The sequence below is a fragment of the Mytilus galloprovincialis genome, chromosome 4 (assembly GCF_965363235.1).
Source record: "Mytilus galloprovincialis chromosome 4, xbMytGall1.hap1.1, whole genome shotgun sequence".
Lineage (NCBI taxonomy): Eukaryota > Metazoa > Mollusca > Bivalvia > Mytilida > Mytilidae > Mytilus > Mytilus galloprovincialis.
This window is the reverse complement of record NC_134841.1, coordinates 25132967-25205055: the sequence shown is the minus strand read 5'-3', so window position 1 is coordinate 25205055 and position 72089 is coordinate 25132967. Positions and strand designations below refer to the sequence as shown.

At 31.3% G+C, this 72089-nt stretch overlaps 1 protein-coding gene across 4 annotated transcripts; it reads right to left on the bottom strand.

The window, feature by feature from the left end:
• Nucleotides 1–13381: 13381 nt before the first annotated feature.
• LOC143070541 (zwei Ig domain protein zig-8-like) lies at nt 13382–56863 on the bottom strand. Of its 4 annotated transcripts, none has more exons than XM_076244791.1 (10): nt 56458–56863; nt 37496–37619; nt 26159–26283; nt 23849–24059; nt 21668–21712; nt 20179–20199; nt 19333–19623; nt 17400–17426; nt 16704–16730; nt 13382–13827 (listed from the first exon to the last, which is right to left on the bottom strand). In XM_076244791.1, exons 2-10 carry the CDS (start codon nt 37587–37589, stop codon nt 13718–13720), a joined length of 951 nt encoding a protein of 316 aa, XP_076100906.1. In that variant the 5' UTR covers nt 37590–37619; nt 56458–56863; the 3' UTR covers nt 13382–13717. The 4 variants fall into 4 exon arrangements, with proteins under 4 accessions (XP_076100906.1, XP_076100907.1, XP_076100908.1 ...); XM_076244792.1 differs by having other exon boundaries at nt 17400–17423; XM_076244793.1 differs by lacking the exon at nt 16704–16730.
• Nucleotides 56864–72089: the final 15226 nt, after the last annotated feature.

The window sequence follows — 72089 nt, the reverse complement described above, 5'->3', positions numbered from 1 at the left end:
GGAGTGAAGCCATTCGACATGTCTATTCAATATCGATAAGTCATCAACATAAGTAAATTCCTGCTTTGAAATCTATTGACAGCTTAACTGAACATGACAGGTACTATAAGTTATAAGCTGATTACCGTAGTACTATTAATGTATCTGTAGATAACATTTCCGGTTAGAATGAAGAAAAAACAGGTATTCCCAAAATTTTAGTTTTTCATTTTGTTTTAACACATTCGTTTGCCTAAGAATTGTCCAACCCGTGTATTGATATGCAAAAATAGTTTTCTATCTGACTTTTATTAAAGTGTTTGCTGACTGCTACGTGTACCTCTATATTATTCATTAACTCTGCTAACTCCATGACCTGTAATAAATAACCTGCATTTAAATTGAGCTGTTAAAGTTATTATGTACGAACTGACTGGATATAAAGCCGAAATAACATATAACAAAGAAATCATATTATATCTGTTTTTTTTTTATTGGCCTATAGTTGTTAATGTATGTGTCATTTTGGTCTCTTTTGGACAGTTGTCTCATTGGCAATCATACCACATCTTCTTTTTTATATTTGGAAAGTTTCAGAACATGTCCTGCAGTCACTCAAAATATACTTGGTTAATGCTAAGATAAAGAAAGGGAAATATAAATATTTATTCGATATTTGAGGAAAGATTGTTTAAGTGGCCTTCTTATAGACACTTTGAAAGTTAACTTGACTGTGTTTATTCCTTTTCATTTGACCATCACTTTTGAAAAAATAAAAGAAATCAACAACTAATTTTTTGAATGTAAAAACTTGTACATCACCATTTTCGATGGAGGATTGTTGTCTTTATCTACATATTGATTGCATGTTCTTTAAGATACAACAGGCTGTTATTTGAACTTGAAATTATTTTTAATTATGGAATTCGCATAATTTCTTGTGTTTAAATTTTTTTTTATAAATTCCATGTTTATTTTGTATTATGATCTTTTGAGTGGTTAATAACACTTTCCATACAATATATTTTGGTTAGATAGTGTTGTGCGTGGCACAGTACATTCTATTGAAAATATACTATTTTCTTTGTAATAGAAAGTGTTGTGCGCAGCACAGAACATTTCAGTACAGAATAATCATGGAGTTTATTGAAAATTTCAATAACAAGAAATCAAGCAAATTCCATAGTTAAAAATAATTCCAAGTTCAAATAATAGACTGTTATATGTTCTTGGTATTTGATTTAACCTTTTTAAATAATTTTGCAAATGCATGGATAAGGCAAAATTTGAATATAATTACTAATAAAATAGACTGAATACGCAATATCATGTAATCAACTAATTTAAAAATGATAGTTTATATGTTGGAATTATTTGAGAATTTTTTATTCAACATTATGTTAAAGGGTCTAAAATGCCTGTCTGCTAAAAAACAGCACACGACATAAAAACGTCTACTATATATATAGCGCGGTTATCACATACGCATTCTATTGTCCATGTACAGTTAAAATAATTATATATCCTTAAATAATGTTTGAATTTGCAAATGTTTTATAAGCTTTTTAAGCAATTTTAATTCTATGTCTACGTCAGTATGACTACGTCTGTATACATTACACCAGACTTATTAAAGTGGGGAGATTTATGTGCTATTATGTACCGGAGAGATTACAGATAACATTTCAAGAACGCTTCCAAGACCGATCGTTAGATTCTTTTCTTTTTTTTCTTCCTATAAAACCCGACATTACTGTAATCAAATCAGCACAAAATGACTTACAACAAATTGCTTTTCTCTCGTACACGCACACTATTGTATCAACAAACCACTGGCACATCACTGGCACATCAATATAAGGTTGTTAAAAGAGTTCTCAATTTAAAAACAACATAATTTGAGTCGTAACGTGGTTAAAATGACGACTAAAAATCATTATAATCTTATAAAAAATAAATTAGGTTAATACAATGTGCCATGTCTGCAATATTTAAAAAAAAAAGATTTGTACTAACAATAATATTTTAATAAACTCTATGACAAAAGTATAATACTTTGGCTTAAACGTAATGAAGTTTAGGAAATCATAATCATATATATATAAAATGTGGAGATGTGATATGATTGCCCTTGAAAAAACTATGTAACAGTTGAAACGAAACGGATTTCAGCTATTATTGGTCACTGCAAAGCCTTAGACAATGTGAAACAAACATCTTTAATCTAGCTAGACACTGTGTTAAACATGTATGTTAGCGCTAAGACATCGCCAAAAAAATCGGACAGTTGTCTAAGATTAAAACATTGAAAAACAATGTAAAAAAGTGTTGGAAATGGCTTGAATCATCAGATTAGTTTAAACATATTTATTTATAGTGGATTGGAAAACAAGTTTTACAACTTGTATTAATCCCTTTCCACTTTGCGGGTGCGAGTGCTGCCTTGTAGCGGCATTAGCCTACTTCTTTCGAAATCTACAAGGGTGTCTTTAACGTGAAAGAGATATGGCTGTCTATTAACACGGGTTAGCCATTTATCGCCTCCTTCCGACGGACTATCATCGTTTCCTCAAGACCATACTCGCAGACGGTGTCAAGGGACAGCCGAAAATTGAGTTCCTGAAATTTTCATCGAACCAGGAACCTTTGTGTAAGTAGTCCGACATATCCAATCATCAGATTGGCAAGTAACTTGAAGACAAAATACACAAAGTACAAATATTAAAGAAATTAAAAGCTTCTTTTAAGCTAATAACAACAAGTATTTAAAATAAAATCTCCCAAATATGTTTGTTACGGTACAAATCTGAATTAAGTAAGATCAAGAATCATACGTGTACTACTATTGGTAGACATAGGAATATCAGAAATTGTACTTGCAGTCATCGTTCTATTATAAACAATGCGTTTACCAAATCAAATAAATTTTCTACTTCAAGGTATTGGAATACACATTTGTAGTGTCTTGTGATACATGTAATAAATCAGAATCCAAATTCCAATGTTTATATTTTTATAATTCTATAGAAAATGCATTCCGATGTACTTGTTTGAAGATAGAGATGACTTCAATCGATGATAAAAGAGCTGTCCTCTTTCTCATTTTCTCACATACGTGTTTTACTAGCTATTGTTCTTTATCTATATATGTTTTGTATGTTATAATCAATGCAATCAAATATATAAAGTTCGTGTTACATGTTTTGATATATAAGGATAACTAAATTGATATTATTCTCCGCAGATTTGGATACAAAGATCAGTAAATAAATTATGTATGATGTGTTATACAGTATATAGCTTTTGTACGAGGTTGATAAGTTAAATTGACCTATTAGACATAAATCATAAATAACCTATCACTGACTCCGTGCGCAATTAATCAAACCAATTTAGGTCACTTTATCGGTCAGAAATAATGTTCAAATAATAAATAAAATCTAAGATAAAATAACTAAAAATGTTCAAATTGAAATTAAATATCACTGCTCATAAATTTTCAAGTTTTAAGATTATTTTTTTTAACTGAAATGATTACCTATTTTTCTGAAACCAAACTTTCAGTTAAGCGCAACAGTGTTTTACAATATAATTCAAAATATTTGATGCAAGCGTCTCGAACTCTTATAAGTTAATAATAAAATCAAATCAGAAGATTGGAGCATCCACAAAGTTCAATCCATATTCAGACTTATTATCGGCACTAGGTCATGATGCCATGAACAAGGGTCAACGAAGGGTATGATGAAATACGACATGCTATGATCTTTTCAAGATATATTTCAGAAGAATGTCATACATTTTCCTATATCTATATGAATACGTCAAGTACTATGTTTTACTATTGAAATTTGAAAAAATACATTTAGTGCAAAACTTGTTTTGCAGGTTTTATAACATATTTTCCTGTTTTCTAATATTTTTAATCCTAATTTGTTGTGTTTATTATTGCAAACCCACCATCGAGGTGAAATTAAATGAATTTGCCGAGTGACGTCGAAACGCAATGTAATATGGTTACAGAAAGGCCTGCGGTAAATACCAGAAATAGTTGCTCCTCACAAGGAAATAAACTCATCATAGATACCAGGACTAAATTTTGTATATACGCCAGACGCGCGTTTCTTCCACAAAAGACTCATCAGTGACGTTCGAACCCCAAAAAGTTAAAAAGTCCAAATAAAGTACGAAGTTGAAGAGCATTGAGGACCAAAATTCCTAAAAGTTTTGCCAAATTCAGCTAAGGTAATCTATGTATGAGGTAGGAGTTATCAAGCCAAGAGTTCCAAAAACAGAATTAGACTTATAATATCATCAGGTTTGTACTCACACAGATATGCTTACCCTTCCGGAAAACTTGAGATCATCACTCTTTTGTTGGGGTTTGTGTTGCCCACTCTTTAGTTTTCTATTATGTACTTTGTGTACTATTGTTTTTTCCGTTGGTTTTTTTTTAGCAATGGCGTTATAAGTCTATTTACGACTTAAATGTCCTTTTGTTTTAAAATTTCTCTTTTTAAGACAACGAAGTATTATGGAATGTTCATCTGTTTTTGAATACGATTTCACTTGAAAATAAATGGAATTATATAGATGCTTAGTTTATACATGCCTTCTTCCCATAAGAACACGGTGGATATTATTTCAGTAAGCTCGGAGTGATCTCCAATGTAGTCACTAATAAACAATATAATGCAAACATGTGATGAATATTTGAAGGGATAGGGCTACGGAAAATAGACAAAGATTGGGTCATCCTTTAAATGATAACTTCCGTTTCGAAGAGTAGTTAAAACTTCAAATTTATACATGATTGAATAATACGAAGATACTTGTTGAATGTCGCTAACAATGCATGTAATGTTTACAATTGGTAAAATAAGACAATTTTTTCTGTCCTAAAGTATAGTGATACACCAACCTCTGTGCTTTCCGCGGGTTCTATCATTGTCAATCAATATTAACATGACAAAAACCCAGCTAAAACACAGACTTCCGCGCCGTACTTTACCAAAAAATACGTTTTTCTTAGTTCTATGTCAATTTTAATACTAGTACTCGTTACGTCAATTTCAACGAGATGGATAGTTGCCATCAACATTGTCATCAAACTTGAAACTGTTCAGATATATCATCATTTACTAAATAGTGAAGCGTAATCATGTTATGATTTTTTACGTTTGTTTTGACATTCGTGTCAATGTTTTTCTTATATATCGATCAGTGCTTTACTTATTGTGTTTACTGCTTCATGGAATGGAATATTAGTTCTAAACACAAAAACAAGTAGATGCTGCATGATAATAAAAAGAGATAACTATTCATCTATACCAAAAAACAAAGATGTAAACAATAACAGGTCATCGTACTACCTTCAATGGACAGCATATTGTTTCTTACAAAGATATGCTTTACAACAGAGAGTCAAAAATTAACTAGATTATAATCCTGTACTCAATCATAATTCTAGTAACTTTGATAACTATTTACAACAGACAGTCAACCTATCAATGGAAAAAAGTAAAACAACAAAAATAACGTACTCCCAGGGAAATTTAAATAGGAAATTGCCTAATCAAATGTCAAAATCAAAAGCTCAAACATCAAACGAAAGGATAACAACTGTCAAATTCCTGACTTGGAACATACATTCCTTACTCAGAAAACGGCGAATAAAAGCTGGATTTATAGCTATTTAAACTGCTCACTTGTATGACAGTAGTATAATTTGTTCCATTATATTGTTAAAAATGTGTGAACAATACAGGCAAAGTAGGTAAAAATGTCGAAAATGGGGTACAGCAGTCAACATTTAGTCATTATCCTTGTAATTGGAAACCATGGTTTAAAATCCTTTAAAAGGGTAAAGCAACCTCTATACAAGAGCTTTCCTTCAAGAAATATGTTGACTAAGTTGAATGCGCCAGTCCAATTGAAGTTAAGGTAATGAATACTAATATGCATCAAAGTCTGCGCCATAGCTTGGCTTTATCATTATTTGGAATGAAAAAAAAAAAAAAAAAAAACAGTGACGTTTGTTTTTAAAGCCCAGCTTTAAACAATAGATTATAACAATTTTTCCCAAAAAGGGACGAAAGGTACCAGAGGGACATTCAATATAATGTAAGTTGAAAACATTACACGATGATCATGTTATGATCCTTTAAAAATCCAACTGAACATTCATATTTTGTAAGTGTTAATTTCATTTTAAAAATATCAATATTTCCATGCCATTTCTACGAGAAAATCACTCAATACTTTAAGAGAAAAAAACACATCTATTTTGATTACTTGAACATTCCCACAGGAAAAATAAAATTATTATCAAGCTTTTGCATTTTTGATAAAACGAACATGAATGTATATTTCACTTTAAAAATAATTCTGACTCCAGCCATTCGGAAGTAGTATGTCGCTGAATAAAAGTTAATGGGAATGAATTATTTTATGTTAATGGTTTGTAGTTTTTTCTAGGTCAAATGATCAAAACGATAAATCTTATAAACGTGATACTACAAACAAAAATCCTTTTATTCCAGACTTTCCCTTCTTTTTATTTTACTATTAATCTAAACAATATCGATTACCAAAAACCCCCCTTGGTAATTATTAACGAATGATTCAGATAATATCCGTTACCCATCACTGCACATTAACTGTCATATTTTTACCTCCCTCGCCAATCTCTGCTCTTATCAGTGATCCAGACATAGATGCATTCCCATTCATCACTGCTTATTTACTTTGATATAATACAGACGATAGCCGTCACCACACCCATTTCTACTAATTAAGGCATAGTTACATGTATCAAGACAATAGACGTTACATCAACGCTCCTTTCTTATTACTCCACCAGTAATATAGACACAAGTTCAGTACACATAAAGTTCTGTTCACTTATTCACAAGTATAATTCAAAATCAAAGATACCAATCTTATGATTTAGAACAACAATATCTGCTCATTATTTTTTCGAGATATCCAAAAATAGCCATTTACGCTCACTTATCTCTGCTAATTAACTGATATTTATTAAAAATACATAGCATAACCTCTAACAATCACTACTCTGCCTATCGTAAACAAACTTACTGTTTTAATCAGAGTAACCAAACAGAAGGATAACCAAATCTTCCCTTGCAATGAGTCAATCGACTAGTGTAACTATTAACCTGATTATAATTCTAATATACATTAATTTAAACGCTGCTTTACAAAGGCTATCATAAATTTTCTAAGTAGTAATCTTATTGTAGAGGGATGTTTGTCATTCCTGGTTTTCTTTTGGCAGTTGTGAGTTTGCCTTTTTTCGAAGCCAAGAAGTTTTGATTGCATTTATTTTGAAAAAAAAACAGAAAAAAATAAAATGTCAACACTCACAAAATTACCTTGATAGTTTAAAAAAGACAGATTTAAAGAAAACACATTGATTTGATTGAACCAACAAAAATAATTAGTTTAACAGAAGTTTTTAAATATTTTTATGTATTCTGTGGAATTTTCAATAATGTTTAATCGGTTCATCATCTATCAGTTTGACTGACACGTTTCAGTAAATGAATGAAGGATTTTTAATTAAATGCAAAAGCACATATTGACATATATATTTGATGCACCAATTGATAAGAAAATATTTCTGTAAGAAATCATTTTCTGCTTTTGCATATTGAGGTTGTATAATTAGTTTGAAAAGTAAAATAACAAAAATACCGAACTTCAAGGGACATTCAAAATGGAAAGTCCTTTATAAAATGAGGTAGGCTCAAAAAATGTATGTTACATGGTCGTTGTTGTAACAGAAGATTGTATAAATCAATTGCGTATACCCTATACGGGGCGCCGAATGGGACTCTTGTGGTTTTGTACAAAATTCAATTCTGTCATAACAAAATCATTTTTGTCTTACAAAACTATGTGCTACAGACTTGTTTTGTGAGAACTTCCATTTTGTGATGACAAAATTCATTTGTGTAGACAAAATTCATTTTTGTCATGACAAAATTCATTTTTGTAGACAAAATTCATTTTTGTAGACAAAATTCATTTTTGTAGACAAAATTCATATTTGTCATGACAAAAGTCAATTTTGTCTAAAAGGTATGCAAATATAAACATATTTGCATACAAAATTGACTTTTGTTACCTGATATGGAAATTAAATCACAAAAGTCAATTGTGTGAGGTAAGATTCAATTTTGTGAGACAAAATTGACTTTTGTGAGACAAAATTAACTTTTGTGAGACAAAATTGACTTTTGTGAGACAAAATTCAATTTTGTGAGACAAAATTCAATTTTGTCAATTTTGTTGAGACAAAAGTCAATTTTGTTAATTTTGTTGAGACAAAAGTCAATTCTGTCAATTTTGTTGAGACAAAAATCAATTTTGTTGAGACAAAAGTCAATTTTGTTAATTTTGTTGAGACAAAAGTCAATTTTGTTAATTTTGTTGAGACAAAAGTCAATTTTGTTAATTTTGTTGAGACAAAAGTCAATTTTGTCAATTTTGTTGAGACAAAAGTCAATTTTGTGACGACAAAATTCATTTTTGTGACGACAAAATTCATTTTTGTGACGACAAAATTCAATTTTGTAACAACAAAATTGACTTTTATGTGACAAAATTGACTTTCGTGAGACAAAAATCAATTTTGTTGAGACAAAATTCAATTTTGTCAATTTTGTTGAGACAAAAGTCAATTTTGTCAATTTTGTTGAGACAAAAGTCAATTTTGTCAATTTTGTTGAGACAAAAGTCAATTTTGTCAATTTTGTTGAGACAAAAGTCAATTTTGTCAATTTTGTTGAGACAAAAGTCAATTTTGTCAATTTTGTTGAGACAAAAGTCAATTTTGTCAATTTTGTTGAGACAAAAGTCAATTTTGTCTCACAAAAGTCAATTTTGTCAATTTTGTTGAGACAAAAGTCAATTTTGTCAATTTTGTTGAGACAAAAGTCAATTTTGTCAATTTTGTTGAGAGAAAATTCAATTTTGTCAATTTTGTTGAGACAAAAGTCAATTTTGTCAATTTTGTTGAGACAAAATTCATTTTTGTCAATTTTGTGTAACAAAAGTCGATTTTGTATGCAAATTAGTTCACAGAAACCAAACTAAACTAATTTGAATACAAAATTGACTTTTGTCGCCCAATTTTCAAATTAGGTAACAAAATTCAAGTCTGTGTAACAAAAATGAATTTTGTCATGACAAAAGTGACTTTTGTCCGCTGATAGATAATTTTGTATGACAAAATTTTAAATTTGTAGTATGATACAAATTTTGTTAAACTGAACTTATTTTTGTTGAACAAAAGTCACTTTTGTCCGTACAAAATTGAATTTTAGTACAAAACCACAAGAGTCCCATTCGGCGCCCCGTACCCTACACATGCAAATTTCAATCATCAATTTCACGGGATTTTTCTTTTAAAACGAGCTTATACGTGAAACTCACGTGAAATCAGTTCATATGAGCTAAAGGCATAGTATCATAAATTCCGTAAACTAGTTTAAACGGAACAATAGTGTTTACTACACAGGATAACAAACAAATCTATCATGGGTTATGCCGGCGACACACATTGGCATAAAGACGTACGTGCACTAGCCGTACAGAGAAAATTTACTAAGGTGCACGTTAGGTGCATGCAAGAGGATCCATTGGCAATCGTTAGATGCGCGTTGCATAAGTTTGAAGTCCATTCAAATGCAAAGATATACGCTTAGTGAACGCTTCAACTCCAGGAATTTTTTATTCATCATAAAAATTTGCATCATGCTCTATCATTTGTCAAGCGTATATCTGTTCGCGACACGGACGTAATACATACGCTAAAAACGTATTTGAAAATGCTACAGATAAATTTGAGACTCTTTTAAACGCATCAAGGTCCTTCGCCTCAAGCTTTTACTTGGACTTTTACTTGAATGTATGCGGGGCGTGTTTGTTACATACGCCTGGCATATTTTCAGCGCTCCGTGAACGTAAAAGAGCACCCATAGCTAACAAAAACGTATTCTGCCATTTAACGAAACTTGCTCTGTCATCTAAAAAGTAACATATGTTTATGAATTAACACGACCTAGTGTATCCAGAAGTGGTATTAACAAAAAGTGAGAAAAGTGAGAATGGAAATGGGGAATATGTAAAAAAAAAAAAAAAAAAAAAAAAAAAAAAAAACCGACCGATGAACAGAAAACAGCCAAAGGCAACCAATGGGTCTTCAATGCAGCGAGAAAATCCCGCACCCGAAAGTGGGTCTAAACTGGGCACTAAATACAAATATGAGGGTATCACCAGCACAGTAGTCAGCACTTCGGTGTTGATATGAATATCAATTATGTGGTCATTTTTATAAATTTCCTGATGCAAAACATTTTTTCGAAAAACTAAGGATTTTCTTGTCCCAGGAATAGGTTACTATATCCGTATTTGGCACGACTTTTTGGAATTTTGATTCCTCTATGCTCTTCAACTTTATACTGTTTGGCTTTATAACTATTTTGATATGAGCGTCAGTGATGAGTCTTATGTAGACGAAACACGCGTCTGGCGTACTAAATTATAATCCTGGTACTTTTGATAACTATTTACTGGTTCAGTGGAATACCCCATAATTACATGTTTAAGATCTAGACACGCCGATTGCACGGATTGTCGTCGCAGGTACTACCGGGACGTGTCTCATATACGTCTAAGGGAAGTTTTCTTCATAGCGTACATTTCATCTACGTTAGACTAACGACCGTGCAAAGGCTGTATAGCCAGTCAAGGTAGTTAAAAACTTCCATTTGTTGTTGTCTACGTTAGACAAACGCCAGACATAGGCCAACAAAAGTTACTTGAACGCCCGATAAACGCTTATGTACACTTCGCGTACGCACTAAACACACTTAAAGATCATTGTATATATGATACAGATATGACTGACATTTTGAATGCGTCCAAATTACTAGCGTATTGGCAGCGTACCTTGTTTTGACCATGCCCGGTGCTATACGCTGATGTGTGAAGCCGATATAAGTTATCAAAGGTACCAGACTTAAAATTTAATACGCCAGACGGCGTTTCGTAAGACTCATCAGTTAAGCTCAGATAAAAATAGTTATAATCTTCCACAGGACGGACCAGACGTAGTAATAGTTTCAATATTAAAACATACAATTACTATGGTAAAAGTTGTCAAAACAAACTGACAATATAGCACACAGAAGAGAATGTAGAACAAAACAAAAATATATCATGTATGATAGCATGTGTCAAGTATACAGCCTCTGATTATTGGTGGATTTCGGTCAGATGGTCATTTTAATAGCTTCATAAGTAGTCGACGTTTCTTACGTACCATTTATTAAACTTTCGTTAAAATTTGTATGATTTTAATCATTTTCCTTTCATATAAGAACTTAAAAACTCGGACCAGTAACATTCAAATATATTTCTGTAAATTTAATTCATCAAGTAAACCAAATGATCTTTACCAGTATGTAAATATGTAGGACTCGGAGGTGCGATGGGGACGCTGAAGTGCGATGGTCACGCTGAAGTGCGATGGTCCACGCCGAAGTACGATGGTCCTTTCGCTGAGGTGCGATGGTTTGGTCTGACGTTAGCATATTGTGACGTTTCGCCTTAGTAAAATACAACATAGATTCGCAGGCAGGACGATAGGGTTGTGTAGATGAAGGTTTCATGTTAACAAAGGAAACGAAGGGGAAAAGAAAGTACCGAACTATTCAAGTTCCGAAGAGTTTTGAGCATTATAAGTTGAGGTTACAACTAGTCGTGCAACAAATCATTGAGAGCAAAGCAGCTGATGGATGAACTTGGTCTGCATATCGGAAAACCAGTGTTAGGAATTATGCCACAAACCAAAAACAAATAAATAAAGCATATTGATCTAAATATTAATTTGGATTTACCTTTAAGTAAAAGTTTCGTGATTCTATGTCGACAATTTAATAGAAAAAAAATGTACTATTGTACTAGTAATGTTTTTGCTATATCAAGTTGCTATAATGATGAATCCTGATTTGTAAGAACACTGTCATTCTAGTCTTTTTTTATAGTGGTTGCAGTGTTGATGTTTTACAACATGTTAGGCCAAAATTGACCTACAATGTAACTGATCCCTACATGTACTTCCCAATTTGTCATCACCTAATGTTTTCGTGGAATAATCGACAAGGATCGCTATTTGTCATACATAAATGCACAAAGTGTTTTTTTACTCCGTGGGCAATCGGGTATATATAAATGGATGAATAATTGTTGTGAGCAATTTTTAAGTTTTGTCGTAATATATAATAAAATGAGATGGACCCTTCTTGGTACTATTATATAGACCTACACGCTGTATCCTTTTTTTCGTCTTGAACTGTATATTATTTTACTCTCAACTACTGCGTGCTAATCGGATAATTCGCATATTTTAAAATTAGATTAAAAAAATCAAAATTAAAAGTTTTGTTTGACATAAACAGAAAATTAAAATCTTCATAATTCGATGCTAAGGGTTATACTTTTTCTCAAATCGTTATGATAATATTTCATTTAACCAGCTCATGTATACATTTTGCTTTTTTCCAATGTCACAGGAAGACCATCGTACTTCAGCGTAACCATCATCCATTTCGGCGTATAGTTATCAACAAGTTAACGTCACAATGTCACCATCGCACTTAAGCGTATTAACCAACGCACTTCAGCGTGGACCATCGCACTTCAGCGTGGACCATCGCACTTCAGCGTGACCATCGCGGTTCGGAGTACCATCGCGGTTCCGAGTCCTACAAATATTTGTAGGTAAATATAACGTCAATAAAACAACAGAATTAAAGAGACTTGAATTTATATTTTATACACAGACGAGTGTTATGTCTTCATAAAAAGTAAGATCACAAAAATACTGAACTCCGAGGAAAATTCAAAACAGAAAGTCCCTAATCCAATGACAAAATCAAAAGATAAAACACATCAAACGAATAGACAACGACTGTCATATTCCTGACTTGAAATGACACATCAGTGGCGCTCGAATCAAAACATCAAGAATGCAAATTCAAATACGAAGTTGAGGAAGAGAGAGATGACAAATACCAAAAGGGATATTCAAACTGATCGTCGAAAACAAACTGGCAACTCCATAGCAAAACAGATAACTACGAAATAATAAGCATTGTAAACAAAACAAGCATCAAGTACTTAATACACAGCTACTCAAACCCCAATAAACTGGTGGAAATCTCAGGGGTAAAGAGAATTACTGTTCTGTAAGTTGTACCAGATACGGCTACGGGAATTAATACTGTCTTTTTACAGAATATTCTATTTTATATGTACATGTTTCGTTTCCTTGAGAATAAAATAAGCTTTTCATCAATAAACAGTACAAATAAATTTTGAAAAATTGTTATTTATGAACACAGATGTCAAAACAAATGAATAATGAATAATAATTCTACAATAATGATGATCAAACAATATAACGCCAGTATTTACAAAACCGTCAATGATTTCAATGTTCGACAATTTATGTAACTATGCATACGTGCTGTCCATGTGTGTGTCTGAGATTTCATTGAGCAGCAGTTTAGAAATAGAATTCGACGGACCCATTCCGTCATTAATGATATGTGTCTTTCATCTTCGATCACTCCATTGCATCAGTTTAATTGCAGGTGGTTTATTCTTTTGAACACTTCAGTGGTAGAAGTTAGTTTTCCACATCTGTTCACGTAATGAACCAAATATGTGTAAACCATGTTGCAGAGACACAAATAACTAAGCATTTTGCAGTCCATTGAAAGAAATAAGAAGCTGCTGATAAATCGTTCCCAAAACCTAAAAGAGAAATTTGACTATTATATTATGTTCTTAATGTCAACTTATTAGAAACTAAGTTACTGTCTACTTTATAGGACATCTGTTTCTGATTTACTCAAAAAAATAAAATAAAACAACATGGACTTTAGCTACAAGCTGTTAAAATTAAAATGAAGAGCAAACAATTTCAAGAGCTATGATAAACGCTTCCTATACGGCAGGGGTTCTAAGGATGTTAAAGTCGTTTGGTAATCTATTGTTGCTAACCTCTACGTCTATTCTTTAACCGGGGACAGTTTTCCCATCGGCGATCATACATCAGGTCGTTATGTTTACTTTACGAGTTCGTCTATCGTGAGTTTTGTTTATGTATAGGAAGTCTGGTTAGTGAGAAAATTTCATTAGTTTACTAAAGTTTCAGACAGGAAAAACTTAATAGTGCCAAACAAATTATAAGGACGCAAGTCTGTGGTTGAAAATTGTACGTGATTGATGTATCTGGTTTCTTTTTTTTTTTGGGGGGGGGGGGGAGTGAAAACCTTATACCTCCTTTTAAGTTTGGAATTTAGTGAAAAGTAACAAGTTGCAATAAATAGTAATAATAAAAATATCTTATGTGAAATCTAATAATGATATTTCGAGATAGTAACTTTATGATCCTTCCCGTAGTGAGTGTCAGTCGGTTTAATTTTTAATGTTTTAATTTTGTTTGATAAATATCTGACTTTTAACAATGTTCAAGTTGATTCAGATAAGTTACAATGTGCTTTTATATCAAATATACCATCTTTTGTGATTGTATCTGAGACGTTATTCGCGGTCTTTTCAAACAATATATTGTTACAAGACGAAGATTACAACATCTTGCCCTCGACGCGTTTTTCGTATACACAAGACTCATGGGTGGTATATTAATCAAATATATCAAATGCACAATTGATAGAGCATTTAAAAACGTTTTGTAAATTTTCCTATTTTGCCGAATTAAACGAAATACAATGTAATATAACGACTAACGTTGTTATTATATGTTGGAATTGTTCAATTCAAGATATCCCTCTAGTATAAAGGTGATACAATGTATGTCTTTTCATGTTTGAAAGAATGACTGCATATAAATAAGTGGTAAATTGTTTTAATTTTGCCTCTTGATTTTGAATATATAATTTCTTATTATCGTCAATAACTTGCAAATTGCGTTAGCATCAAGCATTAATATATAAGTTTAGCCTTTTGTTTGAAGTGGTGGTCTTGATTGGCTTCTGAATGACAAAAGCAATTAAACATTTGAAAATTCAGCGCCTTACGAAATTCGGTAAAATAATGTAAAATTGTTTTTTTAAACAGTATTTAAAACAAATTTAGAGAATAATCACACAGACAACCATTGAGATTTCGTGTATGTTACTCATAGAAATTGTGTTTCCTACGTTCAAATCTGAGAATCAACACCAAATAGCAGAAGACAAGAATACTAATGCATGATCACAATATAAATCAAACTAAAGTTTTTGTTACTGAACACAAATTCATGGATAAGGTTTAGTGAAGTTATGTAAATACTGAAATCGTTAAGTTCACAAAAGAGCAATAAACAAATTCAAAGGAACTGGAAAAAAACGTTAACAATACAAATTAAAAGCAAACACAACATATAGTATAACAAAAGTAAAGAAAATGCAAATACCAATACAAATGCAACTAAAACTCGTATTGGTTCAATAAATCGTATAAAGAACTTACATTATCATTTAACGTTAGATTTTTTAACGCATTTTAACATTTAATCCGTATCAAGTCGTATGAGTGATAATTGAGACAGGAAAACATAAGACATTTAGCCGTTGAAATTTGGTTATAGCTTTCAGTAAATTTGGAAATTTTAAATTAGTACTTCGTATCTTTTACCATTTAGTGAGATTCTAATGGTTAGTACAGATTTGCATCTTAAACTATTTTAAACAGATTTTTACAGTTTGTTTTAGTTTTGGTCTTTTTCACAATGCTAAGTGAACGTTTGAGAAAACATGTTTAACAGAATCGCATTCTAAATATGCTTTCCCAAAACAATGAGGCGGACAATAATTATTGATGTCAATAATAGCTGTTTTACGTTTGATTCATAACCTTTAGAATTATTACTTCAAACTAGAATCATGGAGTTCCAGTAACTTGCTATCATCCCTTGAATCCGCGACTTAACTTTTAATTAGGCCACTTGGTCTTTCAATTGTTCCACTTTTATATCCTGTTTTTTTTATTGAACAAAGAAGTGTATGACTTTTGTTGATTGTAGTATACCATACGGTGATTTGTATAATTTAAACTTCCTTTTTTATTAGTCTTTGATGGATATTTTTGCGATTGGCAATTAAATCATAACTGCTTATTGTTATATTAATCATGTCAATAAAAAGTCAAACAATAAACATATATGCATGGTATCTAACAAAGACTACAGGACATCTCTCTCTCTCTCTCTCTCTTTTCCTCTCGTTTTTTATTCATGATTATGCGTGTGTGTGTGTGCTAGGGGGTATGTCATATCTACCTTAATTCTGTTTTTGTCATTGATAAGTATAAAACTGTTTTGAATATTAAGCATTTGTATGTGGAGGATTATAATAAGAATGCTTAGAACTACGTTTTGCTACCCTGAACTGATTAATATTCTTGGAGAGTTATAATTTTCACTTTACGTTATTTATCAAATACAATACATGAATTCAGATTTCACGTTATCAATAGCATGCACAGAAGGAGACTAACGTAAGTGTCAACCACAGACCTGCAAGTCATTAATTTGATACACGGAAATGCTTCTATCATAATGTATGATTTCAGCAGGACAACTGCTCTATGACAACTACATTAACAAGCAATAAAATAAATACCGTGTTCTGATGATGGTAAAAAATCGCCTTTGTAAGCATGAAAAATGAAGATATTAATAAGAAAAATGATGAACAATGATACATTTATTGGGAAATTAATGACACAGAACGATTGGTAATTAATTCATATAAAGGGACCAACAATGTTGTGATACAGCAACATGAAAAGTACCTCTGTCCTTAGAATTATTAAAAAAAAAACACAATTGTGTTAGTATTTGGTGTAGTTTAACAATGTTCTTTTCTTTAATGAGTTATCTTATATTCTACATGTCTTGTTTGTAAAATGCAGGCACTTGATTACATTACAGTAATACGAGATACTATTGAATAATTCAAGACAATTCTACAAACATAAAGATAGTGTTTCAAATGTTTTTACAGATAGTAATAACATATGTAAAGACTTCCTAGATATATTTTTGTTCAAAGAAATATTTATCGTTTACGCTTTGTATTGTCATTTTTGATACAAAACAATCTAAACTATATTTTATGTTTTTGTTTTAATTCCGTTTGGAGATAAATAACTTGTGTCGCAATGTTTTCATATAAAACCACTTTTTTCGTATATGAAGTAAAATCCAAATCTATCCACTCAAAAATGAATGTTAAATAATACAGCAGTCAATTTTCCCAAATGTAGTATCAAATATTTACGACAATTAAAACGAACTGAATAAGGTAATAACTCACCACGTTTGTCTATAATTGACTTTTCTTCTGAAACAAAATAAAAGATAACAGCCACTTCTTATACATTACACAAATTCGCTATACCGTTGTTGATATTATATATAAAAAACAACAGCACACACATGGTCATAGGACATTTGAGCGAAAATTAAAAAAATCACCTAGTGACATTTGAGCGCCGATATCATATGACATTTAAGCAAAGGAGAATTGATCTTATCTGGATTTACAAATAGGACATTTGAAAGAAATGTCATGTGATTCTTTTATAAGAATTAAGAGAATGTTTTTAAAAAGAAGAGAGAACGTTTTTAAAATAAGTACATTTCATTTGATTTTTAACCCATATATGTAGACCGGTTCTGGCTGGATAACTGTAGTACTGTAGTATAGTCTTGAGTTGATCTCTACTTATCAATTGTACGACGTTTCATTGGCTATGCTAAATTTCAGATTTATATATATATAACGTGAGAAGTCCCTTCATACTTCCGATCTTGAACACAAGAGGTGTTCCTAATTTTTGTTTCGCTCAAATTTTCTATGCTTATTTGTTTCGCTCAAAAATTCAAAAGTTTTGGTGCTCAAATGTTCTATATTTCAGCAATCAAACTGTATTTGTTCGCTGAAATGTCCATTGCTTACACACATAAAATGGAAAAGAATAACATAAATCGAGAAAAAACAACTAACAGTTAACCATTCATAATGAAACCAGTGGTAAAAAAATAATCACGAAACAAAATAATACTAGTAACTAGTAAAAAATAACACAGATATGATCAAATATGAAGTAAAGACATGGATAAATTTAGTAAAGAAATAAACATTGTAATTGTAAATACAGTCGTCATTCGTTAGGAATAAACCGTATTTGTATAAAAGTAAACAGTGTTAATTTCCATTACCTTTAAAGGATTTCGCCAAATACAGCTTAGGTAAAAATGAATGCCTAGCGTAGATAATTCTTTGTATTTTGAAAATACCATAGTTTTGTAATCTACTATTATAACCGTATCGGCTTTCCGATTGGTGTTAACAAATACAGGTTAAGTAATTTTTCCTGGGGAAGCATATCCTTAGTATTTCGAAGATTTTTTAAACTGTTATGATGATGACATATCAATAATTAGTCAATCTTCATATGTCGTCCATAATGATTGCAAATGTCGGACTCCTATTCCACATGATTACCTGCATCTGTGAACTTATGTCTATTTAATCTATATTAATATATTTTCCATTTCGGTACCAGGTAAAACCAGTGTAAGAACGTAAATTCAACTATTTTTCAATCATTACTATACTGTTAAATTGCCTCAGCATATAACTTATGGTGAACATTATGTAGTGTCGATTTCGTTCGTTCTATCTCGTGTAGAATTTAGTGAGGAGCAAACCCATAATGCATTATTATGCTACCTGAATTAATATGCTGCGTTTAATCATAGAAGACTTAAAGTCGCAACACATTATTGAATAGCTGCTAATTAATGAAAACTAAATCATATATTAGTTTGACTTATTACTAAAGAATAAATCTTGTCTGTGTGTAGGTACTCATTAAAAATTAAACATCATATTAGTGAGCTTATCGTTACATACTAAATGAATGTTAGTCGGGGGTATCATAAAAGACTGTATCGCCTAAAAATGGGGCCTAATAATGGAGCAATTAACATCATGTAGTGTTTTTTTATATTTAGAATCACACTCTGGTGTAGGTATTGTTAATTGTTTAAAAAAAAAAACATTACTACGTAAATACTGTTAATAATTGAGGCTTGAAACTTTTATATTTATTGAAGACTTAACTTAATGACTCTGGTTTTGTTATTTTTGGAGACTTCATGAGTATTAGTTGTCTATTATGTTGGTAACTATTCAATAATCTATTGTAGATCTGATATCCGATAAGTTTACACTAGCTTACCATCTAATATATGAACTGTTAACTTGGATGTCTTTTCATCTGGCCCTCTACAGATATATACCCCTGTATCACTCATTAATGAACGTCTTATTTCTAGTGTACTCAGTAACGTTCTTCTATAAATGTCAACTTTATTATATACCCGTACACGGGGCATATTTTTCTTATCAACTTTAAGTCCATTGATAAACCAGTCAACTGTGTCTGGAGCATGATCTTCACCAGTCGCATTACATGTAAGTAAAATGGTTTGACCTTTGCTCACAAAGTCATCTCCTGTTACGTTAACCCCTAAAAAAGAGAAGATTAAAATAGCTACCTGCTCAAGAAATCTTTTTCCATGTGAAATAGCATGTAATAGTTTAATTGATGTATAAGTAGGAAAACAACAGTAAGTGTTTGTAAGCATATGCTGATTTAGAAAACAAATGTCAAAGAATAAATTCCATTCACAAATCATAATTGAGGGTCCACAATAAACTGTAGAAAAAAAAACCTCAATATTTAGCAACAGGAAACCCAACAAAACCGATGTGAACGCACGTGTCCTGGAAAGGTCAGCAGTTTCTGCCCTACTAGTAACACCTTTCATGCAAGTCCTATTCAATAATTTGGCGAGTCATATCAGATAATAATTTAAACTTTCCCTGCCTTTTGTGGTGGCACATGTGAAGCTGATCATGCCAAGAAATCTACCGTTGATGAGTTGCATTATTTATAATTATATATACGCTGTCTATATTACGTTACATTGGTTATCGAAAATATATCAAGTGCACGAATAACTGTTTTTATTATCAGTGACGAAATCTACAAATTAACAGATAAAAGGTAAACTATACTTACGTGGTTGTGACAATAGTATATCTGCAATTAAAATATTCAGAGTAAAACATGTTATTTAATTGAATGGATAATTTAAAGAGAATACATAATGCTAGAAGCGTGTTGTCAAATTAAAACCTTCGTGATTTTGTTTTATGTCTCTCTGTTTAATTTGTGCATTTCATTTATCAGCAGCTTCGTATGCATATTGTTTGCTAAAACGTAAAAAGGGTAATTATACATTTTTATCATGTTTGTTTTGATGTTAATATGTATCGGTTCTATATATTTAAGAGACAACATATAAAAAAAGTCGATGTTAATAAAAAGAATTATTCGCCCTAAGTGTACAAATGTCTCCGAAATATTTTGTAATGCATTTGGAAATTTAGTTTGATGGCAAAGTAGATGATATCAAAGTATATAACTTTACGGTAGAAAATGTTCATTACGAAAATAAACTAAATTATTTGTTCAGTATTTAACCTCAAACATAACACCGAAATGTGAAAATTTGAGCATAACTTAATACAGTTACAAACAACTGAAAGAATCTCTAAATTAACTGCTTTCAAAAATAAATTTACACACCATGAAAAAATATAAATGGCATCAAAAACAGAAAGGAATGATTCGGTTTTGATCCAGGTTTGGTTTCACATTTGGTACTTTTTAGGTTGCATTATCTCCTGAAAAATTTGTATCAGGTTTTGTGTATGAAAATAGTTTGTCTTCTAGCATTACTAACGAGACATTTATAGTTGAAACGCGTATTTAATGCAATAAAAACAGATCGTTTATGTTTTTCTTTAACTATATATTGATATTTGATTCAATTATAAGAACGTAATAACAAATGGACTAATAAACGTATTTGCCTTTCAAATATTAAATTATTGTCGAGTACTTGTAATCCATACGTTTCTGGATATCTTAGTGGATTTTTTTTATATCGCTATCGCTCAGGGTTAAATATTTGTCATAAATAGCCAACCCGTGGTAAAATCACGATATATTCAAGTCCCCATGAATTATTTCTAAAATAAATTCATGCGACTATTGTTAAATGATGTTCAAATCTAGTAAATCGACAATGATTGTATTTCATTTTTGTGTTGTAATGCCAATTTTAAGCACCGCTTTTAGGCTATTTTGTACCAGCTAATTTTTATTGTGAAAGAAGCCGAAGAAAGCTCCCGACTTTCGTACAGTAGTTACTACTTTGAGCACCCGGCCACCGATACCCCTAAATATACAATGTTGAGTCAATTTTCAAAGGTAGCAAACACAAACTGAATGGAAAGCATCTATATTGTGCGTCAACAGGTAAGCTTGTCCTGTATACTTATATCTGTCAATATCAATCATTTCGTAAAAATAATCATCAAATTAGCCCTCAACTTTCTTACCTCTAGAAATATCAAAGTGATGTGCTTTGAAAAGTATGCCAATACATATTAGTTGTACCTTAACTACCAATATAATTTAATAAATATTGTAAAAACTTTACCGTTTTCTAAAGTATAACTTGTCCTAGATACATTCCTGTACGTTCCTGTCACAAGAAAAATGATAAATACAATGCAAGTTGCGTAAAAATAAGAGAAGAAATTAAAGCAAAACTAAAGTAAGTTTTCAAGTATATTGTATAAAACATTGTATTTATTACATCCTGTCAATTAAAATTGATGATTCAAGCGAATAAGTGTATGACGACTACATTTGGCAATATATTGTTTTTTTTTTTTTTTTAAATCTTTCCAAATTTTTGTCCATATAAAACTCTTCAACTTTGTACTTTATTTTTGGAGACTTTTGTAGACAAAATATTTATCCTGGTAACTGTTATAAATTTACGATTCAGCGATGGAAGTTTTTACCTACCTTGATTGGCTATACAGCCCTTGCACGATAAGTAAGAATAAAAAAAACTCTTTGTATCTCTACGTAAAGGAAATTTGTTTATATCGAATAAAGTGGATGGCCTTACTATTTTAAAAACAATAGGGTGATAAAACATTGAATTTCTTTTTGTACAGGTCGATGGGTCTGTACATCCATTGAACATTCGATGTGTCGTTTGTGTAACTTCAGAAAAGAGGGTAATGAATACCACTCCGTTCTTACATGTTACTTTGGATGCATTATAATTCGTGGAGCAGTAAATCTAGTAGATTTCATTGAAATAAGAAAAATCACAAATTTAAAGTTTCAAAGATTTTCCCTATTCACGAAATCTGATATTCATGAAAATAAATGAATCCATAGTATACATGCTACCCATCAGTATATAAAGTTCCTGAATTATTTTCATAATCTCATATTGATATTAGTATCGGTTTTGATAAGATATCCGTTATTTTAATACCTGTTTATAGAATCAAGCTTTTCTACTTAACATCATTAAGATCACTTAAAATTTAAATTGAATCTTCTTTTATAATTTCGCATGTAATTTACACTGTGCTTACTGCACTGAGTAGATACCTCTACTGGTGGACTATCAGTACTCGAGTTGTCAGTACTGTACTCCTGCTCCGTAATGACCTGATTTTATAACAACGTCCTTAAAAAAGTATAAAGAAACCAAAGCTGCATATCCTTCAGGCAAAATTGACTTTAAAATTAGATTTGACGGTCTATTTTCTGTCTTGAAATTCAGCTCCGCATCTGTTTCGGTTTTACACATCTTTGCCTTTGAAATCTTCAGCTCGAAGATTACAAACCAGTGTTTATTCTCAACAATACTGATTTGACTCGATATTACTCGACTTTACCCCTCCGGTGCAGGAGTTTCTCGCTACATTGAAGACCCATTGGGGGCCTTCGGCTGTTGTTTGCTCTATGGTCGGGTTGTTGTCTCTTTGACACATACACCATTTCAATTCTAATTTTTATTTAGTCAGAACAAAACTAAGCAGTCTGAGATTGCACTTTACCCCTACTCGACGATACTGAAAAGTTTGAAGTCAAACTAGACATGGCTGAGACGGTCTTAAACATTTCTTGGTATGTACATAACCGTTTTTTGTCCAGTTTTCAAAGTTTTAAAAATACTCGACCAAAGACCAGAGAGGTCTGAATAATAATCGAATGAAGTTGGAATTATACTCCACCAAAGTCCGAACCTTACTCGACCAATATGTTGACCTTACTCGACGGTATGCTTCTGACTTGGTCAAGTATAATTCGGACTCTTAAAATGGTCAGGATAAGTTACGAGTACAAGTTTAGACTATCTAGTATAATTCAAACTAGAGTGGAATAATATCTATCAAAATGTAGACCAATCCAAAATGGATGAATACATATTCTGCCCATGGCAATTTCAGACTTCTAATGGTTTGTAGTGTAATAAAAGGTAACCAAGAGAAAACGCTTCGGACGCATGAACTTTCACAAGTGCTATTTTCATTTTTCGAAACACGTTATGTGTCTCAGAGTATTCAATCAACCAATTCTACTATGAATTTGAACTGTTTTGAAACATGTTTTTCTTCAGATTGTGTGTTTTTTTCTTTCACATCAATATATATTTGCCTTTTTTTACGGACATTGTTTCAGTTAAATGTACAGTGATGTGTCTTTTTGTCTACTGAATACTTTAAGTTTGGGTTTTCACAAAATGTAATAAAATCTCCTTGGTATGATATGTTTTTGTTGATTATTAGAATGAGTACCTTATACTTACCAGTAACTCTAAGTAGTACAAGTCTTTTAATTTTCTCTCTGGAACTAACTGCACATTCATATACTCCTGCATCAGCTGGTCGCACATCTTTGATAACTAAATTCCATTCATTTTGCTTCACTACCCTTCGTATTGATATTCTACTATCTTGACTATAAACAAAATCTCCTATAGTGAGAGGGCTAGGTTCTGACATCCGCCTCCAAACAACCTACATTTAAAATAACAGAACCCATAAGGCAGACGTAAAGAAGTTGAGTTTTTATTTTTGACGACATTCTTTCAAATGTTTGTTTTACTAAATATGACATTCGTAAAAGTTGAGTTTTTATATATATAACACCTAAACTAAAGGAGCTATATAACCTAAAATGAGTCTTAAAGAACAAAATACAAACATGGAATGGTGCTATCCAGGATTTACCATCATAAGGACCTATCACACCCGTTATTTGAAAGCCGAAAATAAATAAACACTTAAATTCTTAAACTTGATGTTTCAAAGAACTTACTTAAACACGTTTTAGATGAGAATGCTGTTGGGCAGGGGAAACACAATTTAGACAAAATGAAATAGGATGTTAACTCTTTTTTACGCCAAACCAGTTTTTGGTAATTCTTTGTTTTTTAATCTTATGTTAATATTTGTAAGGCGTTTATCATGTCAAAGCGAATTTGAAAAATCAGAATTATTGTTAAATACCTGCATATATTCGTATGTTTTGTTAAATAACTAGCAGTTTTAGTAGTTTTGTTGAATATCTGCATTAGTTGTTAAGAATGCTGTAAATTATTTGAACATTTGATAATATCGGATGCTTTGTGTGCTTTCAATGAATGTATTTTGTTTAGCGTCAAATATTTGATAGCATCCAGAGTCCGAATCAGTAGTTTTTTTAATTTCCTTTTGAATACAGTGAGTATACAAATCTCGCAAATTTCAACCCTGATCGGTAATTTTACAAATTAAGCCTATACATAATTTTATAATTACTTGTTTGAACATCTTCAAACGATATAATTGATACTACATCTATATTTGTATTTCAAACAATGTACAATAGCTATATAGAGAAGATACAAAAAATATCAGTCACAAAAATCTAATATTAAAGACTGGTTACAATATTTAGCATTTGATATTTTTGTTGCCTGGGAAACTGTTTTGACAATAATTTATATAATTACGTTTTATGGTTGTCTTTGTTTGAATTGTCAAACATGTGTGATAAGAGAAGGGAATTTCTAAGACAGCAATAGGCTAGTGAAATTATTTTATTGGTTCATTCTACGTTACAAATTACAGGAGAAGTGTATCGGTTTTTAAGAATTGACGCAGGTTGAGCTAGCCTTAATACACGAGCTAACCTTTAATCTCTGTTCACTACGATGATAGAATAATGCTTAATGCTATTATATAAAAATCAAGACAATTCATTCAATTACAATATCTGAATGAGACTATCACAACACAACAAGAAAATTCAATACAACCATAGCCAATTCTAAGTTTCAATATTAAACGTTTTATTCATTTCATTATTTACTTAATACTGCTTAATCGCCGGAAACATTTTCAACATTACAATTATTGGATGATCTGTAATGATACAGGATAACTATCATTGAATTGAACAAAGTTGATACAATTAGATACATTGCATGTTGATCTTCATCGTTACTGTAGATTTATATGTTTGATGATATGATTAAAAGTTTGCCTGAATTATTACCATTCAAATAGATCGATTGCTTCACTTTATATGTCATTAATCAAGTATAAGGAAGTCCGAGATTCTGGATAAATTAATTAAATCAAATCCAAATATCAAGATGTTATGTTTCGAGGTTTTCATGTATTATTATAAAGCTATTTTTATTACATGGAAAACATTGAAATTATAACCGTTGTGCAAAAATTCTAGCTATCAGCAATTGATGTTGCTTTTTTAATTGATAAAACTCGCAAATTCTCCCCAAAATGAAATTAAACAAAACAATTGCCCTATAGGCTCTTTACAACCTACTAAAAAATAATTGTGAACAACTGGTCTACTTTGGATTTTTTCACACATGTACTTGGATTTTTTTATTCTTAAAATGCTTTCACAAGCATTTATGTTTGGCTGATTAAATCGAGATTCGAAATAAACTACGGATTAATTCAAACCTCTGTGGGATAGAACAGTGGTATAGTATATGACTTGCAGATAAAAGTTCACACATATGCTAACCACTAATCATAGTTCTAAAATATTATGATGATCATGTAATTATATCGTAAAACAGTAGTGTTGCTGTCAAACTTACAATCCGTGTCTTGAGTCCTATGATGGAACACATCAAGGTAGCTGTTGATCCGGTGTGGAATGATACATTGTTTTCTCTTGGCTCAAAATAAGGAACGTCAGACTTGAGTCCATCGACGTTTAAGGCTGGAAAAATGAGATGATAAATACAGAAGTGATTGCATGTAAATCCAATAAATGCTTGTAGCTAATGCCTTTGTCGTTGATATGATCTGAACAAATTTATTTTGTAATTCAATTTCTACTATGATATAGTCAAGTCTTAGGTTTTTCCCATGAAAAAGTGATTGCAGACGGTTTGACTATTCCTTTCATTGATTTCAAAATTTATCTTGCTTTAAATGTTTTATTTATTCTTTTGTCATCCGAAAGTGTTTGGTCTTTTCGTACTGAAACACTTGTAATTTAAAAAAGGAGTATGATAGTCATTGGGACATCTATTTACTACCAAAATGACGTAAATGTTAGAAGCTATAGATCAAAGCACAAGCCTAAACAATGTACAAAATTCATTCGGTATAGTCTGTAAAATGCTCAGACAAGAGGAAATGTGAAACAATGCAAACGAGAAAATCAACTACCTGAATTCTAACACAGCACTGTTAACGAAAAACTGATCGCAACCATTGACAATCATTGCTATCTTTCGATTTGATTATTATTAATATTTTTATGTATAACCACATAATAAAATACATTTGTTTTCAATCTTTTTCAATGAATATTTTTCAACGAATTTTTACTTGTATTCACACATGCACAAAAGAGGTTTGAGGTACACGTCAAAGAGAATTCCACCAACAATTACCATGGTGTAGCCATATATACAGTGGTGTAGTTATGGACTGAACATTGTGTTGGAGAAGCCAAACAAATTGAAATTCAAAAATATTTTTTTCTGGTCAATATAAGGCCCCGTTTTTCTTTCTTTTTTCAATCAATTATGATTTTGCCAAAATGTGTGTGAAAATATCTGTGTAGGGGTAGGAGGGGAGAGTAAAAAACGAGGTAAAATCAAAATCGATGACCCTAAATGTAATTATATCAATCAAACTTATGTATAGCATCGTTTACAATTAAAGGAAATGTATGTACTAAGTCAGGAATATTATAGTTGTTTCCCATTCGTTTGATGAGTTAGGCTTTTGATTTTGATATTTTGAAAGGACTTTCCATTCGCAATTTTCATGGGAGTTCGGTATATTATTTTAATTTACTTCATATCTGACAATTAAAACTGATGCATTATAAGTATATTCTATACTGTGCACATATACATTATTTTGCGTAATTTTCCTTAGTTGATGGTTAATAATTCAAAGTTTGGCTAAATATCAAAACCATGAATACAGCAAGGTTGTACGTAATTGAGAACTGCTAAATACGATCTGTACACAAAACAAAACACCATGCATATTAAAAATGATAAAACTGTGATCAATAATATGCTGAATCACATAACTGTTAACGAGCTCTTCAAAAAGTACACCCTCAAAAGATTTAGTAGAGATGCTCTACAATGGTAATTCACAGAAAAACATATCATTTAAAATACTAGTTAACAACAAAACGCTTTAAATATCATTTATAACACATATGTTGCATGCCCACATTCAATTAATGACCGAGCATTTAAGGCACTCACTTTCATATAATGCTAGCTTTGCACAATTCATCAGACTATAATCATCATCGAAAACATGCTGTAAAGTATGAATACAGAAACAACAAACACAAACTACAAGATTTTGGCATCGACCTCATCAGGAAAAAAATACAACAAAAAGCGCCGTAAATGAGACATCGTAAGTACAAAATTTTGAACTAAACATAAAGAATTGTTTTTCAGATAGCGTTATAACTTGTCCCTGAAGTCTATAGTCAGTTTCGAATCTACGATCTGGCTAAATCTTGTCTCTATTCTAATTTTTATGTTATACACCACTGGGTCGATGCCACTGCTGGTGGACGTTTCGTCCTCGAGGGTTGCACCATCCCAGTAGTCAGCACCTCGGTGTTGACATGAATATCAATTATGTGGTCATTTGTATACACCACTAGGTCGATACCACTGCTGGTGGACGTTTCGTTCCCGAATGTATCACCAGCCCAGTAGTCAGCACTTCAGTGTTGACATGAATATCAATTATGTGGACATTTTTATAAATTTGCTGTTTACAAAACTTTGAATTTTTCGAAAAACGAAGGATTTTCTTATCCCAGGTATAGATTACCTTAGCCATATTAGGCACAACTTTTTGGATCCTCAATGCTCTTCAACTTTGTACTTGTTTGGCTTTATAAATATTTTGATATGAGCGTCACTGATGAGTCTTATGTAGACGAAACGCCCGCCTGGCGTACTAAATTATAATTCTGGTACCTGAGTAACTATTCAAATTATGATATATTGAAATTGAACGTCCAATGTCACATATGACATGTATATCAGAACAAAAACTTGGTAATGTGTTATGCATATGAACGTTGGTGTGTGTAGTAACGTCACACCGATAACATTTTTTAACGTACAATTTCACTGTATAACTGTTTTCAAGGATGACATTTAAACCTATCCGGACTACGAATAGACCAGCTGTTACTCTTGCTACTAGATGTGGTATTTCTTAAATCTAAAAGAACATACACATTTTCAAGGTTTTGGGTTTGAAACAGTCTTGCGTCGAATCTATGAACTCTTAGACTCATTAAATTGACTAAAATTCTGTCCGCATTGAAAGAGGGTCTTCAGAAATACTGTGAAACTGTTTACTCGCGTAGTGGTATTAACCATATGTAGATTCTTAAAAATTCTAAAGAACTTCTAGACAATTTTAAATCTAGGTCTTTAAAACTATCAAAACTTTCGATTTTTCAACCCTGTATACCACCATTCCCCATGTGAAATTGAAAAATCACCGTAAAGAAATAATCCACAATGCCTTTCAACATACAAATGGTAGCATACGCTATAAATTTATTACTTTGGGATTTAATAAGGCATATTTCGTAAATAGTGACAAACAAAAAAGGTAAAACATACTACACAGAAGAACAAGTGGTCATTACGCTGGAGTTTCTTATCGACAACATATTTGTTGAGTTTGGAGGTAGACTTTTCCAACAAATTGTCGGCATTCCTATGGGAACAAACTGTGCGCCCTCTTCTTGCCGACCTCTTCTTATTGTCTTATGAATCGGAGTTCCTCCAGACACTTGTCAAAAACAAGAGGATCAAAGAAGCCAGATTATTTAATTTCACTTTCAGATATATCGATGATGTTCTTTCTATAAACAATCCAAACTTTTCTGATTGGGTTCCATTAATATATCCCCCAGAACTAGAGATTAAAGAAACAACAGACACGGCTTCCTTCGCCTCATTTTTAGACTTATATCTCGAATTTGACTTACACAGTCATCTCAGTACCAAAATCTATGACAAACGAGACGATTTTAATTTTGAAATTATACATTTCCCCCACCTTAGAAGCAATATACCAACTTCACCTGCATATGGGATATATATTTCCCAACTTATTAGATATTCAAGAGCTTGCAGCTCCTACTCAGACTTTGTAAAATGTCATCAGTGTCTGAGTAGAAAGTTAATGAACCAGGGGTATGTCAAAGAACGTCTCGTCCTTTTTCTAAAAAAAGTTCATCGGAAGGTACCAAGACCTTGTTGATAAATATTCCGTACCAACTTCACAAATAATACACGATGGTCTTGATGTATAGATTACTTTTACTGTTGATTGGTTTTATGTGATATCCGTTTGACGTGGCTCGGTACTTGTACATCTCGTCAATGTGTTTGTATTGTCTTTCAATTTTTGATGTCGTGCTTTGTATATGCGACTTTTTGTATGTCTTTGGTTCTTATAACGTGACTCTGTACTTTAAATGATCCCGTCAGTATGATATTGTTCTAGTTTATGTCATTATGATATATTTCTATTATGAATTACTAAATACATTGAACCATAAACACCAAAATCATTCAATCGCGTAGTGGAATTTACTATTTGTGGATTCTTATAAATACTACATATAACTTTTGGACTATTTTCAATCTAGGTCTATTTCTGATATTTATTCTTACATACTTGTGATTTTTTTACCCTTTATTCTAAAACTGCCTATGTAAATTTTAAAATTGTTTGCATGCACATTGAACGACAAATTTATGTGACGTATAAAATTTTGTGACGTCAGACACACAAATCAATGAATGTGTTTGTAGGTGGATGTTTTTTTTTTTTTTTTTTTGTGTTCTGTTGGATTGTTCCTTTTAAAAATTGTTATACGATGATGACTGATGTACCCATATTTTGACTACTTTATTTATTGTGTCTGTTTAGTTAACGCATCGATGTAAATATAACGGAATTTAATGCGTTTTGTTATTTGATTTTGCCATGTGATTATGGACTTTCCGCATTGATTTTCCTCTAAGTTCAGTATTTTTGTGATTTTACTTTTTGCACTCGCAAGCATGGTGGTTTTGTTTTAAATATAATACTTTTGACGTTGTTGTTTTCCGTAAACTCTAAAGTGATTACAGTATGTAAGACCACACTATTACTTGTTCTTCAATTGTAGAGAGAGCAGCATACACAATAACTCGATAATATTTGTCCTTGAACTTCAGGGTAATTAACATATCTTCATGAACATGTCTAGTACAAACAAATTTGAAAGAAAGTTTCCTTGTCAAATGAGAAAAGGAAACAGTTACCATGAAATGTGTTTAGAACAAATGATTTGTTTTTATTACAGCGGTTGGTATTATAATGACTTGATCCAACTTTAATCAAATTCCATATTTGTGTTTTAGGAAATATAATCAGAATAAGTACATCTTATCGAAATCCAACTAAACATTTTTGAACTTGCTGAAACACGAGCTCATTTTCGTCTTGACTAACCGTATTGTTACCAAACATCTTAGTACATATAACGTTATCTGCCATTTCTAATGCCAAACGAAATTGTACCGTTTTGTCGTGGTATTTGCTTTTCAAAATCAACTGTAGCGATTAAGGACTTCTTAAAATGTCAGTGACATTTTTGTATGAAACACTCTATCTATCAGTATGGGGGTAAATCTTTATTGAATTCACGATCAGGTTTTCATTAGAAGTGTTTATTAACACCATTACACACATCATTTGTCCAGATTAAAAATAGATTTTCGGTAGATACTGCTGCCTCTTCTTTATATGACATACTGCATCTTCTGGTATACATGTCAAGTTTTGTTGGTCTGGTTTGATTTGTGAACACGTTATTAAACCATATTGCGATTCATAACCGATGTTACAATAATTAAAATGACTCACATTGTGAATACTCTACTACCTACATGTACATATGTGGCTTTGATGGTTTGTTCTTTTTTCTGGTTTAAGGTGAATTTTATTGAAGTTTCCCATACATCTTCTTTCCCATTAGGTTTTGCTGAGATGATAAATCTTCTCAAATCGTTATTTGCCTTTGCCATGACCATAGAACTGTAACTACTTTCAAACGATGCAAACTTAAATAAATGTCAGTTGTGTTTCATAACAACTTATTTCCTACCGTACCTGCTGTGCTGTCGATAACGGATTACGATGATAATTCTAACTGATAGGTACAATACACGTAATTGAAGTCAATATAAGTTGATTATTAATATTTTTAATGGATTTCTACAGAGACCGTAAGTGAACTGCAGTCAGATAATATCGAAATGCAACTGATATATTGTTTGTTTGGGTTAAACTTCAATCAATAAAAATTATTCAATCCTTTGATTCAAACGTAATGAAATTGATTCCTAGTTTCATCGAAAGTCTGCTGGGTTACATTTCATTAATACTAAGTATAAACATGATCAGAATTAAAATAATTGAACCGCAAATTAAATGCCGAACTTGTTCGTTTCAATGCATCTACGTAGAAGAAAATCATATTTTAAAAGCAATTAATAATAATTAATTTTAAATGCAAGATCAACAGACACTAACATAAATCCTTTTAACTTTCTAGGTACAAAGGAAAAACTGTTAAACATCAAACAAAAGTATGTAATTATTCATGTATAAGAATGATTTTGTTGGTGGTCCTAATAGGATAAAAATCCATGTATCACAAAGTTTGATTTGTATCTAAAAACAAAATATTAAAAAATGAATATTTGTCTGAAACTCACATTTGTCAGAGACAAAAGTGTAATTATAAGTTTTTGTTAGACTGTTTAAATTTTTAATTGCATATTCTGTTTTCCAATAGGCATTTGACATTCCGATAGGCAGCTGCTTTTACCGCCTCTTGCAGATTCATTTATACACTCTTATCAGCTATGATTGATACATAAATTGCATCCGATTAATATTTCTGAAAGCAAAATTAAGTACTAAAGCAAACATATCTAGGTCTAACGTATTGCAAACACTAATCAGAAGGAAAACAAATTCAAAACGGAAAGTCCCTAATCAAATGGCAAAATCAAAAGCTCAAACACATCAAACGAACAGACAACAACTGTGATATTCCTCACTTGGTACAGGCACTTTCTTATGAAGAAAAATGGTGGATTTTAATTTTAGGGAAAAGAAATAACATACAGAAATTCAAATATCAGGAGTTTGTATGATATGATATCAGTGTGTTTTTTTGTTCTTTTTTTTAGCTTATTTTCGGCAACTGTCACCGTATGATATTTTTCCTTTTTTTTGAGGGGGCCCTTTTGTTTTCTCTTTCTTGTAACTTACAATGTATGTCTCAAAATGATAAAGATTTTCTGGTAGGGGCTGAGGTCTTAACACTATATGTCGGTCAGAAAATCATGTTTGTCCCAGGTCAGAAATATAGGTTATAGCTATTTTAACATAAGTGTTTGGTATTTCGAGAATTTGGTGTTGATTGTAGAGCTTTCATAGTTTCTCTAAAATGTATTTACAATTTCTTTGGACTCGGAAAATCAAACCTGGACACTTACCTGTAGTCGATAAATGTGTACTGTCCTTTAGATTTGAAATGTTTTGTTTTATAGTTCACTAGGTGTATGTCTATTTGACGTATACCCCATATTTCAGTATATGACTAATGAACTAGGTTAATTCTCGTCTTCAACCAAATCTTTACTGATTTTAAATCATTATACTCAGTTTAACTCTTGACCATCCGGCATTACTGACTCATATCGCACAAATCATTTACTCATTTGAGTACATGATTATATTTCACTTTCCGATTGGAGTTTGTACTGCCGAAAGTGTGAGTATCAAGTATTTATTTTGTATTGTCTTGTTTGTCAAAGCACTTTGCTCTTTATATTAATGTTATTACCCTATAGAATTATTTTTATCCCAAATTTGAAGTTCGGTATATTGCATAAGTCTTTTTTTTTTTTTTTTTTTTTTACTAATTTCAAGTATGGAAACGAAGGCAAATAAAAAAAGTAAACATGACACACAAGAACAATAACAAGTAGATGATTTCTAGTATTAAACTGTCATTCTGATCAAAACATTATCGGAAAAATCTGTAGATAAGTTATTAAGTCAGTTTCAGTCTTTCTTTGAATTTTAAGACTTATCCACTGCGGCAAATTCAAGACTATAAAAAATTTGTGTGTAGTCAGTTTAGTACCGTTCTGTAGATTTTAAAAAAAATCCGTGAGCTCGTGACATTTGAGTGTAAAATGATAACTACTTAAAAATGAACATACGCTAATCAGATCTTGATAGTGACTGTTGCTGAAAAATATTTCAATTCAGTAGAAAAAGGATCATGATGTAAATTGACCTCGTTTTTTAAAAAAATGATAAAGTACTATATTAAAAAAAAAGCCGTCGTTCTCTTATTTATATCATAAAAACTCATCAAAGATACCAGGCTTATAATTTGGTACGCTTGCAAAGAAGCAAATTCAGTAAAAAACTTAGTAGTGGTGCCTTTTTCGGAAAACATACTACAACTTTTCATAAATTAAATTCTTTTTCCAAATTCGGATTTAGGTTAGAAGTATAATCGTTACTGTTGAATCCTTGTCAGAAAATACAAAATACATCCCATGCTATATGATAATGATATTTGTAGAGCTTATTATTTCAGAAACAATGTTCTTCCAATAATAAATGGAAATATTTGATAAACGTACAATCATGTTATATAGATGGTATCTACATGATATTATTTAACGATCGTTGAAAATAACTTTTGCTACACATATTGATTTCAATATCAACAATTTCATACAGATTTCAAAAAACACACATCAATCCCTTTTATACGCATGGTCGTGGATTCGTTTGCCACCTAACTTTTTCACACCGCGAGACGTCATTCTTACTTTGACTTTTTACGATGATACAGCAACCTCTCATGGACATGTATTGATGATATTATACTACACCCCTGTCGAGTTAATCTGATTAGTATCCAGAAATAGGAAAAGGCGACCGTTTTATTTCGAGAATTTGGTATTGATTGCAGGTCTTTCCTAGTTTCTCTTGAAATTATTAACAACTTTTTAGGACTCAAAAATGTTTAGAACTTGACATACTATATATATAGATGATACTGAATTCAGCATATAAATTATACTAGAACAGTTGCTAACACTGATCACTAACATCTTATTATAATTTGTTAAATGTACAAACAAGTTCCGACAATAGTGTCACCATCATTTGTTTTATTTATTTATATATTGTATACATGTCTCAGTTTAGTTTTCGTTGATTTTTGAACAACTTATTTAAAACGACGCAAAACATACGAGAGATACTGTTGATTAATTTATTTTCGTAGGTATCAATTTTAAAGATGTGGGGAAACTAGCAATTTCGTGGTAAGTTTTGCATACAAAGCCCGTAAAAAGTTTAATTATTAATCTTTGTGGATCACCTGTAACCACAAAAACCAACGATGAGTGTTATCCAATGAATGATAGTTAATTCTCAGAATTGATGAAAATTCGTCTAAACAGGTTTCAATAATTAAGGAAATATCAATTTTAAACCCTCGACTACTTTTTAAAGATTAAGAAGAATGCAAATTTGAAAGTAAAACTAGTTTATAATGTTTGATCGCAACATTTCAATAAAAGATATTTACTTAAACCATTACTTGTATCTGATTATTTACTTAAACCATTACTAGTATCTGATTATTTACTTAAACCATTACTAGTATCTGATTATTTTTGATACGTACATCAAACCCATCATCGAAGAGTTTTAAGTGCCAGTCTTTGTAAGAATCAAGCAATTTTGAAAAAAATCAAAACATGGCTGAAAAAATCCCACTTACCCAGCCATCCTATTTTGAAGTAACATTCATCCTGAGTTAGAAATGGTAAGTCTTTAGTGTCTGCGTGTCTGGTAACTTGAGAAATCTTTAGATAAACTTTGGTTAGAATGATAGCAAATTACAGAGTTAGCTCCCCTTAATTGTTAATTTTTAGTGCATTGTAACCAAATTTTATCTCCAATTACCAGAACAGGACAAGGAAACGAATGGTATACTTTCGCATCATTATACATTTTGAACATAAATTAATGTCAACTTGAGTGGGTTTTTGTTTGTCATGTTTTCACCACTGCCTGATTCTTAGGTAGACTAGCACTTAACCATAAAGTGTGTTATAGCCATTTAAAACTGATTGAAATATAATACAAATTTTCAAATTGCTATGGTTAATCGGCTCGATGCAAAGATAATCCTGCTTGACATGCAATACACTTGATTCTTATCGTTATCTTTCCGTCAAACTGTTTGGCTTTAGTTGACGTTATTTCATTTGATCGGTGTAAAATCTACGTCAGTATATATGATGAGATAATGATGAATATTTTAATTGGGACAACTTTCTCATGACTGCTTCAATTACTGTTTTTAAATGATAGCATTAATATATGTCTTTAGGAAGAGTTGGCTTATGTACATACGGTGAAGACGGGTGTTTTAAAAATGTCAAGCAGTCACAACTATAAGTTGCAAGATGCAATGAACCAGTTAGCCCTTCAAACGTTTAAATGACGTGAGATATCAGTGCATTGTAAAAAAGGATTATTTCGGGTAGAGGATATGATATGGATCAAACTTATCCGACTGACCTAGAAATTAAGGATATCACCACTTAAAAATATGTTTTTCTATTTTTATTATGTTGCATTGTTTTGTGATAAAGCACTGTTCCATGTTTGATATATATATAAGTTATAAACAAAGACGAATTATAGGCAGCTGGAAGTTACCTATGTTCATATTCAGAAATCATTTACATCAACCATCATGACCAAGATTCTAAACAAAAAGGTCAAGATATTAAAAAGTAAATTATCGGTAACATTTTAAAACACTAAATAAACTAGTGCTGTAAGTTGAAAGACCATAAAAGATTTCTGTCTCGTTTTGATACGCATAACAAACTCTTCGTTATGATGACCGATGAATACAGGCATAGTATCCATTTCTGCTCTAGCTCCTATAAAAAAATCTGAGTTTATTTTAATCTGTGAATATATGTGTGTTTTTTTTTCTCTAGAATGAATCATATTACAAAAGGTAAAACTGTAATCCATCTTATATATTTTTTATTGGATAACAGACCTTACCAACCACTAACATCCAACGTCACCAAAATGACTTCTACACAACAAACAATTCCTTAGTCAGGATACAATAACTGTATAGGCATACTATTTGGTGGGGTTTAACCAGTTTAATGGGGGCACAAAGCATGCATTTTTCATATCTGGACCATATGTGGTAAAAGTAACGTTCAAGAATATGAACACTAAATTAAAATTGGAAATAGACTACATGTGTTTTGTACTACATGGAGCTAAGGTTGCCAGAACATTCTTTAAACAATCATGTTTTTATGTAGCAAATGTCCGAAACTTTGTTATACTTAACATAATAGTTGATATACATATTTGGTCAAGTAGAACTGTTACGATGTGTCGGTGTCTCCACACACTAGGAACATTAGAATCCTTAGATACCGAAACGTCTGATCAGAAATTTATACAATTACATCCTATTACCGAGTTTGACATTTTAACTGAGTGTGAATTCGTTTGGTAGGTGATTCATGCATATAGTTTATCTTGTACCTATTTATTTTGTCAGGGAACCATATCTGGCTCCTTTTGGGGCGCATGCGATTCACTCAGTTTTTGTTTGTTACCTTGGTTTGTTTCTTTCAAATCGACATTTTATAAGTACTTGTATATCATACACAAAATATAGCTATGATTGGATAAACATTAAGTTACACACCTATACCTGAATAAAAGACGAAACCAACAACAACAACCACAAACAAGATACTCACCACATAAGAACGCTAACAATATAACTGTTGTCCAAACGTAAGTTTCTTCTATTATAAAAGTTGCTATCTTATAATACTGTCCATGCAAATGCATTCTGAACTGTTCTGTCAACCATTTGAAAGTCTGCAAATACAAGATAAGTAACAGTGAACAACGTTATGGATATTTTTGAACAATCTATAACAATGTACAGCACTAGATTAAAAACAAATAGATACATTTCTTGTTCGCAATACGTATAGTTTTAGGAATAATAATTTCGAATAGTATGATATGAATATATAAATATGGATAAAATAACTGTATGATCTATTATATTTGTTGTCATTATAGAACAGTGTTCGACTTGTGATACACTCGGACACGTCCACTTGCATTTGTATTCAATTGGTACATGTATTTGTTAAATTAAAAACCAATACATTTATTATTATTTTAAGCAGGACAGACGCGCATTTCGTCTATATAAGGCTCACAAGTGGCGCTTGCATCAAAGCAGTTCAAAGGTAAAATTACAGAGAAGTTGATGAATATTAAAAACAACACGAACAAGATTGTACATAGTCATATATCTCCTATAAAAAGCAATGTAATTGTAGATATCAAAATGATGTCAAATTGTTCAATCAATACTTTGAAAAGCAAAATAAAAAAATAACTGAGCAATAAAGACACGAATTGCATGCATACTAAATAATATACTACACGTTAGGTCAAGTGATTACATTCCAATACACCGGCATATCCATTAGTGCAGCTTCTTAAAGATCGTTAAGTTTTTTTTTAAATGCATGACATCTTACCATGCAAAATTGCACGTCCATGTATCGGTTTAAAAGATACTGGACAACAAATTTGAAAATGTACTATAGAATAGGATATAGTTTTATCACTTTAGTCAATTATAACAAATGACATTGTAAATAGTTTTAAGGAACTGAAGACCTAATTTTACTTATTGTTTTATTACAACTATCTGATCTGATTGAAGTTTAATCACTACATCTAGAAAGACAGAATATTTCTTAAAAATTAGGAATTTAATGAAAATAAAATGATATTGCTTCGACCTTGAACATAAGTTTTAGAATTTAAAAAAAAAGGTTGTGTTTATTTGATACTATTATGTCTTTCTAGTATGCCAGCGTGTGCTTCTTCAAATAATAATAAGTAGTCTCATTGATGGCGGTTATTTCACCAAAGATGTAATGAAAAGATTACGTGCAGGACGAAATTATACCAATAGGTATTTAATGACATCTGGTGCAGAACCATTTTCCTGTAGGGAAACGATTCTCAGACGAGAAAATGATTTCTAAAATTGATAATACGTGTTTTCGCTGGGATATAATTTATGACACACAGCAATCCCAGCTTGAGCCACTGGTAATCTAGAAGTCCTTCTGTTTCAATAAATATGAAAGTCATGAAGCAATATTGATTTTTGGTCCATCAAGGGATCATAATTATTTTTACATTATAAGTAACATAGGCTATCTGGTAGGATCAAGTAGGGATAACTACTAGCAACAAACAATGCTATCATATATAAGGAAATAAATTCTGGAAAAACAAATGTATATTTAGTTAGTGAAAGTAACATGTTAGAAAACTTGAGGATTACAATGGAGGCTACCGCAATATTATATAGAGTTTCACTCACAATTTGTTTATCAACACTTTATTAAGTATGCGCTTAAACATATAAAACTAAGAAACTACCTTCAATTGTATACAAATCAATGATACATCTTCATTCATATAGTTATATATTTTGCCTTTAAAAAAAGATCAAACGAGCTATCTTTAGGGAAATTCCATGATAAAATAATCTTAATCATTTACCATATGCTTCATTTCAAAACGTTTTATGATGATGTATGAATTCAATATACCAAAAATGCAATTAGGTCGTTAATGTCTACATCTTATACTTGAACAAGTCTTGTTTATATTACATGTTTCATTAATTGAGATGCGTCAATGTTTTGGTAGCTGAATCCTGCTTGATTAATAAAAATTGGAACGCAATTACCATACTTTTAGGCATACATTCACTAAAAAGCGTGTTTGCCTAAAACCTGGGTTAACACAGTAACATTTTATATGCATAAGGAAAGATTTAAACAAAGTCAAAAACTAATAAATTATTTTTGGGCTGAATTTTTGATAGTTCATATTAAATGATGGCTGAACACAGTGAAATAAAATTAAAAATGACCTTTTTAACACCTGAATGACATTGATTAATGTTTGTATCGAGACATTTACGGGAGGACGTAAGTGGTGGTGCCTATAAAAAGACTTTACTGTCTTTCTTTGATAAGAGTCTAAAAGCGAGGTAGATGCATGATGTTTCCGATGGCGACGTCGGCGTCTACAATGAATTAGTGTGTAATTATATTAGTTTCTTCTTAAAATACATGTATCTTTATTCATAAGAAATAAGTATTTTGATAGTACAAAGCATTGTTTCTTAAAATAAGTATTGTTCGTTGATATTTTTACCAAGGGCATTGATAACATCTGAGTAGTGAAATGATATAGCAACATTATTGATAAGGTTGTAATGAATAATGTGATATGATCTAGAGAGCTTTTCTGCAGAAAATATTGACTGTTTACAAAACAGCATGTAAATAATAGATGATAAAATATTTTCATTATCGCCTACTTTGTAGTGCAAATTAATATCTCTTTCGAGACATAAAACTAAATCATTTATTAATAGCGTATTGATTGAATAATGCATTACTTGCGAACAAATTTGTATTGAAACAAGACAAAATCAAAACATATACACGGATATATAATGGTTGGTTGCTTTATAAGAAGGAAAGAACATACATGTTCTACTATATAGGTCAAGACAATCTTACGATATTGTATTTTAAACTTTTTTTTATAATTGCTGCCTCATTGACGTATAACAGCATCTTTTTTTATAATTGCTGCCTCATGGACGAATCACCAGCATCTTTCTTTTCTTATTTTTGTTTATCTCTATTAACTTATTGCAAGTTATCAGCTCAAATTAAATACGCATGGACTTTTTTTTATTTTGGATTGCAAGATCAAGAACTAAAGGACCATATATCTGAATAATCTGTTTTAAATACATTTCCTGAAATAAAAATGACAGAATTTGTCTGTTTGGTTTTTGATAAGCTTAATGTATACGTCTTAGCCAAAATTGGCCAACCAGGCTATCTTCCATAAATAGGTTCATAAATATTCAAATATTTTTGATTGGTGAATTGTGGTTTGGGGGTTGTTGATTTGTCTTTGTTGGTTGGCGAAACGTGTTTCATGGCTTGCGAACTGTGTATTGTGGTTGTTGTATTATATTGTGTTTTTTTATTGCTGCATTTTGTTTTGAGGTTGTTGTTTTGTGTCTTGTTGTTGTTGAATTGTGTTTTGTGGTTGTTGTGTTATGTTTTGTAGTTGTTGTATTGTGTTTCATGTTTGTATTTCGTTTTGTGGCTGTTGGATTGTGCTTTGATATTGTTAGATTGTGTGCTGTAGTTGTTAAATTGTGTTTTGATGTTGTTGTATTATATTGTATATATGTTGCAATTATCTATCATTGTTTAAACAATTTAATGATCATGAAGAAACAAAACAAGTCCACGTGCTAGATAATAACATAAACAATAACTAAATTGTAAAATATAAAAACAGTTGTATACATGTTTTACTCAGATATATTTTATAATTATTTCGACTATAAGATAAATGTATCTTATATAACGATTCGTTGTTTTAATCACTAACCTAGGTTGTGTTTCTTGTCTTATTGATATAAGTATATGAATTTATAGTTTAAATGCCATGTCATCATCTATTTTGATATCATTATTCTCAAATTTTCATGTGGAATACAGATCATACTCTATATATACTATTCTAGCATATGATGGGATGATTCTATTCCTACGTGAACATGTCACTTTTATGTTTACATATCAAAACATCATTGTTACATTGTTTACTGTTTGCAACAATATGAATAATTCGAAATACGCAGAATTATCTTATCCTAGGCATAGATTACCTTAGCCGTATTTGACACAACTTTTTTTGGAATTTTAGGTCCTCAAGCTCTTCAAATTTGTACTTGTTTTGGCTTACTAACTATTTTGAGCGTCACTGATTGTAAACTAAACGTGCGTCTTGCGTATCAAATTATACGCCTGATACCCTTGATTTTTGAATATTTATGCGATTTACATGTATTATTATTGTCGCCTTTAAGTTTTCCGTATATCTTATTCATCCGTCTTATTCGGTACGCTTCCGTTAGGTGTCCGTTTTATGCGGTACTCGTCCGTTGGATGTACGTTCGACATCCGTTCTGTCCGGCACGTTTCCGTTTCTCATACGTTGCATATCCGGTGCGTGTCCGCTTTATATGCATTCGTTACACGTCCGTTTTATTCGGTCAACACATCAACGAACTCACAACGGATAACAGTTTTGTCAACGGACAACTTTTATTTTCATCCGTTAGACGTCCGTTCGTGCAATCCGGTAAGGTGTGACCGATGCTTTACAGAAAAAAGACACGAATGTGTCTTATTTCATATTAAATGTATTATATATTTTTATATAAGTACAAATAACTATACTCAATATACGTATAGCTTCAAAGTGGAAAACTGTATCGTTATGTTTTTTGTTTTCGTTAAATGAGGGACGGAAGAAACACGAAGGACATTCAAACTCATACAGAGAAAATAAACTGACAACATCCATTGAGAGTACCGTTTACATTTAATGGATAAATTTTGTTCTGGATTATTTGTGAATAAGAATGCATCGCAAATAATGAATTAATGAACTCATGCTGCTAATTGTTCCCTATTATTGTCACTACATGCAATGGATTCTATTCAATAAAACTTTTTTTGTTGAAATCTACTTTTTTCGGCAAGTTAATAAATATTGCTACTGATATTAAGCAAAAGCTCCTAGGAATTATAGTATCACATACTGCCACAATCAATTGTTTCAAGTCTTTCAAGTTAATAGTTGATGACATAACAAATAGTCTAGAATTACACTATATCATGTTAACTGTTTGACGTCAATATAACAAGGAGCTTAAAAACAACAAAGCCAGCGAGTAAGATAAAGCATATCTTCTTCTTATGTCAATCGTATCATTTGATATCAGGTTGATCTCCATATATACGATACCTCTTTATCAATTTTAAGTTAAGTTAATTTACATTTTTTAATTCCGGGAATGGATCATTTATCAATAAACATAGTAACCATATACGATATCAAACGCAGTGAATGGAATTGTCAACCGTATTAATAGTACGGTGACCGAGTAAGGAAAAGTCGCTTATTTAAGGAGTTTAATTGTCATTCGGACTATACGGCTATAAATCACAGTATTGGAAGTTCAAAGGTTAAACTTAACATTTTGACTTGTCGTCAAAAAATCGTAAACTATTGCCTGCTGTACATGTACTTACCGGATGCGACGCAACTTCGTCTCTGTTTGGAGTAGGTATACAAACTGTCTACAAGACTTCGAAGGACACGCACGACTATTTCAGTTGTGTTTAGAGTTTCGGTAAAATTGACAATGATGAAGCTCTTGTTTTGGCATGAAAGATAATTTCAAAGGTTTATGATCAGAACTATCTCTTTAAAACCACTACATCATAATAATTATTCAAGTTTACCACAAGTAAGATGTAAGTTTAGTCAGGTTACCTTCCTGCGAGACGGCACTGAAACAGTATGTTTTACGTACTTCGTTTCAACTAAAAATTTGAAACGCATTACACATTGCTAAACCCCTATCCGGTCACCTTTAGAATACGGTTGGCGAGAGTAAAATGATTCATTACACCCCGTGTATTTTAAAAGGCATATTTCAGCAGAATGCTTGCAGGATCTTGTGTCTTCATTGAAGGAAAATCTGCATGTGAAAGAGTCATGTGTTTGTTCACTACAAAACCTTACATGTCCGGGGCTTTGGTCCTGTAAAGGGTCAGAATTATGTAGAAATTTCAAATCATGTTCCTTGACAATTAACCAGAAGATCTAATTCTGTTGTGTGGATCTCTTTGATTGGAATGTTGAATTGTAACTATTTTCGAATAATTGAGTGCTTTTTAGTTTTAATGAATTTCATGAATGGTCTTATGCAAAATATGCCTTCATGACAGAAGGATGCAGGTTAAAATAATATTCATCATTTATTGATGAGGTTGGATGTTAGCCGGCAAGGTAACTACTGTACAGTAAATTTAACAGAATATGTGTTGATCTTGTGTAAAAGAACAAATATGTGAAAAACGCCAATTTTCAGAATAAATCGAATTCTTTTTAATTTTTTTTAACATTTTCGAGATGATTCATTGAAAATTGATATAAGAAAATGTTTTTATCTAGAATTTAACCTAAATTGTTGTATATTTCTTCAAATTTTGAAAGTATAGAAGAAGAAAAAATAAAAACAGAATTTGATCTTTGACCTCATTTTATGCAAAACTGTTACCACATTTTTTTTTGACGACATCGATATTTCAATAGTACTCATTTTTCCGAATCCAATGATATATAATATAGCCATATAGTATGTTTGACGATTAAATCTAAAAAATATTGGGTCTGGTCACCGTACTATAACAAGGAAGCTTGCAATTTATTGAATTCAGTACAAAAGGACTACTGTTTTAAAATAATAAAAATTAACAAGTGGACAATGTGAGATTGCCTGATTGTAGTTTACGGTAATAAATCACATATAAATAGGACAAGAAGGTTCTGTATTAAGGTGACGACAAGGATGATTAGGAGAAATTTGGAATGCCAATGAAAAAAAACCCACTTCATATTTGATAGGGTCATAAATTCATCCTTGAAACACACCACATATGGACCTATCAAAGAGTTGTCTCAAGGGGTCTTAACGTGTTCAGCACTCTTCCTACACAAGGCATCGGATTCAACGTCCTAATTCTGACTAGACGTGGCAAGGTTTTTCGTACATATATATATATATATAATACACAAAAGTACAGACTGTTCGATTATTTCTATACCCAAAACAACCCTCGGCGTTGGATAATACGAGAGTACCTTTTCAACTTAAAAGGGACAGTCAAACTCATAAATCGAAAATAAACTGACAACGCCATGGCTAAAAAGGAAAAAGGCAAACGGACAAACAATAGTACACATGACACAACATAGAAAACTAAAGAATAAACAACACGAACCCCACCAAAAACTACGGGTGATCTCAGGTGCTCCGGAAGGGTAAGCAGATCCTGCTCCACATGTGGCACCCGTCGTGTTGCTTATGTGATAACAAATCCGGTAAATAGTCTAATTCGGTAGGTCAAATTCATGAAAGGGAAGGGGATTGTAGTTACGACGTAAGGAACATATCCGATATTATTTGTGAAACGGTTATTCCATAACGGTCGACCAACTCGTGATGGCGTCCGAAAAATTAACGAAGGGATGATTTCAACTTTACCATTTGGAACTCTTGGTTTAATAGCTGCCTTGTGAGCAGCAACATCTATCAAGAAAATCATATAAATTCAAGCACGAGACTATCGTATCGATTGGGAGATATATACCCTGTATGCAGATGCTGCTGGAATGTTGCTACTTAGAAATGGAAAGTTCAAAATTGGAAAGCTGAAATCATCTATTTTGTCGTAAAGTTTTGTTTTCAATCGACCCTCATTGTCAATTTCTAGATGTAAGTCAAGACATGAGGCCGACTTAATGTATCTGTAGTATCCTTTATCATCTCTAGTTCGATGGGATAGATGTGTTCCACATAGTCACCAAATTTTGAATTATTTAGTGAAAGAACATCATCTATATAGCGGAAAGTAGAGTTAATTGATATCGCTAACTTCAACTTCTCATCTTTCTTCCTACGAAGTTCCTTCATGAAGTCAGCCTCATAATAATAAAGAAACAAGTCGGCAAGTAGAGGGGCACAATTTGTTCCCATTGAAATACCGACAGTCTGTTGAATAACACGTCCTCCGAACGTAACAAATATGTTGTCAATCAAGAATTCAAGCATCTTCATAATATCAGTTTCAGAGAATTTTTTGTTTGAATCAGAGTGATCCTTTACAAAGTAGGATTTATCCCTCCTTTAGACAAGATACTTGTAACTACGTTGGCCATTCTTTTTTATGAAGCAAAGCAATACCAACTCTTTCAATTTGTCTTTAAGTTTCGAATTTGGAATACTTGTGTAAAGAGTAGAAAAGTCAAATGTTTTAATACTATTACAAGATGAAAGAGAGTTCGATTGTATGTACTCTAAAAGATCTTCGGAATTTTTAAGTATCCACATCTTAAAATTGTCCTTTATTCACTTCATTGTCATTCTATACTAAGTATTTATCCATTACTATCATGACTAATTCCTTTTGTGTAAAACTATTGCTTTTGATTTTTCTATTTTTTCTTCTTCTATTTATCACCCATATCCGGCAAAAGACTTCGTCGCAAACTATCACTGTCAGTTCACCAAAGACGCCGTATAATTTCTTTTTCCACGTGATTTACCTGCCTTGGATACCAAAAATTTATGACTTGTAAAATTTACTTGAGCTGTCAATGTGGCTTATTTGATTTGATGATTTATTTAGTGTTGTAAAGCAACTAGACGGCAACCCTCGGAGAGTTCAGCAACTTCCGTTTTGAGTCACTGCCCACTTGTACTCTGTGATATGCTCATGTTACATTAATATTGTATTGTGTTGTTGCACGATGTCGACTTTATTTTACGGTTATTGTTTTATAACGCTTTTCATAGTTTTTCTGTTTTATGAAACTTACTCAGCGACAAATAGGGTATATATTATATAATTTTATCTGTCGCCTTTCTAAGAAAAAACATTGACTTTTTTTCAGAACATACCTATTTTTTCTCATTGTGTTTATCACTTCTCTTTTTTAATACTAAAACAAATTGTTTGCGCTTTTCATAAAAAGAAAACAGCGATTTAGCATAATACATTTTTAAAAGGGAAGTAAAACCAACATGATATATACACTTTCTGTACATACTTTTTTTACACGGCAGTAAAACAACGTGTTGTAATTTGAACAAACTTGACGTTCAGAGAACTTTATTTTCACCGAGAAGTAAAACAAGTTGTTGTATCTACAAACTTTTTGTACAGTGTACTAGATTATGATACCAGATTTAAATAACATTTTTGAGGATCACTTCAGCCATCGTTTTATACTTTGCAATGTAATATTTTTCTTAATGTATTGACCTTAGTTTTATGTCTACGAAATGTCTACCTTTATTTCATAATAAAATGAGATGTATTTTATGTTACAAACAAGCATGATATATATATCCAGCTGTCGACAATCAATCATTGCGATGCAGCTGCATACCTAAAGGTGATGAAGTTATTGTCTTAATTAGTTAAACAGTATGTGTTCTTTCAAGTCCCTATCATAGTCTATCAATACTGAGTCGTATTGCTTAAATACACACAAATATATAATTATCAAATCAATTTTGAAATCGTTGATTTCCTATTAATTTGTTTAATTTACTACTGTCTTGATCACAAATTGTAACAATTAACTGTAGAGGTTATATATGGCCGTCTCAAAATATAAAACTAAGGATATGCTGATTTGTCCTAATTGTATCAAAAGAAAAAAAAAAGAAAGCAGAAAGTAAACAACTGGAAAGAAAGAGGATTTACATGTTGTCATTAAAGTTATTAATTGTGAAAGTTTAGAACCGATAAGAAGATATCTTCTTATATCAATTAATTCAAAATGGACAGATTTCAAATTTGAAATGTTTAAGTTTGGAACTTTTAACCAAACACTTGCATATATCAAATGAATTTAGCTATATTTGTCTATGAGTAGGAACGCCCTCCCAAGAGAAACAACTCGTACAACTTGATACTCTAATTACATTTTTTTGGTGATAGGTCATCATAAAAGAACTGTAAGCAAACACATGCGCAATCTACAGTCTAGAAATAACCACAACCGCAAATGAAAAAGAAGGAAATGAAAAAAAAGGGAAATTATATTCAGATTTAAAATCAATATATTCAATGAAGAAAAAAAACTGAAAGATCGTAAAATAATGTAAACGTGTACATTGACTACGTCAACCTATTGATTTAATGCTTTCCTATCAATAAATCTATCTGATAAATATGTTTACTATTTATTGTTTGCTTTTATGAAAATTGAAATGTATTTTTCCAATATAAAACTACGTTTAAGAGTTTATCGAAAGCTATTTTTACAATACAGACTGCTAAAACATCCACCAGACAACATTCGCACGTAGTAAATACGAAAATAACTAGAAAATATATTGGCTATATTATCAATGATGATATTCTATTTAAATATATTCATCTTTGCCTGAATAGATAAATTGATTTATTATAATTCTCAATTAAAAAGACATTTATTTGTACGGAATTGAAATAATACATTATGATTCTGTTTTCAAACATTAAATCATACCATGGTAAGTCCCGGTTGTCTCATTATGAATAAATGCAATTGCTGTTTTGTGGTGTAAAAAACGAAAATTATTAAAAGCTAACAAAAGTACGAAACCATCATGCATCTAAGTAATTTAAACAAAATTATGAAATGAAAATGTGGAATGTGTCAAAGAGAAATCAACCCGACTAAAAAGATTTTTAGGCATAATTAATTGTACTACAAAAAGAGGTTAAAGATATCAAAGGGATGTGCAAACTCATACGTCGGAAAACGAACAGACAAAGTAATGTCGAAAAACGAAAAACGATGATAGACAAACAACAGTACTTAAAACATAAGATAGAAAGTTAACGATTGGGCCACATCAATCCCACAATTAACCGGGGTTGATCTCAGGTGCTCCAGTAGGGTAAGAAGATTCTGCCCCACGTGTGGCACCCGCCGTGTTGCTCATGAAAGCATTAACCCGGTGATAAGTATAATTCGGTAGGTCACAGTCATTTGGGGGGAAAGGGTTCGAAATTGTTTTCAAACAATGCGATCACACAATAGCGCACAAGACTAACTTACAGTTTATGTTAGTTATATACCGTTACTTTCAACTTTAATGTTCTGTACATTTTAATAAGTTATGATACTTCATTTTCCAATAACTCCATATATTATATTCTTTTTTTTATTTTTTAAGTTTTTAGTTTAAGTTTTAATTTAAGTTTAAGAAAGAAATCAGCTTATCATGATTTTTACGTTGTAATTATTTTTTTGCCCCATAAGACGTGGTTTATTTGCTCGGATAATGATTTTGTATATTAACTGTATTCTTTCAAGGTCGACTTTTATACAGTCATATTATCTTCTTTGTTTTTCTGATTCAATGTTTTATTTCGTTCTCTCACAAGGGAAACTATTGCGATGTATTCTTTAAATTTATTGTCACGTTTTTGTAGTCAGATATAATATTCATATGTTATAACAGTACATTTGCCAATTAGTTGGATAACTATATATTGTTAAGGGAGATAAAGGCTCAGGAAAGCAAGGGATCAATGTAAAATCACCAGCTAAAGAAAAAAACAAATAATCTAGATCGAAAGAAAAGCGACAACCGTTCATAAGCACGATACAGAAGTCCTAGCAGCAAAAGCGTTTACAAATGAGATTATACTAGGTTACCCGATAATTATAATGTAATAGAATGACAATAGGTTTGAGAATCGCCTCTTGGGAAACATGTGACAAATTAAGACAATTTGTCTCAATATGCCCAAGTGGCATACTTGATATAATTCAGACTTTTGACTGTAGAGCTGACATTTTGTACAGTACAGGTCCTATATCGAAGAAAAAATTGTACGAGTTGCCCTTAAAGTTGAAATATCATTAGATTTTTAACTTTATAGAGTACAATGTAGCCAACATTTTTATATAAAAGAGAGAATCATTGAAATGCATGTATATGTTAGAGGCAATAAGTGAAATTAGGCATTAAGCTTAAATCCTAGGCAATAAGCTAACGCCTAGGCAGTACGTCTATTGTCTAAATGATGTTAGGCATTAATCTTAATCCTAGGATTTAAGCTTAAATCCTGAAAAATACATGTATGTGCAGGCATTAAGCTAAATGCCTAAAATATAAATGCGAGTAAATAAAAGACATTTATTCATTTAAATGAAAAAAAAATACATTTGTTATTTACATTATAACAGTATGCGAACTGGAGCATGTTTATCGAAGCTGTCCTAAGCGGTCATATAAGAAATTCTTAGTACAGAAATTGAGGTAATTTAAAGTTAGGACCGACTTACGACATATCTCAGCATGCACATCGGAGCTATCTTGGGATTATCTTAGCTAGAATGTCATACGCTGGTATTGGCGTAAAAGTAAAAAATAACCATCCTAAGTTTATCCCAAAGTGAGGACCATCCCAAGACAAGAATATCCTTAAGACACCGAAATTAGTATATTACAATTAGGTCCATTCCAAGGATTTTTCTAAGTTGCGACGTATGATAAACTCACGTAGGACACGTCATTATCCTAAGACTGCTTCGATAAACAGGCCCCTTAGGTTTAAAATGTCATCTACTGGGAATAAAATCACTAATAAAATAAGTTATTTATATTAAAACTCATCAAGTAATACTGTAAAATTTGAAAACTTTATAGAAATTTGTGTTAAAATCATTTTTTTACCACAAGTTGTGGAGCTGTTAACAAAGAAAATTTACTTATCCAAGAAAAAATCGTGAAAATCGTGTAAGCAAAAAAAAAAAAAAAAAAAATATCTTAATTTTGTCTACTTTTGACCAGTTCCAACCAGCTCGAGTAGAGAAGTGTATGAGTCAATTCTGTTTTTCAACTGCTAAAATCTTAAAAACGTACTGCAATTTGAAGATCTGTCAAATAAATGTACATTGTATATTAATAACATGTAATATCAGGAATATAATTAAGAAACTACTGATATCAAGAATAAATCCCCGATATACATAAATTACAGAGTTTACTTATTGCCTAAATTATGTTTGGCAATAGGATGAATAATCATCATCAGATTTGAGGAAATAAGCTTGATGCCTGAAAATTTCAGGCAATAACTTAATGCCTAGGCGTTAGCTTATTGCCTAGGATTTAAGCTTAATGTCTAATTTCACTTATTGCCGCTAACATATATATATATATATATATATATATATATATATATATATATATATATATATATATATATATATACCAATTCGATCTTGCTAATATTCTCATGTACAGCTGTTAAATATAAATCATATGTGTTGCATTGTTTTATACAGAGTTCATCACAAGAAGGTGGATATCCGCAGGTTTTACTTTGATTAAATAATGTATGTGTCTCAAATCTTTGGGCATACTAAGATCTAAAAGTGTTTTCATTATGCATGTCTTAGCTTGTATCTTTTGACTTACTTTTTTACGAGCATCAAAATTAAGGACACTGAAATTCAAACACAGCGATTCCTTGAAAATTGATCTGTAGAATTTACAGTTTACTCACACCAATCTTTATACTGCCTAGCTTTTCTATGACAACAAAATTTAATTGCGAAATTAAATGTACTGCTAGGTTCGCTCATAAATTAATTAGATGTAAAGCGATTTTCGTCTATTTTGTGTGTACTCGCATTTTGATCTGATTTATACGATGCGCTTTTTCCAAAACCAGCTAAAAAATGAGAGGAAACGCTAGACTTGATGGAAAACCGGGTATCACACTTGAAATTTATGCTTTGATAAGTTTTATGTGGACTTTTGAGTCTTTCTTTTTTGGTTTAAAGAGATGAATGATATAAAGATATAATCATTATTGTAAATGAATAACCCACGTGTACATGTATAGTCAGTTTTAATAATTGATAAATGCATCGTTTGTACTGTTATTCTGTATTCACATGCTTCTATTTATTCATGAATGGTTTGATACCTATTAACATACATAGATAAACAATATGTTTGGTTGATGAGTACACAAGTAGGAACAATTTACATGTGAACGTATTCCATTACAGCGAACAATAGAGATCAATGAGACAAATATCCATACACAAAACAGGACATGCATACTATTAGTACAAGGACGAGTCCATAAGGACTTTGTCACCTTGTAGGATTCAACAATTAAGCAACATCCATACCAGATAGTACTCTTTGAGAGGCTTCGATATTACATAATTTGAATTAATTTAAACTAGAAATTTAATGGCCTGCCCTGATTTATGCTAACTCAGATAGAGAAAAACGTGTATGACAGACAGCAACAAAAGACAATCACTGAATAACTCAACCCTGACTTGCAATAGTACATAAACAATTTGGTGAGGACAAAGTCTTAAAATGTGCCAAAATGTATTCAGAAATATATGAATGTTTCGATAATTTGATGATAAAATTCCAAGAAAATGGAAGTGTTCCAGGTGTCCAATGGTTCGCTGTACTTTTTATAACCTAACTACTAGTATATAAAATAGTTTCTCAGACACTGTTTACAAACTATCATACTAATACTGTTTTTCTTAATTATATATAAGTGTAGTAGCAATCATCAATAAATGCAAGAAAATAATAGGGTCTCAAGTGTTATTCAAACGAGGCCTCATCATCACAGTGTGCACTGTTATATATGTTAAGATAATGATTATCACAAATCCGGTTCACCACAATATCATGGAAATTATTTGTGTTTATCAAAGATTAATAGAAAAATTAGTTTGCAATCAAATAGCATAGTTTCTATTCGGAAATTATATGTATTTTAACAATTTACTTGTTGTGGAGAATATCACTGGTAGATTAAAATGTGCTGGGTAATACGAAGAAATTTCAAATGCTAGTGAAAGTATTGACATATGAACTGTTTAAGGCACATTTAAATACATGCATGTCTATCTTTTAAATTTAATACATCACTTAACATATTACTAATTGTTTTTATAAAAGAAAAGTTGATAAAACCTTAATGCAATACTTTACTACACAGATTGTCGAGAATGCTCTAGAACTATTAACCTGTATCAAGCTTTAATCAACCTAACATAGTATTAATATACAGATTTTTTAAAACAAATTGTGCTTTCAAATACCATGCCACATTTGGTACCATTCGATTAAAACTGAAGTAAATTTCGTCACTTTAATCTTCAATTACGACTGAATTACAATTACTTGTGTGATTTATACAGTTCCTTTAATTTATGTGGATCAAAATTTTTTTTTTTTTCTCCAAAATTTGTGTGCACCCCGGGCGTTTTGACGTAAACGTAGCTACGCGCCATTGAGCATTTTAGTTAGCCGCTAATACATGTATAATACTTGTTGCGTCTTGCACCTGATATTTTACAGTTACTGTCACAGCAGTAATTTGCAGAACACTTGGAAATTGGTACATTTGTATGCGTCAGACCAAATAACATTTTGATCATATCATGGTATAGACTTTAGTAGTCCCTTCATGCTGAAAAAAAAACATTCTATTTATTATGGTCCACTCACGGTTCGAACCAGACACGCATGACAATTATTCTAAACTCCCCATAGAATAGTTGTGCTTAAAACATATGACAATAATTGTCCAAACATATCAGATATATTAAACAGTTAAAAATGATGAACACACTGTCAGCATGCAATTTTCCTAATTTCCCTAATCCAAGAACAATTCTGTAGAAAAATATTTATTAGGTAATTCACAGCTATAGCTTACAAGACTTGCTGCTTCTTTTGTCAATATTGGCCAATGCATCTAAACTTATATTGCACTTGAAATACCAATCTTTCTACGGGTGCTAAAAGGGTAACAAAACACCCACAGAGTTTTCCCGCAACATATACACCTAATCAACTTGTATGTGAAGATTATTAAAGATTTTTCGTTCGTGTATTTGTTTGCACTGGTTGTAATAGAGATTAAAAACGGAGAATGTGTAAAAACAGCAACTCGATCAAACAGTACAGAACAGCTCACGGCCACCAACGGTTCTTCAATGCAGCGATAAAATCCCGCAACGGGTGACGGACGGACTTTAGCTGGTCACTTAACAATAATGTATCTAGTACAGCGAAATAAGAGCCACATTAAACTCCGAGACATACAAAAGAAACAAAATAAAAAATAAACATACACACTCAAGACTAGAGATACATTTTGTACCTGAGTTGAGACAAGTGCAAAAGTGAAGCTATGTTAAACAGGTTTTGTGCCTGTCTCATCACGTCCAATATTCTGTTAGACATAACTCCCTAGATCGTTTCTTTCATATGACTTTGGGTCCTCTGTGACTTGTATTGAATCATGAGTATACTTGTTTATTTTTTGGCTAAACGTTTAAAGTCATATGAAACCTCAAATTAGAAAAAAAAATGATGCATATGTTTTTTATAACCAAAATGGATAGTTTTTATTATAAAACTTATGTAAATATACTATTGCTTGCTTCCAGGAAGCATTTCGCCGACATATTTTCCGTATGCAAACTGACCTTAGCATGACTCTTCTAGTCAAAATCCGGTGATCGCAATACGCAAGGATCTGTCATTAAAATGCACACTTATCTGATTGTACATGTTAAACACGTACTTAATATCCATGATTATTTGTTGATTGTTTACAATAAGGTGACAATCGGTTAAACTACAGCTTCAAAACACGACAATTAAGTAGCTGCCATTTTTTCACCTCATAGCAGGCAGAGAGAAAAAAAAATGACGATTATACGATATATTTGAGTAAAAAATGGCAAAATCGTGCACAGAAGACTAAGTTTATGATTTATACATACATTGGTTCAATACTTGGATAAACATTATTTTTCACTAGTCAGTCACTCGTTTCATATGACTTTTATACTTTAAAATATGTAAGATTCCTGTCTTTATAAGATATATTTATATACATTGATCCATAGTCAAATGTGCTATTCATTCAGTAAAATATTAATTACAATGCACATCGAATGTAACATTACATGTGTAACGATTCGTATAATGATATATTTACAGCATTCCAGAGAAGTTTACTAGACATCTACATCTACTAAATAAAAAGTACATATAGTAACAGAAGTGTTCTGTCAATTTCTATTATGTTGGAATCTAATTGTATGGTATTTGATCGTCATTAACCCATTGGTCTTATTGAACACGTTATTAAAGATGAACTTCCAGTTAGACATGTTAGATACTTGATAGCTATAATTCATCATATACTGTACTGATAATGTGCTGAATAATAAGTAAATTTTAATGAAATATAGCATGATTGCCAGTGAACAACTATCAAACAAACACTTTTCAAGATTATGATCGTTCTTGGGGAATTAATAAATATCAGTACAAAATATACTAGTTTAAGAGTTTCTTTTCTTTGTATTTAAGATTTAGTTTTTCAGTTTCCATATGTAGATACATATCAGTTAGAACTGACATGTTTATCATTGTATTATATAATTATAAACATGTCAGTTCTAACTGATATATATCTACATATGGAAACTGAGTATAATTTGAGAGTAAAGCAGTTCTTGTTAAACATGCACCACAATTATATTACATGTCGTAGGTTGACAATATAATTTATTTGTTTGCCATAGACGTTTGTTAGATATTTTCGTTACGATAAACATTTATGTTAATATTTTATCAAAAGAATGAACATTGCAGTTAAAACACAGAAGTTACTGGTTGAAAAAATTCTGTATGTCAAAACCATTTTTGAGTAAGTCGCCGATGTAAATCCTCCAAACGATTTAAATCTGTTTTTCTATTAAAGAGATATGTAAATAATAATTTTCCAAAATATGTCGAGAAAAGCTAGAATGATTATCATCTAATTAGTGCCTGAAAAATTATTATAAAATTTATGTCTGTTGTTTTTGGTACTGAATACAGATCTGGGTGTTTCTGGTAAGAATTCAGTCAATGAATTTCTTCAATGAAAATTGTTCCATATTAATTTTGTAACTTTTTGTCTACCATCATCACTGTGCCTGACCACTACTGGTTGAACACTTGTCCCCTAAGGTATCATTCACCCAGCAGAAAGTGATCAAGGTTAGCACTCACCATGATCAATCATGATATGTTGTGCTGTATACATTTTTAATCATAACATTGTATTTGTCTTTTTTTTATTTTTTCAATTCTGTATAGTCGTTTTTAATAGACCCTGTAGTTTTACTTGACCTCTCTATATCATTTAATCTATAAATTTAATTCACCAATTATATTGATTGATTTTTAAATTTTAGTAGCGTTCTTTATGCAAATTTCGAATTCAAATGGTAAGATTTGTAGAGTAGGTCAATAGAAGTAGTCTATCATGTTTTGATATACATATATGTTATGGTTTTAAATGTTTGAATATTTTCCATAGTCAGTCTTTTACTGTTAACTTTACACATTTCAATCTGTGATGGTTCATTTGATTATCGTGAATTGAAGATTCAAACAGCGGCAAACTCAATCGATACTAATATATTTACTATTTTGAAGGAAGTGTAAATATCATTTGAAATAGTGCTTTTAAAAATCAACTTATCATAAAATTTTCTTTTTAAGAAAAGACTTTGACCATTTTATTTGTATTTCGCTAAGGCAACACTTAAAAAAAAACGAATAGTTATACCATTTCTATATAAAATTGATAATATTTGATTGTTTTTAAAAAAAATAACTAGTCATTATATTTAAAAAGATCGAAATATTTATACATTAAACATAGAAGATGCGTCTAGATTCGTTGAGAGAAAGTTTATGTACATTAATTATATTTGTTCAAAATTATTTAAATTATGATGCTTATTTAAAACATTATAAATATATAATAGTATACCTACCTTCTTCATAGATATACATGTATCCCATACGTGGTTATCAGTACATGTGCCTTTAAATCTAAAATAATCAACCAAAAAAGTGACTTACCAACTTTTCATATCAGCAATTTTTAATCTATTAAATCCTTTAAGAATATAATAATCCAACAAGTTGTTACAATGATCTGATGCACAGAATCAATTTGTCAGAATGTCTGGAATTCATTTTCATTATCTTACATCCGATCATCGCTTGTGAATCGTTCAAAAACACAACTGTCAAGAGAATAGTAGACTTAAAGTAATAAGTACCTTCTCTATAGCATGAGATAATTTTACTGAGGCTGTTCAGTATTTTGTTATATTACTAATAAAACGACAAACCATCGAATTTAGCAAGTTTAAAAGATGCAAAAACTATGTCTTTAACTGTTGCTATAACTGCAAAAAATATTTCCAATAGAAAGCACGTTATATAAATAAATTACTAGTGAAATTCCCTGCCACTTTACTGATTAAAGTAGAATAGATTTGTAACGATACTAAACTACCACTCTCTTGCCTTTAAACGCAATCATTAACACTATAGATATCTGAAGAGTCAATCGAATCTATAAATGTTTTATTGAATCTATTACATCAGTACAAAGCTTTATCTTTATAAAAGTAGTTCACAATCATCAATAAAACGACATTGAAATATCAAGTACGAAGGTTCAAAGCTCTGAGGTCTGTTAACGAGTTCGGTCATCAAAACAATCTTACTATAAAACTAAGTATGACTGTTCAAAGCTCTGAGGTCTGTTAACGAGTTCTCTCATCAAAACAACCTTACTATAAAACTAAGTACGACTGTGCAAAGCTCTGAGGCCTGTTAACATGTTCTGTCATCGAAACAACCTTACTATAAAACTAAATATGACTGTTGAAAGTTCTGTGATTGCGAACTGTCATCAACAAATGACTTTAAAATACTAAGTACAGCTGTTCAACACAACGACTTTGAATACAGAGTACGTTTCTTTAAAGGTTTGAAAATAAGAATAGCCATCAACAGACATTGAATTACCATGTACAATACTGTAACAAAATGGGGGTTCCTTGAAATGGACCTTGTTTTCCCTAAAATTGTGTGATGATGTTGTTAAAACCTTACCGTTAATTGACTGTTTTTATTTTATATTTATTGTACAACTTTGTGTAAACATTATTAACTTTTTATTATTCTTAACGTCCATGTTTTGAATTTATATTCGGAACTCCCCTCGATTGTTCATATCAAATGAAGTACATAAACGTTTACCAATCGTTCCGAACATTATTTTGGTAATTACCAATTCCGGTTTTGGTAGTTTAGGTATTTTTCACCACTGGTAAATGGTAAACCATTTAGGTAATATTTTACCATAGTATAAATACATTGGAGCAAGCCAAAAAGGCTTCAGTACGACTTTACCCTGGGCAAGTGACACACGCTAATTCCAAGCGATTGAATAATCAGAAATAACCAGATTATTTCCGTATAATGTATTAATGTTGGCTTTGCTTGTTAGTTCCATAACAAGTTGTATTTAGAGAATTACTTCTCGAGAGAAACGTTATCTTTTGACATTGAATTTGCGTTACCATTTGCCGATTACCAAACTATCTTGTTCGTAAACTTTCTAGGTATTTATGTATTATAGTTCCGCTATCCATTTTCTTTACGATATTCTAATAAAGTAAGGTATTTATTTGTTAAACTAGAATACTGTTACTTAAGTTATTTATTATGTGTACGAATTGCTGATATTTATTGCACGTAAATACAAGTTAATTTTTATTCGACGAGTCTTACTAAATCCTAAACGGAACCAAACTAAGATCTATCAGAATACCACAACGTACCACAAAACCTATACAGAACCAACTGTAGATCTACCTGAATACCACGTTACCAAGGAAGAGTCGCCAGTTATAACTTTAGTTCATATATTCCATTCTTATAGCAACACACTAAGGGTTCCAATATTTATAGTTAACACCAAAGCCTGACCGCTCGGTTATCGTTACAATACTTTACAAATATATCCTCTTATACTGTGTGCAATAGAGTGTCCACGAAATACCGAGTATGGAGCATGCTAGATTAGGCTATTTGTCACTATAATTATGTTATTCCTTACTACAACATGTATTGAATATATTAAAACCCAAGAAATCGAACAAAAGGTCAAAAAACACTTTTAAGTTTAATGAGCTAGAAACTTTCTGTAGCTATTCAATGAAGAATATAAACATACATAAACAACACAGCATACAACAAAATTGAACTTTCATAAGAGAAAAATATATTATTGTGAAATGTATTAGTCTAGGGTTTTGTTTATTCAAGATATTATAATGAAAGGGTTTCAATAGATTTATACATTACATTTTTCGCGGTAGGTTTGCTCTTATGTGTCCAATGTTTAAAAGTAATAGTTTTACAAACAGTTAGTTTCTAGTAAACTGAAAGACTACACCTAGACAGAGATGTACTTGTTGTACTCACCAAAACTATCAACCTTGTATGTTTATCATAAAAAAAAAAAATAATAAATGACATCTTTTCTTGGCTTTTATTTCAACATTTTATTTGACTACGTCAATCTTTTATCTGATGATTCAATTATTTTTCATTATAAAAAACCTTTAGTAGTTTCGTTTTGCAAAGAAAAGTATGAACACAACATAATTGCTCGATGATTATATTGTATATTGCACTCGGGTGAACAAGTTTGTCAGGGAGCTTCATATGCAGTAAATAAGTTGACATTCATTTGAAACTGAAAATAACTTCACTGAAATGAAAAAGTATAAAGATTACTCAGGGACGTTGTACAAAATATCTTGACTGTAATTGCTTGAAAAACATAAAGCGAATATTCACGTCACATGTCACCCTTCAAATGAACAAAAGGAGAAAAATTATGCGACTGAAACATATTTTTGTAGATACTCTCCCTAAATATGGACAGGAATTGACTATTATTAGAACTTACGGTCATAAGATATTTTAAAAGTATTTTGTTAGCAGATACTGTGTAATAAATACATACATATGTTATATTGGATATCTGGTTACCTTAAAGATAAATTGATTTGTTTGTCTTCAAATATAAAAATATCAAACTACCATACAAGACTTTTATATACAGACACTAAATAAATATATTCTCTTCTAGTGTTACTATGGGGTCATTATGTTGTCATAGTTACTATTGCATCATTAAGTTCTAGTTTTAATATTTACAAAACGAAATACCGCAATGACAGATACTTAAGACATGGCAAATCTGAAATACTCGCCGGTGTACATTTAAATTCAAGTCGGAAAAGGTAACTACATGTATATATATATACGCATCAATGTAAATATAACGGAATTTGATGAAACTGTCATCAAAGTCAGAGGGTTAACGCTATAAAACCAGGTTTAATCAACCATTTTCTACATTTGAAAATGTCTGTACCAAGTCAGGAATATGACAGTTCTTGACGATTCATTTTTGATGCTTTTTGTTATTTAATTTTGCCATGTGATTATGGACTTTCCGAATTGATTCTCCTCTAAGTTCAGTATTTTTGTGATTTTACTTTTTATGCACATTCCTATTTCAAGTTGAAAATACATCTGTAATGACTGTTACATAAATACGCTTTTGAAATATTATACTCCAACGTTCATTTCCAAATTTAACCAGAATATGCGGGACCAATCACATTACTTGATTATACATATATAACGATCTTTCGATTGAAATTCATCTTCAATGGGTCCCGGAATGTTTCAAACTGGTAAAAATCAAAGTGTAAGAGAAGTGAGTGATACAAAAGGTTATACCAAAAAGTGAAGTCCGTTGATCTTTTGTACATGTGTTACAACATAGACATTTCACAATTTTTACAGTGTACTACATGTAATAGCTTCGGACAATTCTCAATGAGAGAAGAATAAAAGAGAGGCGAAAGATACCAGAGGGGAAGTCAAACTCATAGATCGAAAACAAACTGACAACTCCATGGCTTAAAATGAAAAAGACAAACAGACAAATAATAGTACACATGACACAACATAGAAAACTTAAGACTAAGCAACATGAACCCCACCAAAAACTGGGGGTGATCTTAGATACTCCGGAAGGATAAGCAGATCCAGATCCACTTGTGGCACCTATCGTGTTACTAGTGTTATTACAAACCCGGTAAATAATATAATTTGGTTGGTCATATTCATGACAAGGAAAGGGGATTGTAGTTACGATGTACGAAACATATCCGATATCATCTGTGGAACGGTTATTCCATAGCAGTCAACAAACACGTGATGGCGTCCGTAAAATTTACGAAGGGATGATTTCTACCCATTTGGAACTCTTGCATGGTTTAATAGCTTCCCTGTGAGCACCATCCATCTATAATCAAGGTAGGAAATAATAGCACGGGAATAGCGTTCCAATTGGAAGACATATACGCCGTATGCAGGCGCTGCTGGAATACATGCATTACGACTTCAAATTGTTGTCATTTCCAATCAAACATATATTTATATCGAAACCAAAACAAGCACAGCATTGAACGCGAATTAAGTGTAAAACTGAATATGTTAATTAAAAAACGTTTTCATACGTTAACAAAAAAAATTTTATAAGTTGGTTTATAAGCACAAACAATAAATAATTATATCCCAATGCACTGGATAGTCTTAGTACATTACTGTTCCTCGTCTTGTATTAATAGTCAATCGTCTCTTCACATCAGTCATGTTTTGCACGTAAGTGTGTTTTTAATATGCATCTTGGTAGAATCGATAGTATACAAGGGAAAACAGAGGTCATCTAACATTATCAGCCAGAAAAAGGCTTGAACCACTTTTAAAGAATAATTAATAAAATACACCCAAAAGTAAAGTGAATACTATTCAATCTTTGAGGATAACAAAATTAACAAGAAGGGCATCGCTGGTAGAGATCAAATTGTTTAGTTTTTATAGGGGCATATTTTATTTAAGCGTTGTACAAGATTTGCAGTTTTCGTTTTATGTGACGGTATTGAAGAGATTCCAATCAGGTTACTTTATAAGTACTACTCCTTTTTGTTTGATATTGGAAAGACAGTTTCAATTCTTGGAGCTTTAAATTGACACTTTTTTTCGTATTAGAAATTCAAAATCTTTCTCAAACTATAATAATGCCTGACTCGGATACAAAATAAATTGGTCGTATATATTACTAGCATAATTTTTCTTAGTATACCTCTGTATGGTATATAAATATTATGGAATTTGATACACTTTGTATTGTTTTCGATCCATTTCGCTTAGTTACAAAGCTAACCGACTCCATGGTATTTGTGGTAATCGGTGACTATTAAATGCAAAATTCATAATTGGATCGTTAAATTAGCTGAGATATTTCATATTTATTTACGGAAGCATCTTTAACAAGTCTTTTCTAAAATTAGGTACAGAGGAACTTTCAAAAAAACTTCAAACTAGTACGATGTCTCTCAGAGGCACATTGTTCTAATTATATATCGTTAAAAAATCCTAATTATTGTAAGTTATTTCTGTTCTATATAAATTGATCAGGAGGACTAAGCTATTTGCAGAAGCAATTGTTGGTGCAAACAGCTCTGGGACAGATCAAGGCACGCTTCAGATGACAGTTAGAGTTAATAACACATCAGTGGTCTGATATTAAAGAAAAGAGTCATTATTTGAGTGTGACGACAGTTTGAAGGATGTCTATGCTTACCTGTGTAATCGACGTAAGGATTTGCTATACAAAAACGAACAGGTTCGAAGTTTATTTTTTGGTCAAAGATAGTATAATTTAATGAATTTCAGTGAAATTTGAGTGTTTTAGAATATCAAGTCTTAGATTAACATGTTCACAATGTTTAGAATGTAGATCAACGTCAGAGCATTCATACTTTTGTAGATTTTGTCCTGCCGATTATTTTTTTTCAATCAATTACAGTGTCTCTTTATTTAATAAAATTATAAAACGACTCCTTTAAATAGTCACCTGACACTATTGGTCGAAATATAAAGAAAAAATATCTTGACATTCTGAACAGATTTTCTCTGCCAATGTATAACGTTTCACAAGATAATAGGTAGTACTTATGTTCTATTTTTAGCTTATACAGTCATATTGGTTCTTAAATACACTAAGGATGATTGTTGACAAGTTAGGTGCTAATGAACGCAGCTGTTTCAGAGGTTTTGTAAGTGAACGACGATGGATAAAGAAAGGCGATGGACTACGACTGACACAAGATTACAGTGGCATCAGACGAGTGATAAGTGATATGGTATTAATACATTGTCACTTGTAGACTCATTTGTGTATCCTTTAAAGAGAGTTACATAAACTTATCACCAACGCTGGCTGTGGTTTGTTAAGATTTGTATTGTTCGTCTTTGCAATCTCTTGCTTTTATAAAATTCAGAAATAACCAACCATCCTTTTTGAAAAGATCAAACTTCAATACCTCCCCTTGTACTAAGCTTTCATCAACATTCATCGCATCTCCAGCAAAACAGAATGCATTTAGTATTTGATATATGCTAATACAGAGCTTGATCATGACTTTTCTGTGGTCAGAATGAGTTTGACATATGGTTGATTCGCAAAGCTGAGATTCAATTTTTAGCGCGAAGCAATTTTGGGTCCCAATGCTCTTCATCTTTGTACCTGTTTGGCTTAACAACTATTTTGACCTGAGCGTCACTGATGAGTCATATGTAGACGAAACGCGCGTCTTGCGTATTAAATTATAATATTGGTACATTTGATAACTATTCACGCCACTGGGTCAATGCCACTGCTGGCGGACGTTTCGTCACCGAAGGGTATCCCAAGTCCAGTAGTCAGCACTTCGGTGCTCATTATGTGCTCATTGTATAAATTTCCTGTTTATGAAAGTATGAATGTTTCGAAATTCTAAGGATTTTCTTATCCCAGGCGTAAATTACCTTAACCGTATTTGGCAAAACTTTTTGGAATATTAGGTCCTCAATGCTCTTCAACTTTGTACATATTTGGCTATTTTGATCTGAGCGTCACTGATAAGTCTTATATAGAGGAATATGACAGTTGTTATCAATTCGTTTGATGTGTTAGAGCTTTTGAATTTGCTATTTGATTAGGGACTTTTCGTTTTGAAATTACCTCTGAGTTCAGAATTTTGTGATTCTATTTTAGAGACAGTTCTCATTGCCGATCTTTTATTTATCTTAAAATCTAATGGGATGACATATTTTTCGAGTTTTATGTTTCATTTGATATTATGACTTATGATGTGACTCGGTATTTATGTATCTCGCCATCTGGTAATTTTTAGTGTTGTTTCTATTTTGTTTACCCTTGTATATGCACGATATTGATATTTCTGTAACACTTTTTTTTCTTAATTTTATTTCTCTTATCAAGTTTCATTCCAACATCTAAGATTGTAAAAATAAATCCTTTTAAATCACCATTACGTGGAAACTCGTTTTTTATCATCAGCTTAGAAAAATCTAGAAGATCCAAAATGATTTTTTGTAACTTTTGTATGTGTCAGGACTTATACAAGTAATATATACAATTATTGTAATATGTAATAAAATTGTTGTGTATGCTCAAAGCTAGAGGTTAACCATACTCCGACATATATAATAATGAGCAGCCGTTTTTTATGCTGCATAAATTACATAGATACGTTCACACCTGGCAGTATATATGTTGCATTTGAAGAAGTGCCTGCTCATTTGACAAACAATTCCTATTCATTTTTTTCGATGTTTTTTATCATTGTAGTCTGTTATTCTCATTGATTTAATATAAAATGTAAACGTTTCTTATTTGGATTTGGCGAAGGATTCTGTCATTCACTCATGATTTGTTGTTTAGTGTCTGTATAAATTCTACAAATGTGTAAATGAATTAATAATTTGAAATGAAAGTAATTCCCAAAAGTCGGAGGTTGTGTTTTTCTAGTTTGAATAATTGATGTAACATAATTTATAACTTGCTATGAAAATTACTGGGTAATTGGAAGACTATCACATGCTCATAAAATATTAACGTCACAATAAACAATGTTGCAATATGAATTGTCATTCTTGTTTAAGACATTTAATTAATTTTCTCTGACAAAAGATGATAAAATATTAGATCACCATTCTAAACAGCAGAATACATAGATCACTGCAATGAAACGAAACGATGGGTATGTGTGCAGTTGTCATTTCCTTAATGATTTTTGAATATTTATTATGGTTTTACTTGTAATGCTTTTTACAGCAGAGGACCGTCAGGGCCTTAGGTGTATTGTCATCGCCTAATTTTCCACCTGATTTGCATATATTGAAATTAGTTTTGGAATGATAACCGAGCTATTAAAATTATAGATCCGCGGACATTATATAGTGCAAAATAAAATTCCGTGTCGCTTTTATTAAATTCATGTTTTCAACGGATACTCAGAAAATTTATTTTTGTTAAATACAAATTTATAATACGGAAATATTTTGTCGTTAAAAATATTAGTATATTAGTCAAATAATCTTTAATATCAATGACGTACCGAAAAATAGTTGTTACGGGTGAATACCACGAATGCGCATTCACCAAGAGCGAGCTTGAAGAAACACGAGAGACGATCAATACAGGAATTTATACACAGAAACGTAATTATATTTCAAGTGTTTGATTTTAAGCTTAGAACCGTTTGTAGCATATTTGTCTGTCATATTATCGTAACAAAACGAGGAATGTTTTATCTGGCACAAGATAAAAATAATTCTCTGTTAGCGTCCCCTGCCGTCGTTTTGAAAATACCAGCTGATTGAGTTGGAGAAACGAGAACATGCAAGGTCTTTAAAATATTTATTTATTATTACTATTTTCTTTTTTTTAAGATACTGTTTCGGATTTTTGCTCCTTCTCAAACTAAGTTTGTTGCATTAGTATCCGTAAATTGTGTCCTTTGTGAAAACTGGAATATAAAACGCGGATTTTGTAATGTAAATTATATGTAATTATTGGTTGATTTTATTGTTTATATTATGTCATATTCAGAGAATCTTCGTCTTACTTTACACTTAAATGTCAGAGTCTGGGTAAATCACATTTTATAATACTGAATTGGCGTAGTCGGTACACAGGTACTTGTTTCTGTCAATTCGTTTAATATCCACACCAGTACGAAAAATCAGGTGATTTTGTGGTTTTCGTAAGGGTGTGGAAAGTAAACCCCTTACTAGCCTATAGATATATTGGAAGAATCCTTACAGTCTTTTTTTTTAATCTTTTATTTGTTTTTCAAAAGTCGGGATTTAACATACATATACCCCTACATTACCACCTGACAAGGGTATTAAGGGGTTACATATTATAGAAAATAATTCAGTATACAAGTTTTATCACTGACAAATTGATTTTTACAATTATAATATTTAAGGTCACATATAAGTTTTATTTGGTAATATTTTCTCGCTCTTTGACTTTCTCTCATACAATACAAATACTCTTCACTCATTTTTTATGCTACAATATGTATCTTGACTTACATTTAAAAAAAAAATATTTTAAAGACAAAAACAAAAATCAAAAAATCAATGGCTCAAGGATAGATTTTTGCTCATAATATATATAATAAATAAAAATAAAATTTCTCATTTATATGTAACAATCATTAGTTAAATATTACATGTAAAGGAGACCAAAATTTTTCACACACTTGGACTTGTTATTTTTCTCTGCAATATAATGTTCAAGAAATTGGTATTTCTTTATTCTATTCTTTAACCCAACCATATGTGGTTTTGTTTCATTAAATTTACATTTGTATATATAATTCTTTGTAATTATGACTAACAGATTCAGTAATAAACTTTCATGTTTGCAACCAAGAAACATATTCTCTTTTTAAGAACAAAGTTTACAAAAAAAAGATTTACTACATTTGAAAAAGACTGCCACAATTGAAAAGTTATTGGGCATTTCAAAAAAAAGGTGTTCAATGGTTTCTTCCCCAAGTTTACAAAAAGTACACATCTTGGTGTCTTTAAATCAGTATAAAAAGGTATTAGTTGCTATGATTCTATGCAGAAATTTGTATTGAAAGGTTCTTAAATAAACATCTCTACAGGATTTTTTTGAAATATTCTGACCATTCTGTTGAATCAATAATCAACAGTTCTTCCCATTTCGAAAATTTTTACTGTTGGTAGTTCAATAACTTGTTTCACTAGATTTTTATATACAAATTTTGCTATCACATTACCTATAATTTTCTTTTAAAAAAATATCACCATTATCAGGTTTATCCAAATCTTGCTCTAAACAGTTCTCTTTAAGGCATTTTTTCAGAGTCTGAGGGATTCTTGAAATCAGACCATGATATTTTATAAAATTGTTGATTTTTACTCTTTCTTGACATTGCTCAAATTTATAAAAAAAATCATATTTTCGTCACTTACTGACTGCACACCTCCTTGTTTCCATTGAATATAATATGGAATCATCCAAAGAAGAAAAGTTCAAAATATCTAATGATAAAATGTCACTGACAGAATTCTCAGTATTAGGTTTTGCGATAGAAAAGCATAGTAAAACATCCTTCCAGAAAGGATTTTTACATCTTTTAGAAATCTCAATCAGCTTTTCTTTCTGTAGATGTAAAACCCTTTCACCCCATACTTTGTGAGGTCTGCCAGTAACAACTGCTGCCAGCCACCAAGTGGGTTTGACATCAGTTTTTTTTTATCCAACTAATTTTCAAATAGATATTAAAGGAATGAAGATGTACCATATTAAGTACACCTTGTGAAATATTGCCAATAAATGTGTTACGCTTAATTCTGTCTGGTTTTCCATTCCAAATAAAATTATAAAATAGTGAAGTGAGCTCTGTTAACCTGGATTGTGATAGGTTTGGCAATGCAGTCATTAAGTGTACCAATTTTGAAAGAGAAAGAGATTTAACTACTTTTATTTCCCCAAATAATGTTAGTTTACGATGTTGCCAGCTTTTCAGGATTGCAGAGACGTATTTAATCTTCTTGGCAAAATTAATTTCTGTGATACAGTTTAAATCTAATGAAAATTCAATCCCCAAAAGTTTAAAATTTGAATGTGACCAATGAAGTTTTAAATCACAGGACAAAGAATCATATCTGAATACTTTTTCTTTCCAACAAATAGTGCTTTTGTCTTTGAAGCATTTATTTTTAAAACCTGAAATTTTATAAAAAGATTCAAAACATGAAAGTGTTTCCCTCAACGATATTTCCTTTCCGTCTAACATAAGGAATGTGTCATCTGCATACTGGCTTAAAAGTGATTCATTTTTTGCTACAGTTATTCCCCTTATTTCAGGATTATCTTTTAATTTTAAAGATAGTAATTCAACACCAATAATTAATAAATAGGGTGAAAGAGGATCTCCTTGTCTGCAGACTCTTTCCATTTGAAAAAAAATAGAAGCATGTCCATTATTTATAACACAACTTGATGCCCCTGAATATAAAGTTTCAAGCCATTTACAAACTGAAGGCCCAAAATTAAAGCTTTTTAAAGAATTTTTTTAAAAATAACCATTCTAAGGAATCAAAGGCCTTTTCAAAATCAACAAGTAATAAAAGACCTGTCTTATTATTTTCCTCAAGATAGTGCATTAAATCATATAAAAGGCGTGTGTTGTCACCCATAAATCTATCTTTGATGAAACCTTTTTGTGTATCACTTATGACAAATGGTAAAACTGGTTTAAGTCTATTAGCTTTAACAGCAGAAGCTATTTTCATATCAGTATTCAAAAGACTAATTGGGCGCCAGTTACTTATATACTGTCTGTCTTTCCCCTCCTTAGGAATGCATGTAATTACACTTTGATACTGAAAATCAGAAAATTTTCCAACTTCATATCCAAAATGAAAATTTTATAAAAGTCTACTGTGTACACGTCAGAACCTGGACTTTTACCATTTGTCATAAATTTTAACTAAAATATTTAAGAATATAGGGACAACGGAGTTGGTGTATGTGGGTTCGACTCCCCCTAGGCATTCATTTATATTGGTCGGTGCAAAGCGAGCAGTTTAGTTTAGTGGTCCCACACTGACTCCGTTGTTCATATGTCACTTAAAAAAATCAGGCTGCCTCGTTCAGGTCTTGCCATCTTTATTTTTCTTTTCGAAAATCCTACATAATAAAACCATGATATAGTTAGGAAAATTATACCATAGATAACTATGGTATAATTTTCGGTTATTGAGATTGAGATCTTGAATATTCATAGAAAATTAATTTTGTTTCGTTCCCATAGGTTACATTGTACAGCTAAAGGTTGCACTTTGTAAATACAGCTTTATCTCAAAACACGCCTCTGTTGGGGAGATCTTGAATATTCATAGAAAATTAATTTTGTTTACATACTGGTTCTCAGTTATGCTCTCTGTGTTCCATCTCACAGAGACATAACTTTGGAATGTTACCAGTAAATAAACATGTGAATATTGTTTACATCGAAATCTGTGGTAACCTTTCATTCGAGTTAGGGGTATTTAAGAAAATTAGTGTTAGTTTAAACTCTGAGAAGTTCAGGGCATAGAAACGTTGAAAATATGCCGCACATCCCTATATTTTGACCTTTGAAAAAAATTGTGGTGCATATGAACTTTCAATTCTAGGATAAGATTTTTTACAAAATTTCATAGTAAAAGTGGTAAAGTTTTAGCCGTGAAAGGTGTTCCTATGGGAAATTGCATTGTTAATATTTACAGAAATGCAATCTAAAGGTTAATTATACATTATTTGTATTTAAGGTCAATTTTGGTCAATTTTGTCCAAACTTTTAAATGTTTTTGGCATGATTAACATTGGCTGCCATCCAAGATCTGTTTTTATGTTGATGAATTATTTGTCAGATTTGGATTCTTTTGGTTACAAAACATTTTGGATCATAGGTGACGGCCAAATCTTTATGCCTAAAGCTTTCAGGACTGAAAATTGCCCAAAATTATCACATTTTGACAAAATGTCCAAAATGGGCCTATTTTGGAACATATAATGTACTTTTATGAAAAGAACTGATTTATTGGGCATTAAGACTTCTGAAATAGACCAATTTACGAATCAAATTGTTAAATTTTTGGAGTTTTATGGTAAAGTTTATATTTTAGTAATATATTACAATTTATCTGTTTTAATATGATTTTCTTGAACCTCTTTTTCATAGTTCAGTGAGTGATTATATAGATACTCGAAGAATTATTTGCTATGTTGATTCTCTATTATAATTTATACACTAACGTTTCTTGTATGTGTACAACTATATGGTCATAATGCCAATCTAACAGTTCTCATTTGACCACGTGGTCGTTGATAATTCACAAAGCGAAGTTTCCTAGTTCAAGTCAGTATCTCAGAAATGATAGCAAATTATATTATGTGTACTATATTGTAAAGTGAACATATCTGTCTGGCAGGTATACTCTTTATTATATTTTTATATATTATTTCATTATATTTAATGCGTTTCCCTCAGTTTTAGTTTGTTTCCCCGATTTTGTTTTTTTGTCCATAGATTTACGATTTTTGAACAGCGGTATACTACTGTTGCCTTTATATATAAACACCTGTCATTTATCAATAATTAAACACAACTTAAGGTCCACTGAGATGTGTTTTGCTCAAACAGTAATTTTTTGTAGAGTTTAGTAGACAATTCCGTCCTACTCTAAAGTCTGTTTATCGATTACTCATGATTTGATGGCTTCTTTGGTTTGAGTACTACAAGCAGTAATGATATACTTATCAGATCGCTGTTTGTAAAAAAAAAAGTATATGGATAACAGAGCATTATTTGTTCTACACAAGAAAATACCTGTACCAAGTCAGAAAAATAACAGTTGGTATCCGTACGTTTGATGTTTTTGCGCTTTTCTGTCATCAAAACAAACTTACTATAAAACTAAGTATGACTGTTCAAAGTTCTGTGATTGCGTACTGTCATCACAACAATGACTCTAAAATACAAAATACAGCTCTTCATAGCTCTGTTACTGAATACACTAAGCAACACAATGACTTTGAAATACGAAGTACGATTCGTTAGAGGTTTGCAAGTACAGCCATTGAATTACCATGTACAATACTTTACAAGTATATCCTCTTATACTGTGTGCAATAGAGCGACCATGAGACACCGAGTATGGAGCATGTTTGATTAGGCTATCTGTCACTATAATTATGTTATCCCTAACTACAACATGTCAATATTGAATATATTAAAACCCAAGAAATCGAGCAAAAGGTCAAAATACATTTTAGGTTTAATGAACTAGAAACTTTCTGTAGCTATTCAATAAATGAATATAAACATACATAAACAAAACAGCATACAGCAAAATTGAACTTTCATAAGAGAAAAATATATTATTGTGAAATGTATTAGTCTAGGGTTTTGTTTATTCAAGATATTATAATGAAAGGGCTTCAATAGATTTATACATTTAGTCATTCGCGATAGGTTTGATCTTTTGTGTCCAAATTGAATATTCAATAATAATAGCTTTCCAAACAGTTAGTTTCTAGCAAACTGAAAGACTACACCTAGACAGAGATGTACTTGTTGTACTCACCTAAATTATCAACCTCGTATGTTTATCATAAAAAAAAATGAATGACATCTTTTCTTGGCTTTGATTTCAACATTTTATTTGACTACGTCAATCTTTTATCTTTTGATTCAATTATTTTTCATTATAAAAAAACCTTAAGTGGTTTCGTTTTGCAAAGATAAGTATATTAACATGTGCTTATCATGTGATGAACACAACATAATTGCTCGGTGATTATATTATATATTACATTCGGGTGAACAATTTTGTCAGGAAGCTTCATATGCAGTAAATAAGATGACATTCAATTGAAACTGAAGATAACTTCGGCGAAATGAAAAAGTATAAAGATTACTATGGAATGTTGTACAAAATAGCTTGACTGTAATTGCTTGGAAAATATTACAAAACGAATAAATATCACATGTAACTTTTCAAATGTACAAAAAGAGAAAATGACGCGACTGAGACATATTTATATAGGCACCCCAATAAATATGAACAGGCATTGACTTCTGAAAGACTTAAATAGTGTAAAACATTCTTATTATTACAACTTACGGTCAAATTAAATTTTGTTAAAAATACTGTGTATCAAATAAACACTATAAGTAATATTGGGTATCTGGTTATAAGTTGATTTGTTTTTCTTCAAAATATAGGACAATATCAAATTACCATACAAGAATCTTATATACAGACACTAAATAAACATATTCTTTTCTAGTGTTACTATGGGGTCATTATGTTGTCATAGTTACAATTGCATCATTGATTTCTAGTTTTAATAATTACAAAACCAAATACGCGATGATAGGAACTTAAGACATGGCAAATCTGAAATACTCGCCGGTGGACATTGGAATTCAAGTCGGAAAAGGTAAATACACAATTTCAAGTTAAAAATATATCTGTAATGACTGTTACGTAAATACGCTTTTGAAATATTATACTCCCACGTTAATCTCAAAATTAAACCAGAATATGCGGAACCAATCACACTATTTGATTATACATGTATTACTATCTTTCAATTGGAATTTGTTCTTCAATCTGGTAAAAATCAAAGTGTAAGAGAAGTGATTGATACAAAAGGTTATACC

What these genes read in the sequence shown, in the direction of transcription:
- LOC143070541 (XM_076244791.1), bottom strand. Translation starts at nt 37,589, where the DNA reads ATGCATTTGCATGGACAGTATTATAAGATAGCAACTTTTATAATAGAA. An exon ending in TGTACTACTTAGAGTTACTG is followed by an intron (nt 21,713 to 23,848) that starts GTAAGTATAAGG and finishes TTCTTGTGACAG; the next exon opens with GAACGTACAGGAATGTATCT. An exon ending in AACAGTTCATATATTAGATG is followed by an intron (nt 17,427 to 19,332) that starts GTAAGCTAGTGT and finishes ATTTTGTTTCAG; the next exon opens with AAGAAAAGTCAATTATAGAC.